This window comes from Triticum aestivum, chromosome 1A, assembly GCF_018294505.1.
Source record: "Triticum aestivum cultivar Chinese Spring chromosome 1A, IWGSC CS RefSeq v2.1, whole genome shotgun sequence".
Classification (NCBI taxonomy): domain Eukaryota; kingdom Viridiplantae; phylum Streptophyta; class Magnoliopsida; order Poales; family Poaceae; genus Triticum; species Triticum aestivum.
This window is the reverse complement of record NC_057794.1, coordinates 28,361,749-28,433,837: the sequence shown is the minus strand read 5'-3', so window position 1 is coordinate 28,433,837 and position 72,089 is coordinate 28,361,749.

Sequence of the window (72,089 nt, the reverse complement as noted above, 5' to 3'; positions counted from 1 at the left end):
CAGTGGCAAATATTAAACAAAACAGAAAAACAGAATTGAAACAGAAAGAAAGGAAAGAAGCAGAAACTTACCTGGCCTCACTATGCAGCCCACCTAGTCGGCCCACCTGTGGCCCAGCACCGTAGAGAGCCCAGCCCACCACCCCACCGCGTCGTCTTCCTCCTGCCAGTAGGAGCAGCTCGCTGTCGCGCGCGCGCTCGCCCCTGGCCACCTCCTGCTTCCTCCCCGGACCTTCTAGCGACGCCATGGAGACGCCCCGTGGCCCCTCGCTCCTCTCCCTCACTCTCTGCTCTCTCCCTCGCCCTCTATTCCTTCCCCGAGCGCGATCGAACGCAGTCGTCGCCGCCGACGAGCTCCACCGCGGCCACCGGCCACCCCATGCCTCATCGACGCGCCCAAAAGCTCCGCCACTTCGTCCTCGACCTCCTCACCGAGCCACGCCCCGCCGGACGCCCTCGAACGCTGGCCACGCCGTCTTCTTCAACCTCGGTCCGCCGAGATCGCCATCGCCGACCCGCTTGCTCCGGCCCCTCCCCGAGCTCGCTGACCAGCCCTACACGATCCGCGTGAGCTTCTACACCGTCTCCCCCTTGTCTCCGTGACGTTTGCTAGCTCTAGTCACCGTTTCGCCGATGACCGTAACCCGCCGCCGACGTGCCTCCGGCCACCTAGCAGCCCGGCCGTCGTGCTTAGCTCCCTCCCCGCGCTGCATAGAGCACGTAGGTGCCTCGCACGAGCCTCCCCGGCCACCGTAGCGTCGACCCCGAGCTCGCCCGAGCTCCCGCAACCGCCAAGGTCGACGCCGGTGATGACTCCGGCCATCTCAGGCCCAGTCGCTGCCATTACTCGACGCGGACAAGCGCCCGCGTCACGTAGACGCCCTCCGCCGGCCATTTGGTCGCCACAGGAGGAAACCCGCAGCTCTCCGCCGCGTCTCGCCTCGCCGGCGTCAAGTCGCCGGCAGGTGTTGACCTAGTTGACCCGGGTTTGACCCTGCTAACCAGGGGGTTTGACCTCCCCTGACTCACTGACTTGTGGGACCCAGGCCGCTAACTAAACTCGGTTAATGTTAGTTTAATGCTAACTAAATTTAGTTAGCTTAACTAACCACTGACAGACGGGACCCACAGGTCAGGGTTAACCTGGACCGTCGCCTTTGACCTGCTGATGTCACCACGACATCATGCTCACGCAGTAACTTATTTTCTGGATTTATTCTTTTACAGGAAATTCTAGAAAATAGCCAAAACTTCTAAAAATCATAGAAAATAAACCGTAGCTCAGAATGAAATAATTTATACATGAAAAATGATCAGAAAAATCCAATCTATCCATCTGTACCACTTTCATGCATGTTAGATCAACTTATACCTGCTGATCATGTCAAATCAATTAAATGGCATTTGAATTTCACATATGGAGTTTGAATTTGAACCTAGGGTTCAAACCAACTCCATTTAACATGTAGCTAGTTGCATTAGCTCAAACCATAGCATATTGCCATGTCATGATCATGAATCATATTGTTGCATCGCATTGATTGTGTTCTTCCTTGTTTGCCGGTAAATGTCCCCTCTCGGTAGACGCTGCTCCGACGCTGTGATCGTTGACACTGATGAAGACTCAATGTTATCTTCAGAAGTGCCAGGCAAGCAAAACCCCCTTGTTCATTCCGATACAATCCCACTTTCTCACTCCTGCTCTCTTTTACTGCATTAGGACAACAACGATTCAACTGTTACATGCTGCGGTAGTTGAACCCCTTTCCTCTGCATGACCTATCATTGCCACAGTAAATAGATGAAACTCACTAGCATGAGTAGGAGTTGTTTGAGCCCTGATGTGCCTACTCATTCATGCTTGTTTGTCATGCCTGCTATTTCATAGAGTTGTGTCGGGTCTGATTCATCGGGAATGAATTGGAATGGTGATGAACATGTCATACTGTGTGTGAGCTAAGTGTGTGAACACGATTTGGTAAAGGTAGCGGTGAGAGGCCATGTAGGAGTACATGGTGGGTTGTCTCATTGAAACCGTTCTTAGGAACTGAGTTCTGTGTCTGTGATCCATGAACAGCTACCACCACTCATTGGGATCCTTAATTGACTCTCTCGGCTTCTTAATCACCCTAGTCCTCTGTCCAGGAGTTGCAACTAGTTTCTGGTGTTTGTAGGATATGTGTTGGCGGCCGTGTGTAGCGCTGACCCCAGGGGTGGGCTATGTTGCGGTAGATACACCATGGCCGGGCATGCCGGGCGCCCGTTTGGTGTCTCGGAACCCTGTACACATCGTTCAGGGCCGTATGTGGAAACCTCGGCCGGACTCCCTGCGGATGGAACCTGGATAGGCGATAAACCTGGACTAGAGACTTGAATGTTTAGGTAGGCCGTGGCCGACACCCTCGTTGGGCTTCCGCTTGAAGGTTGCCGAGTACATGTCGTGTAAACGACGGTAAGTGGTGGGAGCGTGTGTGAAGAAGTACACCCCTGCAGGGTTATCATTATCTATTCGAATAGCCGAATTCCTCGGATATGGAAACTTGGACCCCTTGCATAGTTCATAGACAAGTGAAAGTGGATACTCTAAAACTCACAAGATAAGTGTGAGTGCTATGGATGGCCTTCTCGTAGGGAGACGGGAGCAGTTCCATAGTGGTGTATTGAATGGTGAATATGTGGACTCGTGTGCGCCACCTCAAAAGAGTTGCTTGCAGTCGTAGTTCAGGTTAGCCACTGAGTCAAAGCTGGCTTGCTGCAGTTAAACTCCACCACCCCCCCTTGTTGATACCGATGCATATGTAGCTAGTTCTGATGTAAGTCTTGCTGAGTACCTTTGTACTCACTTTGCTTAATTTATGTTTGGCAGAGAGAGACTTCAGTCTCGCTAGTAGTTCCGCGTGGACTTCGACGTTAGCTTGATACCTCAGCTACGATCTTGTGCCCTCGGCAGGATCTGGTTGATAGTCAGGCTTCTTAGCCTTTTTCCATTTGTAGATGTCTGTACTCAGACATGTTAAGCTTCCGCATGTGCTTGATTTGTATGCTGTGATTGTTGGGTCATGAGACCCATGTTTGTAATATCTCGCTCCTCGGAGCCTAAGGAACAAATACTTGAGTTGTAGAGTTATGTTGTGATGCCATGTTGTATTTACACATATCGAGCATATTGTGTGTATGATTGAAATGCTTGGTATGTGTGGGATCCGACAATCTAGTTGTTTATCCTTGGCAGCCTCTCTTATGGGGAAATGTAGTCTAGTGCTTCCATGAGCCATAGTAGTCTGCTACAGCCCGGTTCACCGGAGTCCTGCTAGCCCAGCACTACTGCTCAGGACACTTGACTGGCCGGCATGTGTTTCACTTCGTTCCCGTGTCTGTCCCTTCGGGGAAATGTCACGCGGTGACATCCAGAGTCCTGACTAGCCTGCTATAGCCCGGGTTCCCGGAGTCTTGTTAGCCCAGTGCTACAGCCCGGATTCACACGCTGCTGACGGACATGCTTGATGTGATTCATGTATGCCTGTCCCCATAGGTTAGTGCCGCTTTGGGTTCACGACTAGCCATGTCGGCCCGGGTTCTCTGCCATATGGATGCTAGCGACACTATCATATACGTGAGCCAAAAGGCGCAAATGGTCTCGGGCCATGGTAAGGCGACACCCGTGGGAATACCGTGCGTGAGGCCACAAAGTGATATGAGGTATTACCGGCTAGATCGATGTGACTTGGAATCGGGGTCCTGACAACTTTATCCCAATAATGTTCTTATTTTCCTGAAAATTATTCACTTACTTACTCCTCACTAGTGGGCCACATTTATCATTGTGAGATAGAGAGAACTAAAATGTGGGACTAGGCTCTTTTTGTCATATTGGATGGCCAACAAGTTTTACATGAAAATAACAATGTGTAATGGCATTATTGAGCAAACATCTAACAAAACGATGGCATTTTTTATACATCTAATGGCATTTTTGAGTAAGAATCTCACGAATCATTGTCATTTTTGAGCGGCTGTAACTTCTAATGGAAAAACTGAGTAGTGCGATACAACTGGTGGCATAAATGATGAAAACACTACAAGAGAACCAATTAAAACAACTCAAGTAAAACATTGATGATATCCAATTTCTTTCTAAGATAGCCATTGCTTAGAGATAATCGATGTTTAAAATCATTGCCGCAGCCACTTATGGAACATTTAAACCAAAGATCGATCAAGTGCAACCAAACATGTACTCAACATTTTAATACCATATTTGCCTTGTACTGACCAGAGAAAACCTAGGATATTACAAAATAAGTAAATAAATAAATAAATAAAGGGGATACATGACTAACCTCTTCTTTGTTCTTGTCGGCAATGACCATAGGTGGGGGCAGAGGAGGCAACACCAACGGCAAATGAACACCCGGCTGAGGTTGAGGAGCGACCACCTGCTCCGGCAGAGAAGCTAGAGGAGCTACCTGTTCCGGATTATTAGCAGAATAATTTATAAGTCAAAAACTGACATATAAATGCCTCAAAACATGTAATCTAGCTACACAGCTGCGGATCAGGGATTTCATACAACTGGTGGCATAAATGATAAAAACCCTACAAAATAACTAATTAAAACAACTCAAGTAAAACATTGATGATATCCAATTTCTTTTTAAGATAGCCATTGCTTAGAGATAATCAATGTTTAAAATCATTGCCGCAGCCACTTATGGAACATTTAAACCAAAGATCTATCAATGTTTAAATTTATATTGCAAACTAAAACCACAACAATATTTTTCAAATGGAGGGAGTAATATCTAAAATTTTCATGTGAACAGATTCTTTGTCCATCGTAATGACACTACTGACATGAATGACAGAAAATGAAGATTATTTACTTCATGACCATACAATATGACATTTTCATAAACAAGGCATGGTGTTGTTATCGTTAAGTTGCAGAAAATATTTTCACAATCACCTACGTAGGCAATTCAATTTCAAGGTCCAGCTATGTATTTGTATTAGCAGTCACGAAACCTAGGTGGATTTATTAGCAGAATAATTTATCTAGATCAAAATATTGCCTATACAGGGCTCAACACATGTAACCTAGCTAGTTAGCTAACACATCTACAGAATATTGATATGGAGTCCATCGATCAAACATAAAAAGAAACCCTGGCCTTCCCCAAAAATAGAGAAAAGGACTGACCAGAGCACACCTAGGATTTTACAAAAAATTAAAGGAGATAGATGACTAATGTCGCTAATGACCACAGGCTCCGGCACAGGAGGCGTCACCGTGGCATAGGAGACACCTGCTCCATCTAAGGAGCTAGAGCAGCTACAAGGGCCCACATAAATGGCTGTGCAAGGACAATTTCATGCCAGTCAAGTACCATATATAAGAAATTTCGACCAATTTTTTTTCGGGTGCACTATTGTACATTTGTACCGGTGCTGCTGCTATCAAAATTTGGCATCAACACATTTTGGATGCACGAGAGCCATGAGATCGGAGTGGTTGGTACATCTTAAATAAAGATAATCTATACAATGAGGAGCTGACCCCCACACCATGTTGAGCCGCCCTGAAACCTAATATATCTAACGAAACTAGGTACGGATTTCATAGATGGAAGAAAATTAGAAACCCTAGCCATGCCCATAAATAGATAACGGACTGAACAAGGAAACCTAGGATATTTCCAAAAATAGGAGTTAGATGACTGACCTCTTCTCCGTCGTCGTCGCCGTCGATGTTGACGACGGGCTGCGGCAGAGGAGGCAGATGGCGTGGCAGAGGAGTCACATGCTCCGGTGGAGGAGCCACCTGCTCTGACGGAGGAACCACCTGCTCCGGCAGAGGAGCCACCTGCTCCGGCGTAGGTGCCATCTGCACCGGATGAAGAGCCTGAACGTGGTCGACGACATCAAGGCCGCCCTGGTGCCGGCTGGACCCCTCGCCAGCGGGGACGGGTTTCTCCTTGTGCAGCTTCGCACAGGGCTTGGATGCTTCGTGTGCCATGGCGTCGGCCCCGGCATCGGCCCTCCCTCCCATGGTGCGCTTGGGCATCTCAACGGCGGAGGTGCAGCGGAGGGAAGGGAGCAGCAGCGGGAAGTGCACGGCGAATGGTGAGGCGTGGGAGGAGAAAACCCTCGATTGTGGCTATTTGTGGATTTGTGGATGGAGAAGAGTATGAGAAGAGGGGGGCCGGCGATGAGATTAATGCTATGGGGAAGCGGAGCATGCTATGGGGACGCGGAGCTGCCGATTTAGTCCTTGGCTAGTCAACCGCATTTGTTGCCACGTTCACACCTCCCCGTGTGTTGTTCACACCACAACTTCTGGCATGTCAAAACAAAACTTCTCACTAAAATGAATAGCCCGATCATGCACGGCCATGATTTAGGAGTAATGCAACTTCCCTTCAAAAAATTTAGTGATGCAACTGCTCCCTCATTACACAGAACAAAGTCATACGGTGGGACAACTGCATTTTTAGGCTTGTTTCGTCTGCACGTGTCATGTTTTATATTTGTCCTAAAATATGTTGTAAAACTTTACAAACAATGGAATGGCAAATGGATGTGACAAAACTTCGACAGCAACCGCGCAGATTCGTCTGCCATATATCCGATGTCCGGTACCGAGGAGGGGAATGTTGATCCAGGCGATGCCATGCGTTTCATCTGGACCCATATCATGCACCCCTAGCCAACCGAGCCAAAACATGCGCCGCTAGCCTTCTCGATCCAAACAATGAGCTAGTGTCCACCATGCGTAGAGATGCTCATGTGGACAGGTTTGCTAGCATTAGTGAATGACGTCGGATCTTAGTGTGCAATATGTGTAGCCACGTGTCTCTTTGGCATGCCTGGTATGCCGACGGGAGGGACTTATCGAAGGTCCAACGAACCGCGGTGGGGTCAATGGTGGATGTATGATGTGGGTCAACCTGGCTAATGGTGCATGGTTTGAGTGTAGGTGGCTGGGAGGCTAGATGGCTAATGAGTGTGCATGCGTCGTCTGTACATTGTCAGGGTTGAACGGTGGTTGTCTACGTGGCCATGCATGCATGCATGGTGTGGATCCAGTTGGCGTGCGGCCCACGGGACGTGCCTTCGTGGCTAGAGCACACAACTTGCGGCACATAGTCCTGAAATAGATAAAGGTGCGGGCCCCGGTCTCCGTCCACAAGTAGGACTTATTCCCTCTCGATGGCTATCACCGGGATGCGTTTTGGTCTCGTTTACACACAACCTACATGAAGGCTTATGCGTGCCGCTCTTGATGTTCGATCACACCCACACCGCGAAAGGTCCCAAGAAATTCCGATCCCTCATGAATTTGCACGGATTATAGCGGCGGCAGACGACATCCAGAATTTTTTCCCTTAACAACGGCTCTGAGCTGGCCCTTCCCATTGGTCGCACATGGCCCATCACTACTAGGGAAAACCTTATACACAGAATTTTAGCAGCAACGCTGTCTAAAAACAGACGCTACTGCTAATTAGCAGCAACGAGCTTTAGAAAAGAGCGATGCTAATGACTGAGTAGCAGTAGCGCTCTAGGTGAAAAGAGCGCTACTACTATAATTGCCACGGTGTTGCCTCCAGGCTAGATATAGTAGTAGCGCCCTTCCTGTGGATGCGCTACTGCTAAAGAACTTAGTAGCAGCGGTTTTGCTCAAAACTCGCTGCTGCTAAGTATGACCGCAACTAATTAAGTTTAGTCCCATACTGCTAAGCGACCAAGGTGTTTACCACCTTAAATATGTTGCTTCTCAACCTATCTCGAGCACTTGGTCTTCTTTGAACTATATGTGTATGATTTGTGGTCGCAATATTAATCCTCGCCTGTACCTATACAGGTACAGTGAGGATTCATGTTGACTATTTAGATTATACACAAAAAGATCAATGATGACCAATGTATATTTTTGATGTTTTTACTAAACAAAATAAATAACTGCTTCCATTAGCAGTAGCGCTTTTCCCCAAAACGCACTGTAGATAAGTTAGCTATAGCGCGTTTTCTGTACGTGCGCTACTGCTAGTTCGAGTTAACCACCCCCCGCATCAAAATTTTGCTAAGTCCTCCTTTCCCCCCACCGGCCTGTTCCCCTACTCTCTGTCGCTGCCGCCCGAGCCCGAGCGCGCCTGCGCCCTCACCGCCGCCGCCGCCCGCCCGCCCTCAACCTCACCGCCGCCGCTCTCGACCACACTATCGCCGCCCTCGACCTCACCACCGCCGCCCTTGACTGAGCCCACCGAGCCCGCCGGCCAGGACTGCCGCCCTCCCGATCTCGAGCCCGCCCTCGCCGCCCCTCCGTCGCCGAGCACCTCCCCGCCACCGTCTTTCCCTCTGTAAGCCCCCCACCCCTCCCCAACCCCCTCTCTCTTTGCTTAGTTAGTACATGATTTTAGTAGTAGTAGATGTTAATTTAGGGTTCATAGATAATGATTTTTAGAAGTAGTGGATATTAATTACTGGTAGTGATGGTAAACTAGTTGTATAATTACTAGTAGTACATGTTAATTAGTAGTAGATGTAGTAGTAAGATGTTAATTAGTAGTAGTAGATGTGCTAGTTTCTTTCTATTTATAGTAAGTTTATATTTAGTAAGAACTAGTTGAATTAATAGAACTAGTTTAGTTTTAGTTGAACTAGTTAAGTTTTAGTTGAACTAGTATAGTAAGTAAATTAATAACTAGTTGAACTACTTCATTTTTAGAAAGAACTAGTTTTTTTCTTTTTATACTAAGTTTATATTTAGTAAGAACTAGTTGAATTAATAGAACTAGTTGAATTAATAGAACTAGTTGAACATGCCATATTTGGTGTTATTTTTTAGCTTAAGCAATTATTTCATGTTTTGGTTACACCTCCTAGTGGCCTATGTTTTGCCGGAGTGTTGATTAATTTCCGTTCCGGCAAATTTCAGGCGCTCGATATGTCCTTTTTTTAGCAAAGGTCATGCCGGATTTTTCCATGAATTCTGGCATGACTTGTGCTAGAATATGTACAAGTTTAATCTTTGAATTATGAACGTAGGAAATGTCGTACTCGGACGACGACAGTCTCCTGGGGGAGTGCAGTTGGTGCCACAATGATCAAGGTATGTGCGACAGGTTCGTTCAGCTGGATGAAGATCGACGCTTCAGCATTAAGCTCGAGGAGACCTTCGATGTTGAAACGGTACGCAACAATGAAAAGTGTTTTTTTTCGTAATTAAGCATGACTTCAACTATTTCAATGTCTAATTTTCATCTTTTACAATTCGACTAGCTTATCCCATGCCATGCAAGACGCTATGTCTTGGAGAGGATGGGTTTTGAAGACCATGAAAATTTTCAAACAAAGAAAATACACCTAAGGACCCATCATGATATCGATTTTGAAGTAAATTTGTACAATTCTCAGAGCGTAACCCATTTTGGTTGCCAAAATTGGGAAGCACTTTGCAAAATGTATGGTTTTTATGAGGGTATGATTGTCAGCATGGATCTTGGTGATCCTGACATCGAGCAAGACAATATGGACATTTGGGTCCTTGTTGATACGCTTCCGATTCTACCGCAATGTGAGTTTCTCAAACATAGTTATTAACTAATTTATATTGTTTATTTCAAAATAGTTGACAGCTTATTTCCATTGACAGCTTATTTTGAATCTTCAAAGAATGTGCAGAAGATGGTAGACAAAACCCACTACATTGATGGCTCTGAATTAACTTATAAGGAGAAAAATCATCTGATTGCTTATTGTACTTTTTTTGAGAATTACAATACCTATTATCGAACTCCTCCAAATTATGGTGAATACGTGCCACTAGTGCACGTGTTGAACCACGATAACTTCTATGGAGATACCCTGGTAAGATATTTTACTATTACGACATCCGTGCATCTTTTGCATACTTCTAAAACTAGTACATCATTGCTAACTACGAAGTTATTACTATGTTTTTCAACAGAAAATCCCGATGGATTGTGTGCCTCATCTGATGTATTACAATGGTCGCCTTGAAGTTCTGAACCTACAGCCAGGTCATCCTACGGATCTCACCTGTGCATATTGAATTTCTGAAACCGGTGAACACATGCTAATCAAAGAGTGGAAAAAATGTTTGGACATTCATAAGGAGGTTCTTGGAAGCAACATTAAGCGAAAGGCAAGAATTGGAGACAGGATAATCTGCATTCTCCATAATGGAGAGCGAGGGGCTATCTTGTTTTTTGCTATTTTACCTTAGAGAATATAGTAGGTCCTAAGAGAATGTAGTAGGTCCTATGAGGTACAATATGTTTATTATGTGATACAATGTGTTAGAGTTGAAGATGTGAGGAGTACTTGTGATTACGACTAGTGACCAATGATATGATGATGATGATGATAAGTTGTTAATGATATGATGATGATGATGATGATATTTATTATATCATTGGGTGAAAGAACCGCAGATTAGTTTCAAGTGGATGTCCGTCCACTTGAAACTAGTCCACACGGTTCTTTCACCCCGTGATGTAATAACTCATTATGATGTAAAAACAATTTGTAAATTCCTATTGTATGAAAATTTGTGTAAAGGTGTACGAATACAACATGAAATAAAAAAGAAATAAAATACCAAATAATAGTAGCAACGCGGGCAGAGAGAAGTGCTACTACTAATTACCAGCAGCGCTCCTCCTGGAACTCGCTGCTACTAAGTCGATTTAGCCGTAGCGTGGGTGGAGGCACGCTACTGCTATTCGTTAGCTGTAGAGCCTTATCAGTAGCGCACCACCCCGCGCTACTGATAGGTCTAAAACCCACGCTGCTGCTAGCCTTTTCCCTAGTAGTACATATATGGACCAGAGCTTAGCATGGAACAGTCACCCCCAATCCCTGCTATGATTTCATATGGCCGCGGTATAGATCCTGAATTTCCGAGGATACTACCCTAGAAATGCGGCAAATGTCCCAAATATGGTATGCATGATCTTCGAGAAAGGCTGAGACCTTGCATGCGCTTTTGGATTGTTCTCCGTCCTTCCGAGAGAAAGGATCGACGAAAATGGAGGAACGGGCCCGCTTTCACTGTGCAAATCGGACGTGTTACCTCAAGGTAGCTAGATCCAAACCATGCACCCCCGCCGTCTAGACCCACATGGCGCACAACTTAGGCACTAGACCCACACCACTTACGCCGGCCCCCAAGCCAACCATTCCCCGTGTAGATTCATTTGCCGCACCCCGCAAAATAGCTTAGCACAAGACTTTCACCCCGATTTCCACAACATGCACCACTACACGTAAGTGTCCACAAAAATGGACTATCGCATTATCAACATTTTTTTGCCAAAACAAGTAATTTGTTTTTAAATGGCTTGAAAATAACAAGGTTTCTGTTAAATTATAATTTCATTAATTACATATTATAAGGTGCATTTTTTGTCCCTCAAAAAGGGGTGCATTCCTTTTTGTAAACCCACAAAATTCCTTCCTTTCCCTCGAAAAAACGAATCCTTCTTCACCCGCTCACGATCACATTCACGGTGGCCTCGTGGTATAATCTAGGTCGATCCAATCTCTCCATGGGGGACAACTTCCATGCACTATCTATCTTGGTTGGTTGCAACCATCTCTCCAAAATGGTTTATTATGGGAAAATCACATTCTTTTGTTTTTCCTTCCAAAGATATGTGGCGAAAAAACATGGAACAAAATTGTAGAAGGCATGGTGGGATACGTGCACATGTTGTCTTTTGTACTAGAAGTGCACTTGTTGGCAAATTGTGTGTGCATGTGCACGTGTCATGTTTCATTTTTTCTTGAAAATTATGTTGTACACCTTTACATAGACGCTTGAATTATTATTTTCATATGTTAATAATTCCAAAATATTGAAATTCAGCATGCACATAACACATGGCATCCAAGCTTTGTCGGCGACCGCTTGGATTTGTCTGGTATATGCCCATTGTCTGGTATCGGGTAGGGGAATGCGGATCCATGTGATGCCATGCGTTTCATCTGGACCCATGTCATGCACCCCCAGCCAATTGGGCCAACAACCACTACTAGGAAAAACCTTATACACAGAAGTTTATCAGTAGCGTGGTCTAAAAAGATGCGCTACTGCTAATTAGTAGTAGCGAGGGGCATAAAAATCGTGCTACTACTAAGTTGATAGTAGTAGCGAGGGGTATAAATCCGCGCTGCTACTAAGTGATTTCCATCATGCCCCCGGGACAGACAATAGTAGTAGCGAGGGGTATAAAACCTGCGCTACTACTAAGTAAGTAGCTATAGAGCAGGTAAGACTCCCACGCTACTACTAAGCGCGTCCACTACTGCACCATCCACCCCGGCCCGATCCACTCCCACCCCACCACTCTCTCTCTATCTCTCTCATCCTAAAAAAAACTCTCTCCCCACGATCCACTCCATCCGCGTCTGTTCCTCGGTCCACTCCACCCTGGCTCCTCTCCCCACGATCTCCTCGCCGCCGCACCCACCCACGCCGGCCGGTTCCGGCGAGCACCGGCCGCGCGCAACGCTCCCCCAACCCCACCATCGGCGCCCCCACCTCACCAGCAGCCGCTGCCTCTCTCGGCGCCCGAAGCCCTAGCTCAGGCCGCCGCGACACACCCGCTACGTCACGCGTTCACGCACGAGATCTGCGTCCTGCGTTCATGGCCAAGCGGGCATCCACGCACGGATCCTCCTCCTCGCCGTGCTCTTGTGCCAGCCCCGAACCCTAGCTTCAACTCACGCGCGGACATCGTGTATGGTATGTACAAGTGCCCAAGTACTCATCGGCCTCGTGCCCAAGTGCTCTGCAAGTCCGCTGGTCTCCTGCTCGTGCCCAAGTCTGAATTTTTGAACTTTTTGGTCTAACTAGTGTATTACTGTATTTGTCTCTGAAATTTTGATGCATTGAGTACTGTAAGTTAGGGGAACCCCTTAATCTGATTTAATTTGAACTGACAAGTCTGATTAGATTGAATCACACTAGAAGCGGTAGTAATGCTTTAATGGATGTGAACTGCAGTTGTGGCATGAAAGTGCGTTATATCGACTAGAGGGGGGTGAATAGGTGATTTTTTTGAATTCTTCACTAAGGAATTTGCCTCACAACTACTAGCAGCGGAATAAGTACTCAAAAGTAAACATAACAGAATACAAGCATGGTCATCATGATGAAATGAAGACAGGCACAGAGTACAGGTAGCGTAAGCACAGGATAACACAGGATGAAGACAAACAGACTGAAGAAATTGAACTAAGGAAATTGAGAAAGTCTTCAGTCAAAGTCTTCAAACACAGATATGAGCAAGCACACAACACAGTTATGAGGAAATGAAAGAGTTGAGGAAATAGAACCAGTAATCTTGGTGAAGACAATGATTTGGTAGACCAGTTCCAACTACTGTCTCAGTTGTACGTCTGGTTGGAGCGGTTGCGTATTTAAACTCGAGGACACACGGTCCCGGACACCCAGTCCTGAACACACAGCTCAGGACACCAAGTCCTCACCGTATTCTCCTTGAACTAAGGTCACACTGACCTCGTCCAATCACTCGTGGTAAGTCTTCAGGTGACTTCCGAACCTTCACAAACTTGGTCACTCGGCGATCCACAATTCCTCTTGGATGCTCTAGACCATGACGCCTAACCGTCTGGAAGAAGCACAGTCTTCAAAGGTAACAAGCGTCGGATCCATGCAGGATCAATCTCTTCAGTGATGCTCAATCACTTGGGGTTTGTAGGTGTTTGGGTTTGGGTTTTTGGTTTTTCCTCACTTGATGATTTTCGCTCAAAGTCCTCGGACGATGGGTTGCTCTCAAATGACAAGTGTCAGTTTCTCTCGGAGCAGCCAACCAGCTAGGGGTTGTAGGGGGCGGCTATTTATAGCCTAGGGAGCAGCCCGACATGATAAGACATAAATGCCCTTCAATGATATGACCATTAGGTGGATAGATATTTTGGGACAGCTGGCGCATAGCACATCAACGGTCGGAATTTTGAGTAGCAAAATCCTCAGGGCTATCATGTTCCTCACTGTGTAGGCAATCCGCACTGGCGAATTCCTAAGTCCTCAGTCAGAACAAATTCCTCAGAGACCAGAAGAACTTCGTCTCTATCACTGAAGAATATGACTGAAATGTATGAGATTTCCAATGGCTTCACTCGAAGGGATTGGTAGGTGTAGGATTTTGAGTTGAGCATCACATGGAAATTTTTTCCTTATTATTTCCTCGATCCCCTTTAATAGTACGGTGTTTCCTATGACTCAAGAAAGAGAAAATGAAAGTACGAAAACAAAAGTCTTCACGCTTCATGTTCCTCGAATGAATACCAAGTCTTCACGGTCACACCAATTTCTTCACTTTCAAAGTCTTCAGAAAGTCTTTAGAGATTCAAAGTCTTCAGTCAAAGAACTTCATTTTTAGGGGTCGACTTTCTCTGTAAATATCAAACTCCTCATAGACTTATATACCTGTGTACACTCACAAACGCATTAGTCCCTTAACCTATAAGTCTTCAATACACCAAAATCACTAAGGGGCACTAGATGCACTTACAATCTCCCCCTTTTTGGTGATTGATGACAATATAGGTTATGTTTTCAGCAGGGATAAACATATGAAGTGTAAATACTGATATTGAGGAATTTGATTGCAAGATATAGAAGAACTCCCCCTGAAGATGTGCATAGTGAGGAATTTGCTTTTGAAGCAATGCACACTTGAAGAGTTGAATCATGGAGATCTCCCCCTATATCTTGTATTTCATACACGCATTTGACATATAACAGTGAAGAACTTGAAATGCATGATGAAATATGGTGACTGATATAATTCAGCATGCGTGCAATAGTATATATGAGGAATAAGCATGCAGAAACACATATCAAAAGTATCAGAGCACCATCAGGTTTAAGTTTACAGCTCGATCCAATAAAGTCTCAAAACAACAAGAGTTGTAACTTAAAAAATGCCCATATAGAAAGACCCGCTTGAAGACTAACTCAAAATTCTCCCTCTTTGTCATCAGATGACCAAAAGGATCGAATGTGAGGACTAACGCCCCTGAAGAATATCAAGTCGATGAAGGAGCGCCAGCGTTGTTGGGGTCGTTTGTTGTACTAGGGCCTGTCGCAGTGTCGTCCAAGTCTTCATTTTCATCGGTGTCGCGCGAGGAAGAAAATGAGCTGGCCACCAGAGAAGGAACCTTGACCTTCTTGAATTTCTTCAGTGGAGGTGCAGACTAGTCAAAATCTTCCTTGAGACCCATTTTCTTCAGATCGTCTTCACCATACAGATGTGACAGGATAGCCCAGGTGCGACCGAAGACTTCATGGAGGTAGTAATGGTTTTTCTTCACTGCATTGTGTGTAACAGTCATGTTGTGAAGAAATGAACCAAACTGATGCTTAACCCATTTATGATTTCGATCCACCTTCTGGTGAAGACTAAGCAGAAGCTCACGATCAGTCATCACATGAGGAGCAGTGGCTTGAGGAGTAGACTTGGGTGCATTGGCAGAGTCATGTGTGGCAGAGTCATCATTGGTGGAATAAGATGCAGCTTTGCGAAACTGACCATCCAATGGACGAATGCCTTCATCTATGACAGCTGGTGCCTTGCCCTTTCCATCAACTGAGGAATAGGTCTGCTTGAGGACATCAATCAGGGGCAAGTAGCTGAGGTGATTCTGGAAATCAGCTTTGTAGTTGAGTGAAGACCTTGTCCTGAGGAATCTCATAATCCAAGGTGCATAAGGCTTCAGCTCAAACGGAGACAGTGCAACATTTGCCAGAGTCCTCATGAAGAAATCGTGATAATTGACAGGAATGCCATGAACGATGTTGAATACCAGATTCTTCATGATGCCAACAATTTCCTCATCAGATGAGTCGTGGCCTTTGATAGGACCCATTGTCCTTGTAAGAATACGATAGATAGTTCTGGGCACATAAAGCAATTCCTTGACGAGGAATTTGGTTCTTGGTGCTTGACCTGGCTTCAAAGGTTTCATCAGCACCTGCATGTAGTGATTTGAAAGCTCAGGTTCACTGTAGATGCAACGAGCTTCTTCAAGGGGAGGACTGAGGGGTAAGGCACAAAGCAATTCAGAAGCTGGTGCAGTGTAGTGAGTGTTTTAAGACATCCAGTCCAACACCCATGAATTCACATTTTCAGAATCTCCTGTGATGTGCAGCGTTGCATAAAATTGAAGAATCAGTTCTTCATTCCAATCGCATATGTCAGAGCAAAAGTTTAACAGTCCAGCGTTGTGAAGAACACTGAGGACTAGTGCGAAGCACGGCAGAGATTCCATATCCACGTGAGGAATGTGCTCATGGTAGAAGATTTTCTCTTTGTTGAACAACACGGAGGAATAGAAATTTTCTTGACTAGCAGTCTAGAAATGCCTCTTCCTAATGCGAGCAGAGTTATAGGGGTTGTAGTCTTCGAAGAATACATGCTCGCCGAATAAATCATCAGCCTTGAACTTTTGCTTGCATGAGAATTGATCCTTTGGCTTGGGCAAAGGAGTGTCAATGAGTTGCATCACGACCTCAGGAATCTCAATCTCAGGTTCTTCAGGTTGAGGAATTTCTGGTTCCTCTTCAGTGGCAGTCTGCGTCTTCAGATGTTCAGCAACAATAGTTTCTTCAGCGCTAGTGGCTGGAATTTCCTCATGTAAAGATGCAGTGGGGTGAGTTTCTTCAGAGCCCATTTGAACAGTTTGTGCGGGGGACTGAGGAATTTGCTGTAGAGGGGTGAAGTGTGGAGAATTGGGGTGTTGACTTTCCAAAAAGTCATCATTCATCACTATTGTAGTACACCCAATATCCACATCTTCATCTTCCATTTCTTCAATGCCAGCCTCTTCAGCTGTGAACTGAGGCATGGGCGACGAGGTGACAGGTGTTGAAGGGATCTCATCCACTTCAATTTCTTCATCCAACTGCTCAGACGAAGCAGCAGAAGGAGTTTCTTCATCAGATCCGCTGGGGATCACATATTCTTCATCAAAAGGAACAAGGTCCTTTGATGACATGGTTGAGATCGGAACAACATCAATGGGATTAGCAAATGAACTTGTCAAAGGCTTCATTTTCTTCGGGGCTGAAGAATCTAAAGCAGCTGATGCTTTCCTTTTCTTCACTGCTGCATGCTCTGCAACCTTGGTCTTCTTCACATCTGATGCAGATGGAAGGATTGGAGTTGATGTAGGCGCAAGAGCAGCTGAGGAATCTGGTTGATTTTCTTCAGGCACAACTGATGCAGTTGCCCTGATTTTTTCATCTTCTTCAGGCGCACCACTAGTGGATGCCCTGGCAATTTCTTCAGCGGCTGGAATGCAGTCATCAGCCCTGGAACTCACATTTTCTTCAGCAGCCTAATTGTCATCAGCGGTGCTGGCATTTTCTTCAGTAGGCTGAGCAGATGCTGCAGCCTGAAGAATTTCTTGTTGCGATGGGGCTACAACATCTGAAGTGAACTTTTTAGTCAGTTTTACAAACCTGACTTTGGCTCCTTTCTAATCAGCATAATACGAATCAAATTTATCACTAAGGCTTTTGATTTCATCCTGGACCTTCACTAGTTCTTCAGTTGTCATGGTGACAATGTTTTTCTTCAGAAGTTTCTCTTTTTGGTACTGTGTTTTCTTGATTTGTCTGGCCTTCTCATACTTCCATTTTTCTTCTTCAATGAAAGCAGTCAAGACATGACTTTGACCAGGAGTAAGGTTCATCTCCGGCAAAGGCTTGTTGGGGTCCTTGTGCCATAGATCAATGAAGTCGAGGATCAACTTTGGATCCAAAAGTAGGGGCACATTGCTTCATTTGGCACTAGCGGCCCTGACTTGCCTGTCTCTGATGATTTTGGCATGTTCTTCATCATCAGCTTCGTCTTCTTCAGACGACACTTGGAAAGCGACCTGCTTCTTCTGAGGACTTGGTTGAGGACCGCGTCCAGCAGTTGACTTTGTCTTCAGCAGTGAGGGGCCAGCTGAGGAACTAGCTGAGACACCTGAGGCAATGGAGATGCCTGCGGTCCTTCGGCATGAGGCAAGATGCACAAGTGCTGAGGATTTAGTCGGAGCGGCCGAAGACTTTGGCGGAGGAGCTGAGGACTTTTGAGGAACAGGAGCAACATGAGGAATTGGCCGGGAGGGCTTTGAAGATTCTGGCCGTGAGGGCATTGCTGAGGAACTTGGCCTTGAGGGCACTGTTGGTGAAGCACTTGGCTTGCGCGCAGGCTTCTTTGACACAACCTTCTTTGGCTTGACAGCAGAGGCCTCAGCAGAGGCAGCAGCAATAGAGTCTTCATTGAATTTCCTCACTGCTTCTCTGGCTTGCTTAGCCAACTTGGCTTGGCGCTTGGCCCATTCATCAGGATAGTCCTCACCACGCTTGAGGCTGGTGGGATCTGCTATTTGGCTAGGTGCCAATGGAGCTCTTGGGCATGGAGGATTGAGTGCGAATTTCTTCATGTACTTTGGAGTTACATACCTGTACTCCCCCCATTCTCTTGCCCATCTCCTTTCTATCCTCTGTATGCGCACCTTGCGCTGATTTTTGTCCTATTTTCCAAACCTGGCCTCATTAGGAGTGCAGTAATCTTTGTATATGTCCTTAGGGATTTCAAAGGCAGTCATGACCTCAGGCTTCTTTCCTCCTTTCTGTGGCCTTTTACCATCAGCCATTTTCTTCAGTTGAGGAATTTGAACAATCGAATTCTCTGAACAAGTATGCAACTTTTCTTCGAGGAACGCTGCAAATGACTTAAGTTGATGAGAACCTAGTGATTCAGCAGCTGACATGAGTACCTGTGAACAGAGTATAGGTGCGAGGAATTTGGAGAGGTCATGTACGTTCTCAGAAGGTTTTGTAAAAAGAACAAGTTTGAGGAATTTGACCAGATGAGTCTTGAAGAATTTCACTAAGCGTTCTTTATCTTAGGTTCTAGAGTTGTATAGATCGAAGATCCACACAATTGAGGAATCTTGAAGAAAAATGATGCTTAGAGAAACGAAACAAGAACAGATGACTTGTGATGAATTTCAGTGTGTGAGGATATGAAGAAAAGCACCTTTGAAGATTTTGTAGATAATCATTCGAATCAATGAGGGCAGTAAACATAACTTTTAGTTACCCTGAACGAAGAACACGACGAACAGTGAATTGGAGAGGAGAAGTTCGTCTATGTAGATCTTCCACGCCCTAACTCGGCGGAGGAAGACGGCTACGGCAGCGGCGGAGTGAAGATTTCCACAGTCGGCGCGAGTACGTCAGCGACGAGGTCGAGGCAGTGAAGCTCTTCCTCACCGGCGACGATGAAGTAGCAGCGGCGGTAGGGTTTGAGAAGCTCGAGCTGGAGAGAGGTCGAGCGGAGTAAAAGAAGTGAGGAAGGGGAAGAGGGGTATTTATAGCCACGGTGAAAAACTGTTCGCCCGAAGAAATTGGACGAACGTGCCCCTGACCCTTCTCATTCGCATGACATGTGTCACCCACGTAGTGAGAAGTGGAGATCGTGCTAGATCATGGGTGAGTGGATAAGTATATCGTGGGATGCAGAACGGTTTGAGTGCCAAAGCCGAAAATTTAGATAAGATAGGTTTTAAAGTTCCATACGTAATTTCTTCAGCTCACAAGGACACTGTGAAGATTTTGAACGAGTTTCAAATAGAACACACATGAAGAATTTTTGAATAGTTTGGGTTGAGTATAGCATAGAGGGGAAGGGTCCGATCACATTCACTTAGCAGAAAAAACCAACTTGAAGAATTTGCAATAAGTGAATGCTGTAGATGACATAAACTCGTATATATATAGCCAATGAAGAAAAACGACGAAAACAGTGAAGACAATGCAAAGTTGAATAATATGAACAATTGAGGAATTTCAACTTTTGGTGGTGGCGTGACCCACCATATAAGAATGATGATTTCATACACCGCGTGCAATTATCATAGGGTTCTGAGAATCAAATTCTTCGTTAATTTCTTCACACTAAGAGTGTTATTCTTCATTGATTGAAGAAAAACATTTCTTCATGTGTTGCACATCTAAGTCATCAATTTTGCATGTTAGGACGAGTGTCCTTTTCAAAGAACATTCGAAGATTCTAGGATATTTAGCTCACACCGCAATTTGCTAAATCTCTTCTCATCCAAGGGCTTTGTGAAGATATCCGCTAGCTGTTCTTAAGTCTTCACATGCTCAATAGAAATGTCGCCCTTCAACACATGATCACAAAGAAAATGATGACGAATATGAATGTGCTTTGTCTTCGAGTGCTGAACTGGGTTGTGAGCAATCTTGATGGCACTCTCATTGTCATAGTAGAGAGGCACATTCTTCATGTTGACGTTGTAGTCCTTGAGAGTTTGCTTCATCCATAGCAATTGAGCACAGCAAGAACCAGCGGCAATATACTCAGCTTCAGCAGTAGATAGTGATACACAGTTCTGTTTCTTCGAGGACCAACAGACCAAAGATCGTCTGAGGAAATGACATGCACCAAATGTTGACTTGCGGTCCACACGATCACCAGCATAGTCACAGTCAGAATATCCAATGAGGTCAAAAGCCGAGCCCTTGGGATACCATAATCCTAGTGTTGGTGTGTGAGATAAATATTGAAGAATATGCTTCACAGCCTTATGGTGTGATTCCTTCGGTGTAGTTTGAAATCGGGCACACATGCAAACACTAAGCATTATATCTGGCCTAGATGCACATAAGTACAATAAAGAGCCAATCATGGAGCGGTATACCTTATGATCAAAGTCGATACCATTTTCATCAGTGCATAGATGGCCATTTGTGGGCATAGGAATTTTGAGGCCTTTGCAATCTTGCATGCCAAATTTCCTCAGTACATCCTTGAGGTATTTCTCCTGAGATATGACATTGCGTTGTTGACGAATTTGAAGACCTAAGAAGAATTTCAACTCTCCTATCATAGACATTTGATATTCTTCACTCATCATATAGGCAAATTCATTACTAACGTTGGTTAGTGCAACCAAAGATAATATCATCAACATATATTTGGCACACAAACAATTCACCATCATAAGATTTAGTGAAAAGAGTAGGGTCGAGTGAACTGGGTGTGAAGCCTTTCTTCATGAAGAATTCCTTCAAGGTATCATACCACGCCCGTGGGGCCTGCTTGAGGCCATAGAGGTCCTTGTTGAGTCTGAAGACTTTGTCAGGATTCTTTGGATCTTCAAAACCTGGGGGTTGAGCAACATATACTTCTTCCTCAAGCTTAACATTGAGGAATGCACTTTTCACATCCATTTGATATAAAGTGATATCATGATGGTTAGCATAAGCAAGTAATATGTGAATAGCCTCAAGTCTAGCAACAGGTGCAAAAGTTTCATCGAAATCAATTCCGTCAACCTGTGTGTAGCCTTGAGCTACGAGCCGTGCCTTATTCCTCACCACAAGGCCATTTTCATCTTGCTTGTTGCGGTAGATCCATTTTGTGCCAATGATATTGTGCTTGCGAGGATCTGGACGTTTGACCAGTTCCCAGACATTGTTGAGCTCGAACTAATGTAGTTCTTCTTGCATGGCCTGAATCCACTCAGGCTCCAGAAATGCTTCATCTACCTTAGTGGGCTCTGTGATAGGGACAAAAGCATAGTGCCCACAAAAGTTAGATAAATGTGATGCTTTTGAGCGTGTGAGAGGACCTAGCACTTTGATGTCATTGATGATCTTTTCAACTTGCACTTCTTTTGCAATGCGAGGATGAGCTGGTTGTCGTTGAAGAATTTGATCAGCATTCTCTTCAGCACCATTTTCTTCAGTATTTTCTTCAGGTGCATTAGCTTGACGTTCTTCATGTTCTGGAATGAATTCTTTAGCACATTCTTCAGTAGGAATGACATCCTCAGTAGCCTTGAACTTGATTGTTTCCTCAGGTGTTGGTTCATCTATCATAGTCGGTAGGTGCTCTCTTTACGAGCCATTAGTTTCATCGAACCGCACATCTACAGTTTTAACAACCTTGTGAAGAACGTTGTTGAAGACTCTGTAGGTGTGCGAGTCCTTTCCGTAACCAAGCATAAAACCTTCATGTGCTTTCGGTGCAAATTTTGAGTTGTGATGAGGATCTCTAATCCAGCATTTAGCACCGAAGAATTTGAAATAACTTACATTGGGTTTCTTATCAGTGAGGAGTTCATAGGCAATCTTCTTGAAGAATTTGTGAAGATATACTCTGTTGATGATATGGCAGGTGGTATCAATTGCCTCAATCCAGAACCGACGAGGCGTTTTGTATTCATCAAGCATAGTGCGAGCCATCTCAGCAAGAGTCCTGTTCTTGCGCTCCACGACGCCATTCTGCTAAGGAGTGTAAGGAGCAGATAGCTCATGAGTAATACCAAGTTCATCAAGATAGTCATCGAGACCAGAATTCTTGAACTTAGTGCCATTGTCACTTCTGATGTGCTTGATCTTCACACCAAAGTTGGTTGAAGCCCTCGAGGAAAATCGTTTGAAGACTTCCTGCACTTCATGTTTGTAACTAACAAGGTGTACCCATGCGTAACGAGAGTAACCATCAACAATAACAAAGCCATATTGAGATGCTTCATTTGAAACAGCAGAATAATGATTAGGACCGAAGAGATCCATGTGAAGCAATTCAAATGGACGACTAGTGGTCATGATAGTCTTCGCTGGATGCTTGGCCTTGGTCATCTTTCCAGCTTCACATGCTCCGCATAAGTGATCCTTGAGGAATTTGACATTATCAATGCCAATGACATGATTCTTCTTCGCAAGCGTGTGCAAATTCCTCATGCCTGCATGCCCAAGTTGTCGATGCCAGAGCCAGCCTTCTGAAGCTTTTGCAAGTAAGCACACGGTTGGTTGTGGTCCTGTAGAGAAGTCAACAATATACAGGTCTCCTCTCCTAAAGCCTTCGAAGACTTTGGAATTGTCAGTTTCCATAACCACAACACAATGGTACTTGCCGAAGACAACAACCATATCAACAGCACAAAGCATTGAGACAGACATAAGGTTGTATCCTAAGGACTCAACAAGCATGACCTTGTCCATGTGTCGATCCTTTGTGATCGCAACCTTACCTAGACCCAATACCTGACTTTTGCCTTTATCAGCAAAGATGATATGCTTCAGATGCGATGGAGATAATGGAGCATCCATCAATGACATGCTTCTTTTTCGCAAGCGTGTGCAAATTCCTCTTGTCACCAGTCATGTGATTTGTACATCCACTATCGAGGACCCACTCAGTGGCTTTGGGTTGATCATCCTGCAGATGAATTAGTGCAGCTTACAAACTCATATACTTCATCAGTGAAGAATATGACATCAGTTCATTAGATCAATTTCATCAAGCAAAAGAACAGATAAAATAGTATAAGGACGTGAGAAATGAAAGTTCATTTCTTCATGATTAGCCTACGTCCTATCAGGTATACTCAGGTCTACAGCAAATTCTTCAAACGATTACGTACGTCTGGAGACCTGACCCTGCAGAAGAGATTAGTTCCTTTTCTTCACCACCCACATCTGAAGGGGTGGCAAAGAGTTCATCATTCTGCGAGCTCCACACGAGAAGGATGGCATAGAAGCCAGTCCATTTCGTTTCACATAAGAGGGGTTAGAGTAAGCATAAGAGTAAGCAGAGAAATTCTTCGAGGACTTATGGACATATGATTTGAAGAATAATGCATGTATCCATAATCCTTAGATCTTCCCTGCGAAATAGACGGGTTAGCACGATGATGCTCATATGAGGACTTTGATCCTTTTGAGGAATATGATCCATGTGAGGAGTTTGGTCCGTATGAGGACTTGGATCCATATGAAGAATTTGGTCTATATGAAGAATTTGATCTAGGGTTCCTACTCTTCACAGGTGGCGTCATAATGACATTCACCTGAAGATTTTCAAGGCATCTTTTGGGAACCCAGATTTTCTTCATAGGGGAACCGTTCCTGCAGTTAGTGCCAACATATCTAGCAAATACTTCACCATTCAGATTTTTGAACAGTTTATAGTTAGAGTCAATTGACTCATCATCAGAATGAGGAGATTCAAATGCAAATCCAGATAAGTTAGATGGATCAACTGGAGGTCCCTTTGCAGCAACCCATGTAGTTTTGGGGTACTGCTCAGGCTTCCAATATGTACCATCAGCATTGAGTTTCCTCTCAAAGGCAATACCCTCTTTCCTAAGGTTCCTGTTGAGGATCTACTTTTTAAGCACATCACAAAGAGTCTGATGCCTTTTGAGGCTTTTGTACATGCCTGTCATGTAAAATTCCTTCAGCCCTGCATCATCAGTGATACTAGCAATGTCCTCGGATAAGGAATTAGTGATAGCAGAGGCATGTGAAGAATTTCAAACATTAGCAGCATTTGAACATTCAGGTGAAGAATTAGCAGATTCACGTTCAATGCACTTCAAGCATGGAGGAACAAATTCTTCCTGAGAAGCGCTGATTTGTTGAGCAAGTAATGAATCGCGCTCCTTCTGAAGATCTTCATAACTCACTCTTAGCTTTTCAAGGTCTTGCTTTCTTTGAAGAAATTCATAAGAAAGCTTCTCATGATCAGATAAGAGAGTGTTATGATGACCTTGAAGATTGTCAAGCCTAGTCTGAAGTCTCTGAAGATTTTCAGTCAAGGCTTTAGTGTGATCCATTTCTTCACCCAACATATCATCACTTTTGTCTAGCATGTTTGGAACCTTTTCAAGAGCCCTTTGTTGTTTTACAGCAATCTTAGCAAGTTTAGAATAGATGGGCTTAAGGTTTTCATCAGATTCATGCTCACTTGATTCAGAGGAGATATATTTGAGTACCTGGGCACCCTTTGCCATGAAGCAATAGGTGGGAGCATAGTCATCATCGTCTTCATTAGCCTTGTTGGTGAGGTCATTTTATTCAGTGTTGAAGATAGACTTGCTGACAAATGCAGTAGCGAGAGCTAGGCTCGTCAATCCGGATTTCTTCTTTTTCTTCGCATCATCAGAACTGTAATCCTTGTATTTCTTCTTCTTTGATTCCTTTTCCCACTGACGACAATCTTGAATGTAATGTCCAGGTTTCTTGCACTTGTGATAGAGCCTCCTCTTGTAGTCACTGGATGAGGAATCATTGCTCCTTGAGGGTCTTCTAAGGTGATCATGTCTTGAGAACTTTTGGAACTTCTTCACGAGCAGAGCCAGATCATGGCTTTGTTCTTCAGGATCACCAAGGCTGCTACCAGAGTCTTCATCTTCGGACTCAGATACTGCCTTGTCCTTCAGTGCGCGTGATCTGCCATAGCTCGAACCATAGAGATCTCTTTTTTCAGCAAGTTGGAACTCATGAGTATTTAGCTTCTCGAGAATATCAGCGGGATCAAGTGACTTGTAATCAGCACGTTCTTGTATCATCAATGCCAGAGTGTCAAATGAGGAATCAAGCGATCTTAGCAATTTCTTCACCACCTCATGGTCGATGATGTCAGTGGCACCAAGTGCTTGAAGCTCATTTGAGATGTTAGTGAGGCGATCGAAGGTTTGTTGAACATTTTCATTGTCGAGTCTTTTGAAGCGGTTGAAGAGATTGCGAAGAACATCAACTCGAGAGTCACGCTGTGTTGAGACTCCTTCATTCACTTTGGACAACTTGTCCCAGATAAGCTTCGCTGTCTCCAAAGCACTCACTCTGCCATACTGTCCTTTGCTCAGATGCCCACATATGATATTCTTCGCTTGAGAGTCGAGTTGCTTGAATCTCTTCACATTAGCAACATTCAAAGAAGGTGTGACTGAGGGAACACCATTTTCCACAACATACTAGAGATCGTTATCAATTGCCTCAAGATGCATTCGCATCTTATTCTTCCAGTAGGGGTAGTCCGTCACATCGAAGGTAGGACACCCAACAGAGACCTTGATCATACCTACGGTCGACATAACTAAAAATCCAGGCGGTTAAACCAAAATCACACAGAACAAGGGAGTACCTTGCTCTGATACCAATTGAAAGTGCGTTATATTGAATAGAGGGGGGTGAATAGGTGATTTTTATGAATTCTTCACTGAGGAAGTTGCCGGTGAGGAAATTCCTTAGCGAAGAACTACTAGCAGCGGAATAAGTACTCAAAAATAAACATAACAGAATACAAGCATGGTCATCATGATGAAATGAAGATAGGCACAGAGTATAGGTAGCTAAGCACAGGATAACACAGGATGAAGACAAACATACTGAAGAAATTGAACTGAGGAAATTGAGAAAGTCTTCAGTCAAAGTCTTCAAACACAGACATGAACAAGCACACAACACAGTTATGAGGAAATGAAAGAGTTGAGGAAATAGAACCAGTAAGCTTGGTGAAGACAATGATTTGGTAGACCAGTTCCAACTGTTGTCTCAGTTATACGTCTGGTTGGAGCGGCTGAGTATTTAAACTCGAGGACACACAGTCCCGGACACCCAGTCCAGAACATGCAGCTCAGGACACCAAATCCTCACCGTATTCTCCTTGAAATAAGGTCACACTGACCTCGTCCAATCACTCGTGGTAAGTCTTCAGGTGACTTCTGAACCTTCACAAACTTGGTCACTCGGCGATCCACAATTCCTCTTGGATGCTCTAGACCATGACGCCTAATCGTCTGGAAGAAGCACAGTCTTCAAAGGTAACAAGAGTCGGATCCACACAGGATCAATCTCTTCAGTGATGCTCAATCACTTGGGTTTTGTAGGTGTTTGGGTTTGGGTTTTTGGTTTTTCCTCACTTGATGATTTTCACTCGAAGTCCTCGGAGGATGGGTTGCTCTCAAATGACAAGTGTCAGTTTCTCTCGGAGCAGCCAACCAGCTAGTGGTTGTAGGGGGCAGCTATTTATAGCCTAGGGAGCAGCCCGACATGATAAGACATAAATGCCCTTCAATGATATGACCGTTAGGTGGATAGATATTTTGGGACAGCTGGCGCATAGCACAGCAATGGTCGGAATTTTGAGTAGCAAAATCCTCAGGGCTATCATGTTCCTCACCGTGTAGGCAATCCGCACCGGCGAATTCCTAACTCCTCAGTCAGAACAAATTCCTCAGAGACGAGAAGAAATTTCGTCTCTGTCACTGAAGAATATGACTGAACTGTATGAGATTTCCAATGGCTTCACTCGAAGGGATTGGTAGTTCTAGGATTTTGAGTTGAGCATCACATGGAAATTTTTCCTTAGTATTTCCTCGACCCCCTTTAACAATACGGTGTTTCCTATGACTCAAGAAAGAGAAAATGAAACTACGAAAACAAAAGTCTTCACGCTTCATGTTCCTCGAATGAATACAAAGTCTTCATGGTCACACCAATTTCTTCACTTTAAAAGTCTTCAAAAAGTCTTTAGAGATTCAAAGTCTTCAGTCGAAGAACTTCATTTTTAGGGGTCGACTTTCTCTGTAAATATCAAACTCCTCGTAGACTTATAGACATGTGTACACTCACAAACGCATTAGTCCCTTAACCTATAAGTCTTCAATACACCAAAATCACTAAGGGGCACTAGATGCACTTACATGGCATTATGCGGTGGTGCTAAAAACTGCACTGTCAAATCTGGACAGCAAGCTTATATCTGAAAAATGAGTTAGCTAGGCTCAGAATTTTGAGTTGGCCCCTTTACATAAGTTTTAGATAAAGTTTCATGGTTTCTTTAGAGTATTTATTTGTGTCATTTGGATGTACGGTTTGAGAGCAGCCATCTGTTTAGTTTGTTGTCCCAAAATATATGTTCCTGGGTACAGTATTTTGATATGGGAGATTAGGCCCTGTTAGAGGTGGTATTAGAATAAAGTTACAACATGAAAATTTTAGAGTCTGTTCTGTAGATACTTAAACACATATCACTTGTCAGGTTTCGTTCGTTATATTAAATCCTATGAAATTATCAAAGTGGGATGTACTATGTTGGACAAAATTTTATGTTTGGACTTGGGTGAATGTAACCAGACTTATACTCTCAGATTTTGTCATAGTTGATGGTGTGAGGACTTATAATGTGATAAAGTATATAGGTTGTTGCAACACCAAAATCAGTGAAATATATTTCCTTTTTTTGCTGCCGATGACATCTCCTGGAATCTTGACTCCATAAAGTAAGGATTTAGATAACATCATATGTTCAGAGCTCAGTTCTTTTCTTATCTGAAACTAACATATTTTACAATGGGCATGATGGATGTTGCAGGTTCATTGATGACAGCGAAGGGTTCATGCTCGGAAACGACTACATCTTGCTCCATGTTGTCGGCTCAGCTAAAGTCCTTAATCGTGAGGAGATGGGACACGTTGATTGTTAGAGTACACTTGACAGGTGCATTTTGTGAAATTCTAGCCAAAAGATTGATAGCATGCTTGCCTGCTTGTTCTTTTCAGTTCAAATAAATGCTCCTTTTCTTATTGAATCCAAAGTAGCTAGCGGAGATCAAGTGAAAGGCTGTTGATTGTCCCAAAGTTCTTTCCTCTACAAAAGAGTGTAATCTTAACCAATGATTGTTTCCAACATGCAAGGACGTGACCACACAAATTTATATATCTTAATCTCATATGCTATCAAGCTTCTCAAGTGTAGTTACCAAACACCGCTTTTATTTAAGGAAGAAGTTGCTGATTTTTTATTTAAATAGTTGTTTCCTAACTACGTGAACGAGAAAATTTATTTTCCCTATTCGTGCATGTTTGCTAGTACCATTTGGTTGAACTGATGCAATTTGCGTACTAACAAGTTTTCACTTTCCCGACGTGGGCGCAGAGGTGATCGACGCTGACTAGCACGGCCCGGTGGCACTGTGCTCTTCAACCACTCAGAGACGGACTTCGCCATGAAGCCTGGTTGCCACGTCGCATAGATGATCGTCCAGGTAATTTCGACAACGGAGGTCGCCGAGGTGGAGAACCTTGACGCCACTGTCCGGGGAGGGAGGATTCGAGTCCACCGACATCTGAACTCCAAGCCTAGGTAGATACATCTAGAGAAGTGGTGTGTTTAGGTTGGTGGTAGACCACTAGGGAAGGTACCCACCTTACGATGATGGTTGTGTGTGTCTGATGTTAAATGGAATTTGGAGATGGTTTTGTGACATGTTAAATGGAATATTGAGATGGTTCAGTGACATTCATTTGTTTTGCATTGGATGTATTACTATTCATGAATACTACATCTAATTTTTTTTAATTCCTAAATTGTTAGTAGTAGCGTGGGGAGGAAACTAAGCGCTACTAGTATATAGGGTAGTAGTAGCGTTGGTTGCTTACCTACGCTACTACTATTTCATTAGTAGTAGCGCGTGTGCGTAATAGCAGTAGCATCGGTGGCACACGCTACCACTAACAAAGTTAGTAGTAGCGCGGGTTTAACCCACGCTACTACTAACTATTAGTTGTAGCGCGATACTAGCAGCGCGGGTACCCGCGCTGCTAGTAGCCTTTTTCCTAGTAGTGAACATGTGCCGCTAGGCTTCTCGATCCTAACCATGCGCTAGTGTCCACCATGGGTATAGATGCTCAGGTGCATAGGTTTGCTGGCACTAGTGAATGACGTCGTATGTAGGTGTGCAATATGTGTAGTCGCGTGTTTCTTTGACATACCTGGCATGCCGAGGGAAGGGACTCGTGTCGGAGGTCCAATGAACCGAGGTGTGGTCAATAGTGGATGGATGGTGTGGGTGAACCTGGAAAACGATGCACGGTTTGAGTGTAACTGGCTAGGTGTGTATTTCTAGGGGCTAGATGGCTAATGAGTGCGCATGCGTCTTGTGTACATTGTCAAGGTTGACCGGTGGGTGTTTACTTGGCCACGCGTGCATGCATGGTGTGCGTACAGTTGGCCTACGGCGCACGGGACGGGCCTTGGTTGCTAGGGTCCACATCTTGCGGCACGGAGTTCTGAAGCGGATGAAGGGGCAGGCCCCGCACACCGTTCGTAGGCTATACCTTCTCTTTGGTGGCGCATGGCCCATATATATGGACCAAAGAGCTTAGCATTTGATTGTTACCCCACTCTCTGCTATGATTTCATGTGGCCGCGATATAGATTGTGAATTCCTGATGATACTACCCTAGCAATGCGGCAAATGTCCCGAATATGGCACACGAGACCCAAGAAAGGGCGGGACCTAGCATGCGCGTTTGCATTGTTCTCCGTTGACCCGAGAGAAAGCACTGATGAAAACAGAGGAATGGGCCCGCACTCAGTGCGCAAATCGGCCGTGTTACCTCAAGGTAGCTAGATCCAAACCATGCACCCCCGCCATATAGACTCACGTGGCACATCACTTATGCACTAGACCCACACCACTTACGTCGGCCTCCAAGCCAAGCATTCCCCCCGGTAGACTCATACTCCCTTCGTCCGGAAATACGTGTCATCAAAATGGATAAAAGAGGATGTATGTAGATGTATTTTAGTTCTAGATACATCTCTTTTTATCCATTTTGATGGTAAGTATTTTCGTACGGAGGGAGTATGTCGCACACCACAAAATAGAATTAGCACAAGACTTTCACCCCGATTCATGAGGTTACTACCTTGTGCACCCCTAGCCAGCATGATACAATGCATGCACCTAGAGCTACCTGGGCCCACAGCATGCACCACTACACGTACGTGTCCACAAAACGAACTAACCCATAATCAAATTTTTTGCCAAAAAAAATTAGTTATTTTTATAATGGCATGGAAATAGCAAGGTTTCTGTTAAATAATAATTTCCTTAATTACAATAAGGTCCATTTTTGTCCCTCTCAAAGGAGTGCATTCCATTTTGTAACCACACAAAATTCCTACCTTCCCTCGAAAAAAGAATTCTTCTCTCACGATCACGATGGCCTCACCCTATAATCTAGGAGTCGACCCAATCTCCCCACGGGTTCCAAGTTGCACGCAGTAGATATTTTTGGCTGGTTGCAAATTTCTCTCCAAAACGGTTTATTATGAGAAAATCACCTTATATATTTTTACTTGCAAAGACATGTGGCGACAAAAGCATGTAACAAAATCGTAGGAGGCACGGTTGGATATGTGCACATGCTGTCTTTTTCTACTACAACTGAACTTGTTGGCAAATTGCATGTGCACGTGTCATGTTTCAATTTATCTTGAAAATTATGTTGTACACGTTTACATGGGCAATTGAATTATTTTTTTCATATCTTAATAATACCTAAATATGGACCATGTGATACATGTGGTAAGCAATCCAAACAATTCAAAAAAAATCCCTAAATATTGAATGGGCATTTATAGCGACCGTTATGCCAGTACACAATCTTTGCAGCCATGAGCCACTTGAAGATTTTCTTTCTGAAAGCTTCCCTCAGCTGTAGGTAGTTCTCCCATTTTTCCAAATATGCAATCTGGTATTAGAAGAAAAAAAATCTCATGGCAGTGAATTGTACATTATATCAAAGGCAGGCATAAATGTGTTGTTTTTTCTTTGTATTGGTTTTCTAAAACTTTGCTTATATGAAAGACAGGCATAAAATGGAATACAAGTGATCCATTCATCTAAATTTTCAAACCCTAGGACTGATAACCGTACGATTAATAAAAAAAGCGAACAGTATGATTGTCTATATGAATAACGAGGAATAACAAGAGAGCAATTTCTAGGGTTAACTTTGAGAAGGCAAATTCTAGGGTTAATCTTTGCAGACACTAACCGATTCGTCATTGTTGGTGCTGTGTTGGACCAGCTGTGCTGCGAATCGACGGCGACGACGTCCTTGTCGACCAGTTCCTTCATGGGGTCCACATCCGCCGCACGGAGCGCACCAGCCATGCCCCCTCCTCCGGCAGGTAGGATCATCCTCGCCAACAAGAAAGTGGGCTTTTTGGCGGCGGCGAGTAGTGGGCGGCGACGAAGACATGGGTGGATAGGCAGAGGCGATCGAACGCTGGAGGCGGGAGCGAGATTTGGGGAGTCAAAATTCAATTTCTTTGGGAGAGAGAGGTCAAGGCCGCACACAATTCACCACTTTTGAAATTTAGGTAGATACATGCATGTACACGGCATCGTGCACACCCAGAGATTTGCCTGAACCAACCAAGCAAAAGAAAAAGTGCACAATGTCGGTCGACAAACATGGCAACCTAAACCGAACACCAAAATAGGGTGTTAAAAGAAGAACACCAAAATAGGAGGGACATTGTTTTTGTTTTGCGCAGTACTACTAAATACTAGAAGGGAGAACAACTGAAAAAATACTAGAAGGGACAGTTGGCACATTTAGTTTCACATGGCATCTAGCTTTTTTGTTCATCGCTAGCTATGTTGTACCGATTAGGTAAAATGAATGGATAATTATTAAACCCTAGCTTTTGTCAAGGTTTATCAATGTTTGTCTACGTGGCCCAATGTGCTTGCACGGTGTGGGTCCAGGTGAGTGTGATGCACGGGACGGGCCTTTGTGGTTAGGGCCCACATCAAGCGGCACTGAATTTTGAGTAAAGTGAAGGAACGAGCCCTGCACACCGTCCGCATGCCGGACTTGTTCCCTCCCATTGGCTAGATCCAACATGCGATATGGCCTCGTTTACACTTAGCCCGCACGAGGGTTTATGCATGCCCCTCTCGGTGTTTGACCATACCCTTCATGGCTCATATGATGAGACCACGCCAGGCCCCGTGATGCACTGCCTAGGCACAAACCGGATGCCTTACCTCTCAGTAGCTAGATCCAAACCATGCACCCCCGCTGTTTAGACCCAAGTGGAGTAGCACCTAGAAACATGACCCGCGACACTTGTGCCAGCCCCTGAACCATGCATCCCCGCCGTGTAGACTCACACGTGGCCATGTGTGCATGAATGTTGTGGTTCAAGCTGAGTGCGATGCATGGGATGGTCCTTGGTTACTAGGTCTAACATCACGCGGCAACAAGATTTGAGGCAAATGAAGGAACGGGCCCCGCACTCGCTTCACAGGATGGACACATTCCCACTCTGTGGCTTGATACAGCATGGGATATGGCCCTGGTTGCCCACATCCTATGTGAGGGCCTACGCATGCCACTCTCGATGTTTTACCACACCTTCTAGGGGTCTTATGATTACACTTGCGCCAGGTCCCATGAATTTTCGGCCCCTCGCGAATTTGCATGAATTATAACGGCAGCCGACGAGCATCATAGCCTAGGGAACGTCGTCGAGGCCACCCCTCCCTTTGGTACCATATGGTGCATATATGGACCAAAGAGCTTAACATGGGGCTTTCATCCCAATCCTTGCTATGATTTCATGTGGCCGCCGTAGATCTTGAACTTTCGAGGTTACAACCCTAGAAATGCGGTAAATGTCTCGAATATGGGAGGGAGGGGCGGGGGGGGGGGAGAAAGGCCACGCATTTCTCTAGCAAGACAAACAAGTTTTTTTAAATAAGGATTTTTAGCATGTTTTAATAAGGATTTTAAAATTTCAAATTATAAGGTGCTTATATTTTCCTAAAACAAAGGTGTTTTAAACGCACAAAGCTCCTCATTGAGCCTCTCAGCATCATGTTCACATTGAACTCACCCTAAAATCAAGGAGAGGTAGATCGAATCTCCCCACGGGGGGCAACCTCCACCTAGTAGATAAATATGGTTAGTTCAAAATTTCACCCCAAGTCGTTTTTTGAGATAAAATCACATTCTTCTTTTTTCCTCCAATATTGTGGCGAAATACATGGAAGAAAAATCGTGGGAGGCATGGTGGAACGAGTGCACCTGTTATTCCCCTCCAAAAGTGCACTAGTTGCCATATTGCATGTGAACGTGTCACCTGTGCAAACAATTGAAATGTCGTTTTTTATTTTGTTAACAATTCCTAAATATTGAATTTCAGCATGCACCTACCCCATGGCGGTTAGGTCAAATTTGTCTTAGCCAAGCTCCGCCAGCGATCGTGCAGATTCTTGTACCATGCACATGCTGCTTCGGGCCTCCGGCGTCCGGTACCGGACTGGAGAATCAGGATGTGATGCAATACAATTCATGTTGACCCATATCATGCACCCTTAGCCAACCAGGCCGACAACATGCACCGCTAGACACCTCGATATAGACCATGCGGTAGTGTCCACGATGGGCAAAGATTCTCAGCTGGACATGTTTGCTCGCACTAGTGCATGATGCCCAATCTCGATGTGCAAGACGGATAGCCATGTGTCGCTTTGACATGCTTGGCATATGGAGGGAGGGACTTGTTGGAGAACTAACGAACCGAGGTGGGGTCAAGGGTGGATGGATGGTGTGGGTCAACTTGGCTAAAGGTGAACGGTTTGAGGCCATTTGAACAATGTATGCCATGGCTATGGTCATGAGCTAGCTCACTTTCCTTACCACGAAATTTTACATAAGGGGACAATGTAAACTTAAAAATTTTGAGTTTTATTTTTGGATATCCTGTTTGTTACATTTATGGCACCGTGTCCAATAAATTTGGGGTTATTTTGGGGATGGTCAAAAAATCATTGGAGATGGTCCAATCATAAACATGTGACCATATACAAAAGAAAAAACCCACCTCTAACAGGAGATTTCAGACCCCACGGCCTACATATGACTAGAAACCCAACCATATGGCCCAGGATGCCGGCCCGTGGGATATTGATTTCTCCTGATAGTAGGCCCAATAGGGCATACACAAAACTGGATACGGAACATGCTGTTTCAGTGAGAGAGGCTCATGCAAATGGTTTCTCAGCCGCATATATAAGTAGGTGCGTGCGCGTCTCGCTTGGCGAGGTGGGACTAAACTCCCACCACCTGTCAGTTGCGCCCGGCGCGTCACAGCATTGGGCTGTCCCAGGCGAACCTCACCCGCGTGCTGGACCACGCGTCCCTGTAGAAGGTTGGGCTGGCCCATATTGTATGCATATCCTTTATCTTTTTTTATTTTCAAATATTCTCTTTCATTTATTATCATATAGTTCTAAAACAAAGGTGCTCCTGGGTACCAACAAGTCTGGCATGAGGATTTCCGTCTGGATGTAAATTGTGCCATGACCGCCGATTTGGTCAGTCTCCCGTAATTGGAATGCAAGGTGTTCCACGTCAAAAAAAACAAAGGTTGTTGTAAATGCACAAAACTCCTTCTTCAGCCTCTTGCTACATCTTGAGCACTGCGTTGGTTTTCCCCAAAGAGGAAGGGATGATGCAGCAAAGTAGCGTAAGTATTTCCCTCAGTTTTCGAGAACCAAGGTATCAATCCAGTAAGAGGCTACGCGCGAGTCCCTCGCACCTGCACAAAACAAATAAATCCTCGCAACCAACGCAAATAGGGGTTGTCAGTCCCTATAAGGCCACTTAGAAGAGTGAGATCTGATAGATATGATAAGATAATATTTTTTGGTATTTTTATGATAAAGATGCAAAGTAAATAGCAAAGGAAATAACTAAGTAGTAAGAGATTAATATGATGAAGATAGACCCGGGGGCCATAGGTTTCACTAGTGGCTTCTCTCGAGAGCATAAGTATTCTATGGAGGGTGAACAAATTACTGTTGAGCAATTGACAGAATTGAGCATAGTTATGAGAATATGTAGGTATAATCATGTATATAGGCATCACGTCCGAGGCAAGTAGACCGACTCCTGCCTGCATCTACTACTATTACTCCACTCATCGACCGCTATCCAACATGCATCTAGAGTATTAAGTTAATGAAAACAGAGTAACGCCTTAAGCAAGATGACATGATGTAGAGGGATAGACTCATGCAATATGAAGAAAACCCATCTTGTTATCCTCGATGGCAACAATACAATACATGCCTTGCTGCCCCTACTTTCACTGGGAATGGACACCGCAAGATTGAACCCAAAGCTAAGCACTTCTCCCATTGCAAGAAAGATCAATCTAGTAGGCCAAACCAAACTGATAATTCGAAGAGACTTGCAAAGATAACCAATCATACATAAAAGAATTCAGAGAAAATTCAAATATTGTTCATAGATAGACTTGATCATAAACCCACAATTCATCGGTCTCAACAAACACACCGCAAAAAGAAGATCACATCGAATAGATCTCCACAAGAGAGGGGGAAAACATTGTATTGAGATCCAAAAAGAGAGAAGAAGCCATAAAGCTACTAACTATGGACCCGTAGGTCTGAAATAAACTACTCACACTTCATGGAAGGGCTATGGTGTTGATGTAGAAGCCCTCCGTGATCGATGTCCCCTCCGGCGGAGCTCCGGAACAGGCCCCAAGATGGGATCTCATGGATACAGAAAGTTGCGGCGGTGGAATTAGGTTTTTTGCTCCATATCTAATCATTTGGGGGTACGTAGGTATATATAGGAGGAAGGAGTATGTCGGTGGAGCAACAAGGGGCCCACGAGGGTGGATGGCGCGCCCGGTGGAGGTGCGCGCGCCCCCCTACCTCGTGGCCTCCTATTTTGTGTCTTGATGTACGGTCCAAGTCTCCTAGGTCTTGTTCGTTGAGAAAATCACATTCCCGAAGGTTTCATTCCGTTTGGACTCTGTTTGATATTCCTTTTCTTCGAAACCCTAAAATAGGCAAAAAAACAGCAATTCTGGGTTGGGCCTCCGATTAATAGGTCAGTCCCAAAAATAATGTAGAAGGGGATAATAAAGCCCAATAATGTACAAAACAGTAGATAATATAGCATGGAGCAATCAAAAATTATAGATACATTGGAGACGTATCAAGCATCCCCAAGCTTAATTCCTTCTCGTCCTCGAGTAGGTAAATGATAAAAACAGAATTTTTGATTGGGAGTGCTACTTGGCATAATTTTAATGTAATTCTTCTTAATTGTGGTATGAATATTCAGATCTGAAAGATTCAAGACAAAAGTTCATATTGACATAAAAATAATAATACTTCAAGCATACTAACAAAGAAATTATGTCTTCTCAAAATAACATGGTCAAAGAAAGTTCATCCCTACAAAATCATATAGTTTAGTCATGCTTCATTTTTGTCACACAAGAATGCTCTCATCATGCACAACCCCGATGACAAGCCAAGCAATTGTTTCATGCTTTAGTAATCTCAAACCTATAAACTTTCACGCAATATATGAGCGCGAGCCATGGACATAGCACTATGGGTGGAATAGAATATAATGAGGGGGGGTTATGTGGAGAAGACAAAAAATGGAGAAAGTCTCACATCAACGAGGCTAATCAATGGGCTATGGAGATGCCCACCGATTGATGTTAATGCAAGGAGTAGGGATTGCCATGCAACAGATGCACTAGACCTATAAATATATGAAAGCTCAACAAAAGAAACTAAGTGGGTGTGCATCCAACTTGCTTGCTCACGAAGACCTAGGGCACTTGAGGAGGCCCATTGTTGGAATATACAAGCCAAGTTCTATAATGAAAATTCCCACTAGTATATGAAAGTGACAAAACAAGAGACTCTCTATCATAAAGATTACGGTGCTACTTTGAAGCACAAGTGTGGCAAAGGATAGTAACATTGTCCCTTCTCTCTTTTTCTCTCATTTTTTTCTTTTCCTTTTTTGGGCCTTCTCTTTTTTATGGCCTTTTTTTGTCCGGAGTCTCATACCGACTTGTGGGGGAATCATAGTCTCCATCATCCTTTCCTCACATGGGACAATGCTCTAATAATGATGATCATCACACTTTTATTTACTTACAACTCAAGAATTACAACTCGATACTTAAAACAAAATATGACTCTATATGAATGCCTCCGGCGGTGTAACGGGATATGCAATGGACCAAGAGTGACATGTAGAATTATGAACGGTGGCTTTGCCACAAATACTATGTCAACTACATGATCATGCTAAGCAATATGACAATAATTAATGTGTCATGATGAACGGAATGGTGGAAAGTTGCATGGCAATATATCTCGGAATGGCTATGGAAATGCCATAATAGGAAGGTATGGTGGCTATTTTGAGGAAGATATAAGGATGTTTACGTGTGAAAGAGCGTATCATATCACGGGGCTTGGATGCACCGGCAAAGTTTGCGCCAACTCTTATGTGAGAAAGGGCAATGCACGGTACCGAAGAGGCTAGCAAGGATGGAAGGGTAAGAGTGCGTATAATCCATGGACTCAACATTAGTAATAAAGAACTCACATACTTATTGCAAAAATCTACAAGTCATCAAAAACCTCGGCACTATGCGCATGCTCCTAGGGGGATAGATTGGTAGGAAAAGACCATCGCTCGTCCCCGACCGCCACTCATACGGAGGACAATCAAATAACACCTCATGTTTCAAATTTTTTACATAACGTTTACCATACGTGCATGCTACGGGACTTGCAAACCTCAACACAAGAATTTCTCAATTTCAAAACTACTCAACTAGCACGACTTTGATATTATTACCTCCATATCTCAAAACAATCATCAAGCATCAAACTTATCTTAGTATTCAAATCACTCATAAGAAAATTTTATTAATCTTGAATACCTAGCATATTACGATTTTAAGCAAATTACCATGATATTTAAGACTCTCAAAATAATCTAAGTGAAGCATGAGAGATCAATAGTTTCTATAAAACAAATCCACCACCGTGCTCTAAAATATATAAGTGAAGTACTAGAGCAAAACTATATAACTCAAAACATATAAGTGAAGGACATAGAGTATTCTAACAAATTCCAAATCAAGTATGGCTCGCTCAAAAGGTGTGTACAGCAAGGATGATTGTGGTAAACTAAAAACCAAATACTCAAATCATACAAGACGCTCCAAGTAAAACACATATCATGTGGCGAATAAAAATATAGCTCCAAGTAAAGTTACCGATAGAAGTAGACGAAAGAGGGGATGCCTTCCGGGGAATCCCCAAGCTTTGGATTTTAGTTTTCCTTAGATTATCTTGGGGGTGCCGTGGACATCCCCAAGCTTAGGCTTTTGCCACTCCTTGTTCCATAATCCATCAAATCTTTACCCAAAACTTGAAAACTTCACAGCACAAAACTCAAAGTAGAAAATCTCGTGAGCTCCGTTAGCGAAAGAAAACAAAAGACCACTTCAAGGTACTGTAATGAACTCATTATTTATTTATATTGGTGTTATACCTACTGTATTCCAACTTCTCTATGGTTTATATGCTATTTTACTAGCCATAGATTCATCAAAATAAGCAAACAACACATGAAAAACAGAATCTGTCAAAAACAGAATAGTCTGTAGTAATCTGTAGCTAGCGCAAGATCTCGAACCCCAAAAATTATAAAATAAATTGTTGGATGTGAGGAATTTATATATAAATCATCTAAAAAATGATTAACTAAATATCACTTCACAAATAAAAATGGCAGCAGTTCTCGTGAGCGCTAAAGTTTCTGTTTTTTACAGCAAGTTCAACAAGACTTTTCCCAAGTCTTCCCAACGGTTCTACTTGGCACAAACACTAATTATAAACAAAAAACACAACCTAAAAATAGGCTAGATAAATTATTTATTACTAAACAGGAGAAAAATAAAGGAATAAAAATAAAGTTGGGTTGCCTCCCAACAAGCGCTATCATTTAACGCCCCTAGCTAGGCATAACAAGCAAGAGTAGATCTAGGTATTGCCATAATAATAAGATAGATTATTAAAACTCATTTCATATTCTCTACATTCGGCAGAAAGTTTTCTTTGAGGAAAGCAAAAGTAATCAAAAGGGCTAATTTTAATGGGACAAAAGTCCCCAAGATCAACCTTGGGAGGTATAGGTTCCTCCTTTGGTCCTTCATATTGCACAACCAATTCATCATTATAAGCATTCTTTTGACAGGACTTTGTGAGCCTATATTAAAGAGAATATCCTAGTTCATTATTTCGAATAGACAAATCATCATTAAGTTCAGAAATTCTATCAACTAAAACATTGGTAGGAACCCTTTTTCTAAGATTTTCATTGAAAGCAACATAATCTAGAGATTGAAAACACATTATTTCTTCTTGATCAAGGAGGATTGCCTCTATGGGAGGACGGCAACCGTCCACCCTATAATGTGCAAAGATTTCTTTGGCCTCTTTTATTATGAATCTAAACTCATGAGCCAAAAAGTTAGTAGCGGCACGCTTAACAGAAGAATGCTCAATATTAGAAAATTCCAGAAAAATCCTTTGTATGGAAGGATGCATGTGCATGAATTGTCTTTGAAGTTCAACTACAAGCATGGCAATAGCGTCCGCAAGACAACTAGTTACATGAAGGATAGAACTACCCATAGAGGGTAAGGAACCGGAACTAGTAAAGAAATCTTGAATAACTCCTTTTCCAATAATATTACCACTACCATAACGGAATCTTTTTATATGTGAGATAGTGGGTTCTTTAGTAGGAGCATCAGAATTATTATCGACAATAGTTTCCCCAATTTCAGATATAGAGGCAGAAGGTAAAGGACTAGCCATAACGACAAGCAAACAAACTAACACAAAAGCAAACAGAAAGCAAGCGGGCAAAAAGAGGCAAATAGAGAGGGAGAGGGAGGATAGAGAGAGACGGCGAATAAAATGGCAAGGGTGAAGTGGGGGAGAGGAAAACGAGAGGGTACTTGGTATGTTGACTTTTGCGTAGACCTCCCCGGCAACGGCGCCAAAAATCCTTCTTGCTACCTCTTTAGCACTGCGTTGGTTTTCCCCGAAGAGGAAGGGATGATGCAGCAAAGTAGCGTAAGTATTTCCCTCAGTTTTTGAGAACCAAGGTATCAATCCAGTAGGAGGCTACGCGCGAGTCCCTCGTACCTGCACAAAACAAATAAATCCATGCAACCAATGCACATAGGGGTTGTCAGTCCCTATAAGGCAGCTTACGAGAGTGAGATATGATAGATATGATAAGATAATATTTTTTGGTATTTTTATGATAAAGATGCAAAGTAAATAGAAAAGGAAATAACTAAGTAGTAGGAGATTAATATGATGAAGATAGACCCGGGGGCCATAGGTTTCACTAGTGGCTTCTCTCGAGAGCATCAGTATTCTACGGCGGGTGAACAAATTACTGTTGAGCAATTGACAGAATTGAGCATAGTTATGAGAATATGTAGGTATAATCATGTATATAGGCATCACGTCCGAGACAAGTAGACCGACTCCTGCCTGCATCTACTACTATTACTCCACTCATCTACGGCTATCCAGCATGCATCTAGAGTAATAAGTTAATGAAAACAGAGTAACGCCTTAAGCAAGATGACATGATGTAGAGGGATAGACTCATGCAATATGAAGAAAACCCCATCTTGTTATCCTCGATGGCAACAATACAATACGTGCCTTGCTGCCCCTACTGTCACTGGGAAAGGACACCGCAAGATTGAACCCAAAGCTAAGCACTTCTCCCATTGCAAGAAAGATCAATCTAGTAGGCCAAACCAAACTGATAATTCGAAGAGACTTGCAAAGATAACCAATCATACATAAAAGAATTCAGAGAAGATTCAAATATTGTTCATAGATAGACTTGATCATAAACCCACAATTCATCGATCTCAACAAACACACCGCAAAAAGAACATTACATCGAATAGATCTCCACAAGAGAGGGGGAGAACATTGTATTGAGATCCAAAAAGAGAGAAGAAGCTTTCAAGCTACTAACTATGGACCCGTAGGTCTGAAGTAAACTACTCTCACTTCATCGAAGGGCTATGGTGTTGATGTAGAAGCCCTCCATGATCGATGCCCCCTCCGGCGGAGCTCCGGAACAGGCCCCAAGATGGGATCTTGTGGATACAGAAAGTTGCGGCGGTGGAATTAGGGTTTTTGCTCCGTATCTAATCATTTGGGGGTACGTAGGTATATATAGGAGGAAGGAGTACGTCGGTGGAGCAACAGGGGGCCCACGAGGGTGGAGGGCGCGCCTGGTGCAGGTGGGCGCACCCCCTACCTCGTGGCCTCCTCTTTTGTGTCTTGACGTAGGGTCCAAGTCTCCTGGGTCTTGTTCGTTGAGAAAATCACGTCCCGAAGGTTTCATTCCGTTTGGACTCCGTTTGATATTCCTTTTCTTCGAAACCCTAAAACATGCAAAAAAACAATAATTCTGGGCTGGGCCTCCGGTTAATAGGTTAGTCCCAAAAATAATATAAAAGTGGATAATAAAGCCCAATAATGTCCAAAATAGTAGATAATATAGCATGGAGCAACCAAAAATTATAGATACGTTGGAGACGTATCACCTCTCACCATCATGTTCACGTTGAACTCACCCTAGAATCAAGGACAGTTCGATCTAATCTCCCCATGGGGGGCAACCTCCACGGAGTAGCTAAATATGGATACTTGAGATTTTTTTCCCAAGTCGTTTTTTGAGGGGAAAATACATTTTTATTTTTTCCTCCAATATTTGTGGCGAAATACATGGAACAAAAATCGTGGGAGGCACGGGGGCTACCTGTTTTTTTCCACCAAAAGTGAACTTGTTGCCAAAATACATGTGAACGTGTCATATTCCACATTTTCCTAAAAACATGTTGTACACCTACACAAACAATTGAATTGTCGTTTTCATTTTGTTATCAATTCCTAAATCTTGAATTTCAGCATGCACCTATCCCATGGTGTCTCATCCAAGCTCCCACATCAACCATGCAGATTCTTCTACCATGCACGTGTGTTGCTTGAGCATCCGGTACAAGAGAGGGGAATCTTGATCCAATGTGATGCGATTCATGTCTACACATAGCATGCACCACTAGGCAACCGGGCCGGCAACATGCACCGCTAGCTGCCTCGATCCAGACAATGGGCAATGATGCTCAGCTGGACATGTTTGTTGGCACAAGTGCATGATGCGCCAATCTTGGTGTGCAAGACGTGTAGCCGTGTGTCGTTTTAACATGCTTGGCGTACCGAGGGAAGGGACTCGTCGGAGATCCAACGAACCGAGGTGGGGTCTAGGGTCTAGGGTGGATGGATGGTGTGGGTCAACTTGGCTAAAGGTTTACGGTGGGTGTCTACGTGGCCAAGTGTGCATGCATGGTGTGAATCCAGCTGCGTGTGATGCGCTGACGTGCCTTTTTGGATAGGGACCACATGAAGCGGCAATGAATTTTGAGGAAAATGAAGGAATGGGCCCCACACTCCGTCTGCATGCCGAACTCGTTCCCTCCATTGGCTAGATCCAGCATGCGATATGGCATCATTTCCACATAGCCCGCGTTAGGGCTTATGCGTGCCGGTCTCGGTGTTTGACCACACTCTTCATGGGTCATACGACGAGACCACGCCAGGCCCCATGAAGCACCGTCTAGGCACAAACCGGACGCGTTACCTACTGGTACCTATATCCAAACCACATGAAGACCCACCATCTAGACCCACGTGTGGAGCATCACATACACGTTTAGACTCATACGTGGACATGCATCCTCTTGGTAGACATTTAGACTCATGTGTTACCTCTTGGTAGCTAGATCCAAACTGGACTCACACCACTTACGCCAGTCCCCGAACCATGCATCCCCACCGTTTAGACTCATATGTGGACATGTGTGCATGCATGTTGTGGGTCCAGTTGAGTGCGCTGTATGAGACATGCCTTGGTTACTAGGTCTAACATCACGTGGCATCGAGATTTGAGGCAAATGAAGGAACGGGCCACGCACTCCTTTCACAGGCCGGACGTATTCTCTCTCGATGGCTTGTTCCGACATTCGATATGGCCCCGTTTGCACACAGCCTATGTGAGGGCCAATGCATGTCACTCTCAATGTTTTACCACACCCTCTAGGGGTTGTACGATGACACCACCCTAGCTCCGGTGAATTTTTAGCACCTCATGAATTTGCATTGATTATAACGACAGCAGACGGGCATCATAGTCGTAGAGAACGGCGTCAAGGCCACGCCTCCCGTTGGTAGCATATGGCACATATATGGACCAAAGAGCTTAACATGGGGCATGTCGGTGTCAAAACCGGTGGATCTTGGGTAGGGGGTCCCGAACTGTGTGTCTAAGGCGGATGGTAACTGCAGGAGGCAGGGGACACGATGTTTACCCAGGTTCGGGCCCTCTCGATGGAGGTAATACCCTACTTCCTGCTTGATTGATCTTGATGACATGAGTATTACAAGAGTTGATCTACCACGAGATCGTAGAGGCTAAACCCTAGAAGCTAGCCTATGGTATGATTGTTGTTGTCCTACGGACTAAACCCTCCGGTTTATATAGACACCGGAGGGGGCTAGGGTTACACAGAGTCAGTTACAAGGGAGGAGATCTATATATCCGTATTGCCAAGCTTGCCTTCCACGCCAAGGAGAATCCCATCCAGACACGGGACGGAGTCTTCAATCTTGTATCTTCATAGTCCAACAGTCCGGCTAAAGTATATAGCCCGGCCGTCCGAGGACCCCCTAATCCAGGACTCCCTCAGTATCCCCAGAACCAGGCTTCAATGACGATGAGTCCAGCGCGCAGATTGTGTTCGGCATTGCAAGGCGGGTTCTTCCTCCGAATACTCCATAGAAGATTTTGAACACAAGGATAGTGTCCGGCTCTGCAAAACAGATTCCACATACCACCATAGAGAGAATAATATTTCCACAAATCTAATCTGCTGACAACTTTTCATAGCGTGACATCACACCATGACCCAGTCATTATTTGAACCGTTTTTCCCAGCCCGCCACCGCACGTCTCGCGAGGCAGTTTTATTGGCATGTCTTGTCGAAGCAGAGATCGTGTTCCCCTTATCACGGGATTCTCATCAATATGGGTGTGGGTAAAATCATGCCTGTCGGTATGACTCCTCGTTTTAGGCAAGTTCCAAACGGCCACACGGAGGATGCTTGATATTCACCCTTTTTATAAAGGGACCAAGGCCTGTCCTTTTCTTCTCACGCTCAATCGAATCCTTCCCCACCTTGAGTTCCAACACCCAAGGCTCAGACTAGGCGCTTCGGACCTTCAATCATGTATGGATCCGACCTTCAAGGTCGGTGGATGCCCTCCTCTGTCACAGAGGAGGACATCAAGAAGCTAAGGGAGGCCAGGTATCTGACCGCCGAAATCTTGCACAGGCTGCCTGCCCGAGGACAGGTCATCCCCACTCCAGAACCCAACAAGAGTGTCATATTTGTTTCCCACTTCCTCCGAGGTCTAGGCTTTAGTCTTGATCCCTTCGTCAGAGGGCTCATGTTCTATTATGGGCTCGACTTCCATGATTTAGCTCCGGATTCCATCCTTCACATCTCGTCGTTTATTATCGTATGTCAGGCCTTCCTCCGCATCACCCCACACTTCGGCTTATGGCTCAAGACCTTCAATGTGAAGCCGATGGTGATCAATGGGCGATACGCAGAATGCGGAGGTGCCACAATAAGCAAAGGCGTCGATGCCCCATGGCCAAAGGGTTCCTTCCCGGAGATATCCAACTTATGGCAGCGGGAGTGGTTTTACATCATAGCTCCCCGAAGTACTAAGTGGGTGGCTGCCCTCGCCTTCCGTTCGCCCCCCCCCCCCACAACTGGCGTCATGGGTCAACAAGGGGCTAGACTGGGGGCCGGTTAATGACATACCGACATTGCAAAGTCGCATCCGAGATCTCCTCAAGAGGGACATCGGCCTTGTCACGGTAATGCAAGTCATGCTAGTTCGTCGAGCCCTACCTTGCAAACGTCGACCTCTCTGTATGTGGGAGTTCAGCCCGGAAGGGCCGCGAACTATTCAACACTTCTTCGGCGCGAAACTCGAAGATATGTACAAATTGTTCTTTGGATCACAAATAAAGTGTCCGGACACCACCGAGGATGTGGGCCTAAACTGCAATCGTCCAGACACCCAAGTAAGTAATTCTTCAGCCAAACATGTTGTATCTTTATTTATCACAACATCATTCTGAAAATTCGCTCTTTGACCAGGACTAGGTAAAAAAAGAAAAGAGGATCAGGTGTTCGGCCCCCCTTCCCGAAGGCTCAACAGATCCAGTACTGGTCAGAATGCTTGAGCTCGCGCCTTATCAAGTGCCATCAGGGGAAGATAAAGGGGGGAATAAAGAAGCCGAAAGCGGGGCTCATTCAGTATTCATCCAAACTGGGGGAATTAGTGCCTCCGTGAAAGAGGATAACCAGGGAGAAGAATCTAAAATTCCAAAAATCTAAAATTCCTTCTCCCCAAGGAAGGAAGAGTGATGCCTCTGAAGACTTGGAAAAAATGGTTTCCAAACGAGGGAAGAAACCTTTGTCAGGGGGCCCTACCCCGGAGGGAATCCTTACCACAGAGTACCCGCAAGGGGATCAACCCTCCACCGAGCTGTAAGTAAATAAAAGTACTCTATAGTAAATATATGCTTCTTTATTTCCGAGGATGATAACTCAGACATATGTCTCGTAGTCCGGATCGTAGCCCTTCTCGATAGAGTTCGTCTTCGGGGGATCTTCTTCCGGAGATGATGGAGAGCGAAATGCCTCCCCGTGCCTCCCCGCCTCATGAAGCGGACGACCCTGAGGTGTAATCATGGAGGATTTCTCCTGATTCGCCAAGGCCAGAGGGTAACCCTTCGGCCACCCGAAGTCCGGAGTATTCGGCTCCTAAGGAGAGCAACAGAAAGAGTCCAGGACTGTCCGGTGCGCGACAAGACGCACTGAAGAATCTTCTGGAGCAAGATGCTATCTTAGAAGCGCATCGTACGCTAATGGGTATGGTGGTTGAGAGGATTTCGTCCGCCGAAAGCGGGTTGCATGAAGCTTTTATAAGCCTGCTGAGAGGCTTTGAGGTACGCAAAGTAATATATATTTTTTGGCGGTACCGCACATGCTAGGTGTGCACTATGCAGATAGTAGCCCCTGAGACTCTGGTTGCTGTCGAAAAAGGCGGCAAATAGAGGATCACGGTCCCACTAATAACCGTAATGCTTTCATGTGCAGGCGGCTGAGGGTCCGGTGTCAAGCCGGACTGGTGAGTTTGCCGAACTGAAGTGGCAACTTGATGCAGCAGATTCTGACATTGTGCTTGTAAACAAGCAGCTTGACGAGGCAGAGGGTATGTATTTTCTCCGGTGATCATCACGTATTTGAGAGGAGCATGATGCAAGTATCTTGAATATGTTGTGACTGCAGATGGAGCTGCCGCCGTGGAGACCCTTCGAGCGGAACTCGCCCAAGCCAAGGAACAAGCCAGGAAGAGTGATGCGGCTGCCCTAAAGGCGGTCGAAGAGCTGAAAGCCGAACAGGCTACGCATTGCCGGAGCCAAGAGAAAATAGCCAAGATGGCTGTTGAGTTGAAGGATGCCGCTGACCATTATGAGCTTCTTGAAAAGGAGAGCCAAACGAAGACGGCGGACCTGGAGAAAGCCATGGTAGCGTCCAAGGAAGCCCGCTCTAAGATCAGAGCGGCGAAGGAGGAGCTACGTCAAGCCGGAGATATCACGGCTAGGAAGCCCTTTTTGTTGCGGACGAAGTTCGGAGATCCTAAGTATGCCCCTCTTGATCAATTATGGAGTTCTGCAGATGCGTACGTGGATTTGGCAACGAGTGCTGCTGATGCGACCGAGTTTTTCAAAGATCAAAAAGATCACGAAGTGGAAAAGCTGTTCTGGTCGCAGTTCAATATTCCGGTGCGTCCACTGCTGTTAAATGAGCGAATGGCCGAGTGGGCCGAGCTCCATATGTTGTCCGGGCTTGCCATGAGGTCTGTTGTGGATCATCTTTGGCCGGTAGGACCAAGGACAAATAGTTATTTTGGCTTAGTGCAACGATTCCTTGGTGTTGTGCCGCATATCGACGCTATTAAGAGGTCGGCGTGCATAGAGGTTGTGCGGATGGCTCTTGCCCGCGTCAAGACATACTGGGCAGAGATGGAGGACACCGCTATTGCAACCCAGAGTTCGGCCGTAGATCGAGTATCGGCCGAGCACTATTTTAAAGAAGTCCTCGAAGGCGCTCATTTAATAGAGGCTCAGTGCTCGAAGAATATCATGTTCTAGTGACATGTATCCAAATTGTAAGAACAATGTTATTTGAATTATAAAGGTTGTGTTTATACTTTTGCCTGAAAGTATTATTATGCCTCCTGTGCGGTCGTTTATATATATAAGTAAGGTTGCAGTCGTCGAACAATGTTAGAGCGATCTTCCCGCATGTAAATAGGAATACAGTTTGGCTTATTGAGAATAAACCATTTAATCTTTGAAAATAACATTGTTCGACATTCTTCGTCATTGAAGCCTGGGTCTGGGGCTACTGAGGGAGTCCTGGATTAGGGGGTCCTCGGACGGCCGGGCATTGTTCGGCATTGTTCGGCATATATATATGTAAGGTTGAGCCGAACTGTAGTCATTTTTACATGCGGGAAGCCCCTGGTACCGCTTATAGGGGTATATCCGTCAAACCAATCTCAGGTTTATCTAAGCTGTTATAGCTAGTGATGTGCCGGACTCGTCTAACCGTGTCCGCAGTCTTGACGACCGATCATTTATTCTGGTTGGAGAGGTTGTTTAGTGTTCAGCTGCTGAAGCCGCCACACTTTCTTCCGCGCGTAAGGAATGCTCAACATTTCCGCTAACTGTGATGATGCCACACGGACCGGGCATCTTAAGCTTAAGGGAAGCGTAATGTGGTACTGCATTAAAACAAGAAAAAGCTGCTCTTCCGAGTAGTGCTTGATAGCCACTTCGGAATGGAGCGATGTCGAAGGTTAACTTTTCACTTCGGAAGTTGTTGGGAGAACCGAATACAACGTCTAGTACTAGAGAGCCTGTACAGCGGGCCTCTAGGCCTGGTATTACTCCTTTAAAGGTAGTATTGCTTTGGCTGATTCTTGTCGGGTCTATCCCCATTTTGTGGACTGTGTCCTGATATATTAGATTAAGACTACTACCGCCGTCCTTGAGGACTTGGGTGAGATGGTATCCGTCGATAATTGGGTCTAGCACCAAGGCAGCCAGTCCTCCATGTCGGATACTCGTCAGGTGATCCCTGCGATCAAGAGAGATCGGGCAAGCCGATCAAGGGTTGAACTTAGGGGTGACGGGCTCTACGGTTCATATGTCTTGGAGTGCATGTTTGCTCCTTCTTTTTGTTACGTGCATCATGATCACAGTTTTGACCTCTGGTTGGAATTTTTTCTGTCCCCCAGTGCTTTGCTGGCGAGGCTCATCCTTGTCGTCACTTGGTGTCTCCCTCCCCTTGTGTTCGGCGTTTAACTTGCTGGCCTGCTTAAGGACCCAGCATTCTGTGTGGGTGAGATTTGCACGTTTGTCTGAGGTGCCATGAATCTGACATAATTTGTCTAGAATCTTGTTTAGGCTGGACGGTCCATCTCTGTTGCCTTTGAAAGGCTTTTTCCGCTGACCGGGTTGAGAGCCCCTGAATCCGGCGTTTACCGCCGTGTTGTCTAGTCCGTCTTCGTTATTTTGACGCTTGTTTTTAATGCGTCATGGTTTTCCATTGCCATCCCTGACTTCAGATGTGCCTGGGTCGCTGGTGCTACTACGGGCCAGCCAACTATCTTCGCCCACGCAAAAGCGGGTCATGAGGCTTGTTAGGGATGCCATTGTCCTTGGCTTTTCTTGGCCGAGGTGTCTGGCGAGCCATTCGTCTCGGATGCTGTGTTTGAAAGCTGCTAAGGCTTCGGTGTCCGGGCAATCGACGATTTGATTCTTCTTAGTGAGAAATCAGTTCCAAAGCTTTCGAGCTGACTCTCCGGGCTGTTGAATTATATGACTTAAATCGTCTGCATCCGGAGGTCGGACATAGGTCCCTTGAAAGTTAGCCTTAAAAGCATCCTCAAGCTCCTCCCAACTTCCAATTGTATTTTTGGAGAGGCTCTTTAGCCAGTGCCGAGCTGGTCCTTTCAACATGAGGGGCAGGTATTTGATGGTGTGGAGATCGTCCCCGCGAGCCATATGGATATGGAGGATGAAGTCCTCAATCCAGACCCCAGGGTCTGTCGTTCCGTCGTACGCCTCTATGTTCACGGGTTTGAATCCCTCTAGAAATTCATGATCCAGTACCTCATTGGTGAAGCATAGGGAGTGTGCAGCACACCTGTATTTGGATGTATCGTGGCGTTCTGACGGTTGTAATGTTCGGTTTTGATTCTGCGCTGTAGCGCACTTCCTAGATCCGTAGATGGATCTGGCCATGCCATCTTTTTGATGCAAGTCCTCACATAAATCGTGTGCTGACTTATGCATGGCCTCGTTAGCCGCTCTATCGAGGCCGCGAGGTGGTCGATCCGACCAATCGGCCGTTTTATGTTTTGGCTATGTAGGCTCAAAGCCTCGGCATCAAATTCGGGCAGCAGCTTGCGCTTTGGGTAACTCTTTGTGTGGCGACTGCCATCGTACTTTTCCATAGTGTCCAGCACTTTGTTCCATCTACTGATGAGTGTATTTTGCACGGCCTTAAGCCTTTGTTTCTTCTTCTTAAGGCTCCTCGTGGTGGCAATAAGCCTTCTGTGGAGGTTCTCTTGTTCCAAGTTCCTTTCCGGGATGGTATGTATATCGTCATCCGGACAATTCTCCTCTCCGGAGACAGTTTGATGATTTCTACCCTCGGTGTTGCCATGATCGGACAGTGGCTCCATACTATGTTCGCCGTCCGCTGGCTCGTCCTGCTCTATTGCATTGGAGTCGACCGGGGTCTCATTATTTCTTGAGTTGTTGTCGCTGTTTTTGCTGAGGCGGGATTTGGAGCGGCGTCTGCGTCATCGCTTTGGTTGCTTCTCGAGGGGGATATCCTTCGTTTCACCCTCCCGTTCCTCATCATTGTCTTCTTTCGGTGAATCCACCATATATATCATGAGATGAAGTGGTTGTCCAGTGCCCTATGGGCGATGGTTCCTGTTCGTCTCCTGCATCGTCATCCATTCCGTTGATGTCTTCGGAGACGAAATCAAGCATGTCGGTTAAATCGTCTACAGTGGCTACTAAGTGGGTGGTGGGTGGGGAGCGAATTTCTTCCTCGTATGCATCCCATTCTAGCCGGACATAGTTCAGCTAAGGGTCTCCTGACAGAGAGAGAGACCTCAACGAGTTTAGCACACCGCCGAAGGGCGAGTGCTAAAGATATCCGTGGAGGTAAACTCCATGATCGGTGCCCAATCAGATTCGATAGGCACGGACGCAGGCGGCCCGGAGCCCATGGCCGGGGACAAATCCAACAGTTCGGCAACACGGGTCTCGTAGGAGGTGAAGTCAGTATTCGGCTTTATCGCCGCTAAGAGTGGGGCCTCTGTGGCGGGGTCCATCCACCCGTCCTCAGATGGCGCAATTTGTTCCGGGTTGAGTGCCGGAGTAGTTGCAGGTGCGATCTCCCGAACACTGTCCGACAGCAGGGCTAAGTCATGTTCGTCGTGATTGTGCAGTGCACTTGACATGGGCTCGAATCCGTCGAGGGTCAAGTCTCCGCGGATGTCGGCAATATAGTTCAAGTTTTCAAACCTGACCTGATGGCCAGGGGTGTAGCTCTCGATCTGCTCCAGATGGCCAAATGAGTTGGCGTGGAGTGCGAAGCCGCCTAATACGAAGATCTGTCCGGGGAGAAAAACCTCACCCTGGATCGCATCGTTGCCGATGATCGAAGGATCCATCAAGCCTTGTGGTGACGGCACAGTGGAACTCTCAATGAAAGCACCAATGTCGGTGTCAAAACCGGCGGATCTCGGGTAGGGGGTCCCGAACTGTGCGTCTAAGGCGGATGGTAAGAGGATACAGGGGACATGATGTTTGCCCAGGTTCGGGCCCTCTCGATGGAGGTAATACCCTACTTCTTGCTTGATTGATCTTGATGATATGAGTATTACAAGAGTTGATCTACCACGAGATCGTAGAGGCTAAACCCTAGAAGCTAGCCTATGGTATGATTGTTGTTGTCCTACGGACTAAACCCTCCGGTTTATCTAGACATCGGAGGGGGCTAGGGTTACACAGAGTCGGTTACAAGGGAGGAGATCTACATATCCGTATTGCCAAGCTTGCCTTCCAGGCCAAGGAGAATCCCATCCAGACACAGGACGAAATCTTCAATCCTGTATCTTCTTAGTCCAATAGTCTGGCTAAAGTATATAGTCCGGCCGTCCGAGGACCCCCTAATCCAGGACTCCCTCAGGGCGCTCATCCCATTCCCTGCTATGATTTAATGGTGTCCGCGTAAGATCTTGAACTTTCGAGGTTACAACCATAGAAATGCGGTAAATGGCCCGAGTATGCGAGGGGGGCGAGAAAGGGGACGCAATTACCTACCCCCATTATTGAAGTTTGTTTTTTCTTGAAAGAAACAACCTTTTATAAATAAGGAATTTTCAGCACTTATTAATAACGATTTTATAATTTCACATTGTAAGGTGCATTTTTTCCTCTACAACAGTGGTGTTGTAAACGCACGAAACTCCTCCTTGGGCCTCTCACCATCACGTTCACGTTGAACTCACCCAAACATGATTTCTCTCTTTTTTACGATTTTCCTTTGTTTTTTTAGACAAAAGGATATTGCTTTGTGTTTTTTATTAGTAACATATGGTTTTACTTTGTGACTGGTAAGCAGCCTGTGGGCCTGTTTGGTTGTTTCTTTACGAATTGGACCCATGGGCCATTATTTTCTGTGCTTCGCACGGATAGGGACCGTGTCTACACCCCCATCGCCCACACACCCCTGCCCTCCTCACCCCCACCCTCCCCACAAACCACCCCGTCGTGACCCCACCGCCTACTCGCCTGGCCGCTCTTGACGGTTGGAGCAGAAGAGCGTGGTGTGAGATTGGGAGGCCGCCAGCAAGCACCTAGCGACTACCGGCGACTAGGTGAAGTGCGAAACCCTAACTTATAATTTTCAACTTCTTTGTTCCTTGTTGTGTTGCCGTTTTGGGAGTTGGATATGGTTTTCAAAGTCAGAGGTTAGATAGTTAGGATTTTTAAATCGGAGGTTAGATGGAAGGCGATGTAGAGATTGAAGGAAGTTTTCTACATCGGTGGCTTGCTGGGTATTTTTTTTCTAGGGTTTCGGTATTCCAGGGTTTTCATAACAATGAACAAGTGCAGATGTGTAACACAATAGCAAAAAAATTCAGCAAATAGTCCTTTAAAAACTTAAAATAATATTGGCCTTGTGCAGTGGCGAATACAGGAAGAAACCAGCGGGTGAGCTCAAAACTTATAAGCTGGTCTAGTTGATTAAATTCCTTTTTAGGCCGAAATTAGGTTGGGTTTAGTAATGCAGCCATAGAGCAATAATATATGACATGCAACTTACACAAAGCATACCTTCAATTTTGTATGTCAAAGGAGCTTCCAATAATATAATTTTCATAGTATACATCTCATGTGCTATTAATCTTGTCAATTGTCAAAGGCTGTCTTGAAAAACACGTTAGGCCTATATAGAAGGAGGGAGTAGGTCCCATGCAAAAAATGAGAATACAATTCAAACATCTGGGCATCGTGGCTTGGTCGAGAACATTGAGAAACTTGGTTTTAAAATCATGAAACTTGGCATGGTGTCATGTCATGGTAGTACCATGCCGTGGTAAAAAAATTGGCCGAATAGGAACAAATTTTGGTATAAGCTTCTTGCAAATCGGAGCTTCTCTCAAGAAGGCTCGTGGTTTTGGGAGGGAACGTGTCACCTTTGTGTGCATAATTCAAATTTTAAATACAAGCACATGTTCGAGTGCACCAAAGTTGGTTGAAAAATCACATGTGTGTCCTCGGGTAAATTTCTAGGTTCCATGCAAGAAATGGGAATGAAATTCAAAATTCTGGGCGTCGTGGATGGGTTGGAAACATTGAGAAACTTAGTTTTTTAATTCCTGTAAATCCAAAACACGCATGAAAATAATGAAACTTGGCTTGGTGCCATGACATGGCACCAACATGCTATGGTAAATTTGCAGTCCAATTTGCGAAGGCGCACACATTAACAATCAACAAAGTCATTTTGGAACAAGTGCTGTCACGTTACAATCGGAAACACAAGTATTATTGAAACCGTGGGCATTCTACTTACTAGTACCATTTATGTGCCGCCACACGTCCGCATTTTTTATTAGCTAGGAGGCGCCGTGCAGGGTAGCTATTTGAGTATGAGAGGCGTGCGATCAGACCCATGCGCGTGCTTACCGGGAGGAGAGCCCTTTAACCTCCATCTGCCGTCCACCTCTCTCCCAAGGTCTCCATTAATGGCGCCCGGGCCTCTGTTTAATGGCGCGGCTATATCTCACTCGACTGAAATTTAAGAGAGAAAAAAGAAAATCTGAAAGCATGGATCTTGATGTAAGATCCGACGGACCTATATAGCATCTACTGCAACTTATAGCAAGACTGATGAATATATAAGGACGATTAATTTTTTTTATCAAAGAAGGGCTTGCCCCTTTCGATTTTCATTACTGAAAACCACCACAATTCACAAGAAGTTCAGCACAACTCCAGCCTAACACGAAGGACTAAAAGCTACCAGATTGAAATCGCAACATCCCAAGAGGCCAACAAAGGCCAAACATCCGCGCTAGAACCCAAAATTTCACAACCGACGACACAATCCACATCCTAAACCGATTATTACATCAAAAGAAACCAGGAAACTAGACTCCGCGGCGAGCGGCGATGAGCTCTTTCATGTCCTCAAGACGCTGCTTGAGAACATCCACGGATTCCTCCACCAGCCTTTGGCACTTGTTGCGGAGCATGTCATTCTCGTCCATAAGTTTCTTCAACAAGGCACTGGTCTCCTCCTGCAAGTCTGCACTTCGGACGATCTTCTCCCTAAGCGGGTTGCGCTCGGCCCGGGGCCTCTCATTGCCCTCCCTTAGTTGCCGGATGACGCCGGTAGCCTGTTCAAACGAGGATATCATGTCGTCCTGCAACCTCGCCGAGCCGGAGATCTGATCCATCTGGCTATGGACGACCGCATGCATGCGCCTGTAACAGTCGTTGCCTACCTGCGAGAAATTTTCCCAGGCCGCCGCGGCGCGGCGGGACATCTCTGCTGCATTCGTGGCATGGCAGGACATCTCTGCTGCTTCCGCAGCGCGGCGGTACCTCCGTGCTGCTTCAGCGGCGTGGCGGGACATATGTGCTGCTACTTCCGCGCGGCGGGACATGTCGGCTGCTCTCGCAGTGAGGCGGGACATCTCTCGTGCTTTCGCTTCCATGCTCGTCTCTCCCTGGTGGCAATCTCTCGACCCAGAACTCACGGTGGCCATGGCAGACGCAAGGGAAGGATGCTGAATGACTTGTTTGTTTTTGTGGATGAGGAGTTGAGGAGGAACGTGCAGTCATCTTAGCATACTAGTATTTATAACCGAGTACTAATATGCTCCTAAGTGGGAAACCGTTTAGGTTGTGATCAGTGTGAACAGGTTTGCAATTCAATATAGCATGGAGTAATTTGGAATGTGACGAGACGCAAGCTCAAAATTTATTGACGGTTCTAGTTTCGAAGTGCGGCACTATTCCCAGATGGAGTACTTCTTTTTCTACTCCCTCCTTTCCGGTTTTATAGGGTTTATCTCAAAATTTTAGTTTTTCCATTTTATAAGGCTCAATTTGGTTGTCCCCAACACATGTTCAGATCCCAAGGTGCATTAAATCATTGCATGCAAGTATTAAGAGAAAATTGACCAATGTATGTACTTTATGCATGCATGCATTGCAATTAATGCATTAAACCTATCTCTCGGGACATCTCGCACGCATCATCGTGCCACCCACAAAAACTTGTACTCTGAGTTTAGTAGTACGTTATACAGGAAGAGAAGAGGTGCACGCACGCACTCGTCCTCCCACACACGTGTCTGTCTTTTTCTCAAAAAGGAGGATGATGACCCCCAGCCTCTGCATCTTGGAGTCACACACGCAAATTATTGAAATATATCGAGTGCAGTGCTTTGATGTGTCGCGTCAACTCGTACATCAACGAGAAGTGTGATTATCCTCTCCCTCGCGGACTTAACTACACCTGCCTTCGGCTGTATGACAGGTTGGCCACGCACCTGTAGGGCCCACCTGTCATAAACGCAAAGGCAGGAGCGTCCCTCCCTCGCCCATGAGCGTGGTGGCTGGCAAGAGTAGGAGAACCTTTCGCTACACGCTCTCCCCCCCCCCCCCGCACGTGGTGGACATGCAGCAGTTCAATCGGTGTCAGATGGCCAGAAGCATACTGTAGTACTCCTCCAGTGCAGTAGTATTCCATCATTGTTCGACTTCCCGAAGAGGCGAAGAGCCAAGCGCAACCCGGGCGCTCGTGTGGCAGTTTCATGTGTATAGTAGTTTAGGATAGCGTGTACAGTGCATGTAAGCCTAAAATCGTTGGGGTTGGCTCCATGCTATGTGGCCGTCTCGAAGTTTTTAAAAAAAATTAAAATAGTCTTCTAGCCCTACCCGAAAACCGCCGCGCATACTGCCCGGGAAAAGCCCCGCCCTCAACTTTTAACTACGTGAAAATAGTTTTTGCTTGTTCGTTCTATATAAATACAATACTTACTGTATGTTTATTCACCCGTGGGGTTGTTCAATGAATGGAGGGGCGGGGAGCACATGTGAACAATACTGTAGTACACCTAGTAGTAACTAGGAGTCGTACAGTAGTCACCTTAAATAGAGAGTTTCTTTTCTTTAATGCCACGTACACAAATTGAAATGCTTGTTGTGGAGAGAAAAAAGATAATAACTCCACTATATATGGACGCAGGGGCCTGAGCGCTTGCTTTACAAGGGTTGCTCTCTTCATTCTCCCATCCTCTCCAGATATAAACAAGACAGCGGTAGCGACATTTTCTCTCTGCTCACCGCTGGTCACAAATCCGGTTGGATCCCTTCGGCCGGTGGGTGTAGAGGACTAAAAGGTGCATCATTCACGCGGTCATCACCGCCAAGGGAGGAAACCCACAGCTGCCGGAGGGGCCCGATCCTCTGCCCGTGTCATTCTCTCCGACACATGGCCGGCTCGGGAGGTCCTCCGACCCTTCTTCCTCCCTGCCGTATTGTCCGCAGATCCGACCTGCCGCCGCCGACATCCCGGCGACCCTCAGGTATAAGTTCTTCGAAAGCGGTTGAGGGAGTCCTGGACTAGGGGGTCTCCGGACAGCCGGACTATATCCTTCGGCCGGACTGCTAGACTATGAAGATACAAGATTGAAGACTTCGTCTCGTGTCCAGATAGGACTCTACTTGGCGTGGAAGGCAAGCTAGGCAATACGGATATGGATATCTCCTCCTTTGTAACCGACCTTGTGTAACCCTAACCCTCTCCGGTGTCTATATAAACCGGAGGGTTTTAGTCCGTAGGACAACATACAATCATACCATAGGCTAGCTTCTAGTGTTTAGCCTCTCTGATCTTGTGGTAGATCTACTCTTGTACTACCCATATCATCAATATTAATCAAGCAGGACATAGGGTTTTACCTCCATCAAGAGGGCCTGAACCTGGGTAAAACATTGTGTCCCCTGCCTCCTGTTACCATCCGGCCTAGATGCACAGTTCAGGACCCCCTACCCGAGATCCGCCGGTTTTGACACCGACATTGGTGCTTTCATTGAGAGTTTCGTTGTGCCGTCGCCATCAGGAAGGATGCCTCATCCCGTCTTAAAGACGAAACTGTTGCCAGGGGAGCTTTGGCTGTCGGCCAAACTCTCTGGCTAGGTGGTTTTCTTATGACCACCTGTTCGGCAGCTGCGCCGACGATGACTTCTCAGGTCATCGAAAGCAATCTTCACGTCAACTCGGAACTCGCCGAGCAGTTAGATCCAATGGAGCTCTCTTACCTAAACAAGCTCTTGGATCGCATCGCCGCCCTGGGAGTCGCTACAAACTACGATCAGATTGGGCCTAAACCCGATCTGAGAGAGATCAACTCTCCCCAGGTCACCCATCACGTTGCAATGGTGGAGGAACAATGCGGCAACCCTTCATCTATCTTAAGGACTAGCTATGTCCGGATTCCCGATCCCTCCAAGCCGGATACCCGCGGAGGGGAGGGCGTCACTCAAGACCTGAACCTAGAGTCAGGCAGCGGGCTAGATTCATTGGAAAACATCCAAGAATCCAAACTGCCGAGTTCGGAAACTCCTTGGCCCCTGAGTTGCAGATTGGGTGAGGATTCGGATTCAATTCCACCCACCCACCCAAACATAAGCGATCTATCCCAAATTAGGCAAGAGCCCGAAGAAACAGTACACCATTACTGGGCCAGATTCCTCCTGGTCGTGAATAGGATAAGGGACTGCTACGAGGAAGACGCAATATCATTCTTCTGCAATAATTGCACGGACAAGGGAATCCTCAACGCCATAAGTCGCTGCGAAATTACACGCTTTGCCGACTTGGTGTCCATAGTACGAAAGTACTGTGCGATGGAAAACGCCTGGAAAACCGAAATAAAATTTTGGGATAATCCGGCCCTGAATACAAACCCAATCCAAAATAAAAGGGTGTATTATCGCCAGACACCCAGGTTAAACACCAAAAAGCAAAAACCCTCCACAGGGCATGGAACTGTACTGGAGGGATGGCTCAATGGACCCTGTAGAATTCACAGTGCATAGGGCGCCACACCAACTCATAGCCTTAGAGCATGTTGGATACTCCGGCAGGTGGCCAAAAGTGGCAAAGATATTCTAACTCCAGAAGCCACAGAGCACCAGCCCAGGGATACTAGTACGGTATTAACAGTCTTCGAGACTTTCGCATCAAATAATATGCGAAAACAAACACTCCACGGCCTTGCCGAGGTCTACCATGCGGCAACAATAAACCCATGGAGTGACACGGCTATTACTTTTAATGCCAGGGACGAACCTAAATTCCGAACAGCCCGAGCACCAGCCGCATTGGTCCTCAGTCCAATAGTGGACGGCTTTCGACTCACCAAGGTACTCATGGATGGTGGCAGCGGACTGAACCTCATTTATGAGGAAACCCTTCGAAAAATGGAAATAGACTGGAACCGCATCGAGCGAAGCAGCACAACCTTTAGAGGAATAATCCCCAGTCAGGAAGCGCGTTGTACAGGAAAAATTACACTAGATGTGGTGTTCGGCACGCCGGATAATTACAGGTCCGAAGAGGTCACGTTCCAAGTGGCCCCATTCAGTAGCGGATACCACGCTCTATTAGGGCGGGAGGCATTTACAATCTTCCAAGCCATACCCCATTACGGGTACATGAAGCTCAAAATGCCCGGGCCCAACGGAATCATCACTCTTGCTAGTGACCCGGACATAGCACTCCGCGCCGAAAATAAGACAGCCACACTGGCCCTCGAGGCACTATCTGAAGCCCTAGCGGCCGAGGAACTGACTGCGCTGTGCTCCACGGTGAACAGGGATGGCGTGATACTCGATAAAAGATCCAAGTCCACCTCCTTTAAACCAGCGGACGAAATAGTCAAATTCCAAGTCCATCCAACGGACCCTACAGAAACAGCTTCCATCGGGGCACAATTAAACCCTGATGTCGATGCCGCACTACGAGAGTTCCTACGCGAGAACTGGGACATTTTTGCCTGGCACCCTTCAGACATGCCAGGAATCCCACGTAGGCTGGCCGAGCACAGCCTAAATATCCTAAAAGGATTAAAGCTAGTCAAGCAGGCTCTTCGGCGTTTCTCCGAACCTAAGAGACAAGCCATGGGAGAGGAACTAGACAAGCTATTGGAGGCCGGATTCATCAGAGACATAAAACATCCACACTGGCTAGCAAACCTGGTGATGGTACCAAAGAAGGACAAATCCTGGCGCTTGTGCGTCGATTTTAAGGACCTTAACAAGGCCTGCCCAAAGGATCCCTTTCCCCTCCCCCACATCGATCAAATCATCGACGCTACCGCGGGACACGGTTCATTGTGTTTCCTCGACGCATACTCCGGCTACCATCAAATTAAAATGGCAGAGCCAGACCAAGCCGTAACGGCATTCATCACACCATATGGCCCATTCTGCTTCAACACAATGCCCTTCGGGCTAAAAAACATCGGCGCAACATATCAGCGCATGATTCAGACATGTCTGGCAAACCAGATCGGCAAAACAGTGGAGGCATATGTAGATGACGTGGTTGTCAAAACCAAGCATGTCGAATCTCTAGTATACGACTTGAGGCTCACATTCGATAACCTCCGAACATACGACATCAAGCTCAACCCGGAAAAATGCGTTTTCGGCGTACCAGTCGGAAAGCTCTTGGGCTTCATTATATCCGGTAGAGGAATTGAAGCAAATCCAGCCAAGATCCGAGCTCTGTCACAATTGTACATCCCAAAGGACCTCAAACAAATAGAAAAATCGAAAGGATGTGTGGCGGCTCTAAGACGCTTCATCTCCCGCTTGGGAGAAAAGGCATTACCCCTTTACCGCCTCCTCCGGCGCACCGAACACTTCGAGTGGACGGATGCCGCCACGGCCGGACTCGACGAAATAAAAGCCATATTGGCAACAAACCCAGTCCTGGCCGCGCCAAACATCGGCGAACCAATGCTATTATACATTGCGGCAACTCATCAAGTAGTAAGCGCAGTGCTCGTCGTCGAACGAGAAACGGACGGACACAAATTCCCCCTTCAAAAGCCGGTTTACTATGTGTCCACTATCCTTACTCCATGCAAGTCACGGTACCCGCATTATCAAAAGATAGCGTACGCGGTATTTATGGCATCCCGGAAGCTGTGACACTACTTTCAAGAGTGTTCGATAACAGTAGCCTTAGAAGTACCACTTAACGATATTATAAACAACCGCGACGCGATGGGCCGGATTGCCAAATGGGCCATTGAGCTCCTCTCGTTCGACATAATTACAAGCCACGGTGAGCTATTAAGTCACAAGTTTTGGCCGACTTCGCTGCCGAGTGGACGGAAGCCGAACTCCCTAAAGAGTACGGCACATATTCAAACTGGATCATGCACTTCGACGGCTCCAAAATGTTGGCTGGTCCGGGGGCTGGCGTCGTTTTGACATCCCCAACAGGATATACACTTCAATACGTACTCCAGATAATGTATACGGACTCCAACAACGCAGCCGAATATGAGGCCCTTCTACATGGTCTCCGGATGGCAGTATCCATGGGCATTCAACGCCTAGAGGTGCGCGGGGATTCGAACCTCGCGATATCCCAAATAAATGGAGACTTTGATGCCAAGGATCCGAAAATGGCAGCTTATCGCAATGTCGTCCTAAAATGTTAGGTCGGTTCGAGGGGCTCGAATTTCACCATATAGCCCGGGAAAACAACCAGGCAGCAGACGTCCTGGCACGCATCGGCGCAAAACACGATGCCGTCCCCCCAAACATCTTCTTGGAGAGGCTGTTCAAGCCATCCATAGTATGGGAAGGGGAACCCGGAAATAACAGCCCGGACCCAACCGCACTGCCCGACACCGAATATTCTGACATAATTGGAGGCTCTGCCAACGAAATAACATGTTCAGCCCACGTAATAATGGCAGTCATTGCCCCGTGGACAGAACCATTCCTAGCCTACCTAACTAAGCAGGAACTTCCCGCGGACCAAAACGAGGCACGCTGCATAGTGCAGCGATCTAAAGCCTATAAAGTGCATGAGGGTGAGCTTTATAAGAAAAGCACCATCGGAGTCCTTCAAAGGTGCATCTCCGAAGAGGAAGGGCGGAATCTTCTGGCTGAAATTCATGCCGGACTCGGCGGTCACCACGTGGCGGCCCGGGCCCTTCTAAGCAAGGCCTTCCGTACAGGCTTCTATTGGCCGACGGCCCGGGCAGACGCTCAGGACTTAGTCCAATGATGCGTTGGTTGCCAGCTTTTTGCTAACCAAAGCCATATGCCACCCACCGCCGTCCAAACCATCCCCATCACCTGGCCCTTCGTGGTCTGGGGGCTTGACATGGTTGGACCCCTTAAAGGAGGAACCCACAAGCAAAAATACTTACTGGTCATGGTGGATAAGTTCACCAAATGGATAGAAGCCAAGCCTGTTAAGACGGTCGAATCCGGACCGGTGATAGACTTCATATCCTGGGTCGTACACCGTTACGGCGTCCCCCACAGCATCATCACTGATAATGGCACGAACTTTATGGCCGACGAGGTAAAACTCTGGTGCAAAAACATGGGCATCAAGCTTGATTATGCTTCAGTCTATCACCCACAAACTAACGGTCGGGTCGAGCGAGCAAATGGTCTTATCATGAGCGGCATCAAACCCAGATTAGTGCAGTCCCTCAAGGAATCTAACACGCATTGGGTAGAGGAGCTCGACTCCGTACTCTGGGGGCTGCGGACCACGCTGAATCGCACTACCAGATACACACCATTCTTTATGGTATACGGCGCAGAGGCGGTTCTGCCCTGCGACATTATTCATGACTCACCTCGAGTGCGCATGTATGAAGAAAGAGAAGCCGAGCTCGATCGGCAGGATAGTTTGGACACCTTGGAGGAGGAGCGTGACGTGGCAAAAGCCCATTCCGCATTCTATCAACAGCAGGCTTGAAGATACCAAAGCAGAGAAGTACGGGCCAAAACTTACAATATTGGCGAGTTAGTTCTATGCATGCCGGATAAGAAAAAGGACAAACTCAAGCCCAAATGGGAAGGTCCCTTCATCATTGACCAAGTCCTGACTGGTGGAGCGTACCGTCTGCGGATGCATCGGATAATCGACTCGAGCTGAACCCATGGAACGCACTGACTGGTGGAGCGTACCGTCTGCGGGATGCATCGGATAATCGACTCGAGCCGAACCCATGGAACGCAGCCCGACTTCGAAGATTCTACACCTAACGCCAGACTCTGTGTTCGTCTCCTTCCTCTGTCCATTTTTTATACACTATTTGTCTTATATTTTTCTCCTTCTCCTTTTCTTTTCTCTCACAGCCTTTAGGGGCCCATTCGTGCCTTGTTTGCACGCAACTACCGCGCTATCCGCGCTCATCATACCTGGGGGCTTCTTTAACAGAAGCTTATTCATACGGGCTTTATGCCCAACACATGTGTTATCCTTCCGCATGTACCCTTTATTCACCATTATATGCATCTTTATGACTTAAGTTTTGGCCAAGCTGGGTTGCCTGGCTCTTGTATTTATGCCCTACGTTCCCGTTAATTCGGCTAGGGCATAAGGGGAGCACCTCTGCGATTGTTACTGCCGGGTCAGCCGGATGTGTACCTCAGACTGGGTGAAGCCGGAAGCTAGCGTTCTTAAGGGAATATTCGATCGGTGAACTAAAGATGATTTTTCACTTATTTATTTATGCGTCCCCAGATGTTTTTCTACGTCTCTTCTCACAGTTCGGACATGCACTTTAGGGCATGCCTCCCAGGGAAAGGAACCCCTAACGGCACTATTCTTCTTGGAAGATGTTTCTTACTAACCATGTAATATAAAACAACTAGTTGGGCACTTGTCCGTTAAAGCACTAATGACCCCTACGCCTGGTCTCCATGCATGCCCCGGTTCTTACATAACCGAGAGCGTATTCAGATACACTCCGGACCGTCGGGTCCCGAGGTTGAAGCGAAAAGGTCTGCCACGACAAATGATCTACAATCCGGCTAGAAGGCATTATACATGTCACTTTAAATTACATAGTCAATTTGACTGGTTGAATTCCTCTTCAATACCATCCAATAGGCTGTCTAGTCTACAGTCCTGTTGGGAATACTTTGCGGCCAATTCTACTTGGCCGTACACTGATACGTCTCCAACGTATCTATAATTTTTGATTGCTCCATGCTATATTATCTACTATTTTAGGCAATATTGGGCTTTATTATCCACTTTTATATTACTTTTGGGACTAACCTATTAACCGGAGGCCCAGCCCAGATTTGCTGTTTTATGCCTATTTCAGTGTTTTGAAGAAAAGGAATATCAGATGGAGTCGAAACGGAACGAAATCAATTGGAGAAGTTATTTTTGGAAGGAAACACACCTGATGGACTTGGACCCCACGTCAAGGAAGGAACGAGGTGCTCACGAGGGTGGGGGGCGCGCCCACCCCCCTAGGGCGCGCCCCCCTGCCTCGTGGGGCCCCCGTGGCTCCCCTGACGTGCTTCTTCCACCTATATAACCCCACGAGACCTAAAACTTCCAGAACGCAACATAGATCGGGAGTTCCGCCGCCAGAAGCCTCCGTAGCCACCAAAAGTCAATCGGGACCCTGTTCCGGCACCCTGCCGGAGGGGGGAACCCTCACCGATGGCCATCTTCATCATCCCAGCACTCTCCATGATGAGGAGGGAGTAGTTCTCCCTCGGGGCTGAGGGTATGTACCAGTAGCTATGTGTTTGATCTGTCTCTCTCGTGTTCTTGAGATGATTCGATCTTGATGTATCGCGAGCTTTGCTATTATATTTGGATCCTATGATGTTTCTTCCCACGTCTACACTCTTGTAATGAATCGAGTTTCCCCTTTGAAGTAATCTTATCGGATTGAGTCTTTAAATATTTGAGAACACTTGATGTATGTCTTGCCGTGGATATCTGTGGGGACAATGGGATACCACGTGCCAGTTGATGTATGTTAAGGTGACCAACTTGCAGGTTCATGAACCTATGCATAGGGGTTGGCACACGTTTTCGTCGTGATTCTCCAGTAGATCTTTGGGGCACTCTTTGAGGTTCTATGTGTTGGTTGATAGATGAATCTGAGATTGTGTGACGCATATCGTATAATCATACCCACAGATACTTGAGGTGACATTGGAGTATCTAGGTGACATTAGGGTTTTGGTTGATTTGTGTCTTAAGGTATTATTCTAGTACGAACTCTAGGGTTGTTTGTGACACTTATAGGAATAGCCCAACGTATTGATTGGAAAGAATAACTTTGAGGTGGTTTCGTACCCTACCATAATCTCTTCGTTCGTTCTCCGCTAGTAGTGACTTTGGAGTGACTCTTTGTTGCATGTTGAGGGATAGTTTTATGATCCAATTATGTTAGTATTGTTGAGGGAACTTACACTAGTGAAAGTATGAACCCTAGGCCTTGTTTACCATCATTGCAATACCGTTTACACTCACTTTTATCACTTGTTACCTTGCTGTTTTTATAATTTCAGATTACAAGTACTTTTATCTACTATCCATATTGCACTTGTATCACCATCTCTTTGCTGAACTAGTGCACCTATACCATTTACCATTTTATTGGGTGTGCTGGGGACACAAGAGACTCTTTGTTATTTGGTTGCAGGGTTGCTTGAGAGAGAACATCTTCATCCTACGCCTCCTACGGATTGATAAACCTTAGGTCATCCACTTGAGGGAAATTTGCTACTGTCCTACAAACCCGTGGACTTGCAGGCCCAACAACGTCTACAAGAAGAAGGTTGTGTAGTAGACATCAAGCTCTTTTCTGGCGCCGTTGCCGGGGAGGTGAGTGCTTGAAGGTATATCTTTAGATCTTGCAATCGAGTCTTTGAGTTTCTTGTTTTATCACTAGTTTAGTTCATAAAAGAAAATTACAAAAAAATGGAATTAAGTTTGTCTCACACGCTTCACCTTTTTAATATCTTTCGTGAGTATGATGGAAAGGAAAATTGTGCTCAAGTGCTAGAAGAAGAAATCTATAAAATGTTTGGCACTAAATATTTGGATGATAAGCATGATTGCAATGTTGTTAGTATGAATTCCTTGAATATCCATGATGCTAATGATATGCAAAGCCACAAGATTGGGGAAGCTATGTTTGATGAAGATGATATTTTTTGTCCCCCAAGCTTTGATGATCAAATTTATTATGATGAAAGCATGCCTCCTATCTATGATGATTATTGTGATGACACATATTCTTTAAAGAACAATGATAACCATGAAACTTGTCATCTTGATCTTAATTTTCAATCACATGATAGTTATTTTGTTGAGTTTGCTCCCACTATTATTCATGAGAAGAATTTTGCTTATGTGGAGAGTAGTGAATTTTCTATGCTTGTAGATCATGAAAAGAATGCTTTAGGTGCTGGTTATTTTGTTGAATTCGTTCATGATGCTACTGAAAATTATTATGAGGGAGGAACATATGCTTGTAGGAATTGCAATAATATCAAGTTTCCTCCCTATGTGCTTAAAGTTTTGAAGTTATGCTTGTTTTGCCTTCCTATGCTAGTTGATTATTGCGCCCATAAGTTGTTTGCTCACAAAATCCCTATGCATAGGAAGTATGTTAGACTTAAATGTGCTAGTCATATTCTTCATTATGCTCTCTTTATGTTCCAATTCTTATCCTTTATGTGAGCATCATTGAAATCATCGTGCCTAGCTAGGGGCATTAAACGATAGCGCTTGTTGGGAGGCAACCCAATTTTATTTTTATTCCTTGTTTTTTTTCTCCTTTTTAGTAATAAATAATTCATCTAGACTCTGTTTATATGTGGTCTTATGCTTTTAATTAGTGTTTGTGCCAAGTAGAACCTTTGGGAAGAATTGGGGAAAGTCTTGTTGGTCATGCTGTAAAAAACAGAAACTTTAGTGCTCACGAGAACTGCTGCCATTTTTATTTGGAGAGTGATATTTAGTTAATTCTTTTTGAATATGATTAATAGATAAATTCCTCAGGTCCAGAAATTTATTTGAGAATTTTATGATTTCCAGAAGTATACGTTTGATCCAGATTACTACAGACTATTCTGTTTTTGACAGATTCTGTTTTTCATGTGTTGTTTACTTATTTTGATGAATCTATGGCTAGTAAAATAGTTTATAAACCATAGAGAAGTTGGAATACAGTAGGTTTAACACCAATATAAATAAAGAATGAGTTCATTACAGTACCTTGAAGTGGTGATTTATTTTATACTAACGGAGCTTACGAGTTTTCTACTTTAAGTTTTGTGTTGTGAAGTTTTCAAGTTTTGGGTAAGGATTCGATGGACTATGGAATAAGGAGTGGTAAGAGCCTAATCTTGGGGATGAAAAAGGCACCCTAACGTAATATTCAAGGATAGCCAAGAGCCTAAGCTTGGGGATGCCCCGGAAGGCATCCCCTCTTTCGTCTTCGTTCATCGGTAACTTTACTTGGAGCTATATTTTCATTCGCCACATGATATGTGTTTTGCTTGGAGCGTCAATTTATTTTGTTAGGATTTGATTGCTGTTATTTAGAACAATGTTTTGCATCTTTATTTCAATAAAAGTGGCATTGATAGCCTTTACTATGCCTATGTTACAAGTATACATGTTGCTGTTTGAAAACAGAAAGTTTACCGCTGTTGCAATAATTCCCTAGAAAACTCAGAATGTGATAAAATGTTGAAACCTTCTGCATATTAATCTCTGATAAATTTACTACAGTGGGAATTTTCTTTCATAATTTTTGGAGCTAGGAAAGTATGGGTGTTGCTGCATTCTTTACAGACTGTCCTGTTTAGGCAGATTGCTGTTATGTTTGCATTGTTTGCATATGTTTGCTTCTTTAAGGATTCTATTTGAGCATAGGACTATTAAATATGCATAGGCATTTAGTATGCAATGTTGAATAATAATTTTAGTGATTTGCTACATTAGAGTATGATAAGGTTTTTGCAATGGTTTATACTAACTTATCTCACGAGTCGTTGTTGAGTTTTGTGTGGATGAAGCTTTTGAGATTTAGGGAGACCGTGATATGAGAGGAATTAAGGAGACACAAAAGCTCAAGCTTGGGGATGCCCAAGGCATCCCAAGATAATATTTCAAGAAGTCTCAAGCATCTAAGCTTGGGGATGCCCCGGTTGGCATCCCACCTTTCTTCTTCAACACCTATCAGTTAGTTTCGGTTGATCCTAAGTTTTTGCTTCTTCACATGATGTTTGCTATTCTTAGAATGTCATTTTCTTTTGTTTTGCTTGCTGCTTGAATAAAATACCAAGATCTGAAATTCTTAAATGTTAGAGAGTCTTCACATAGTTGCATAATTATTCGACTACTCATTGATCTTCACTTATATCTTTCGGAGTAGTTTGTCATTTGCTCTAGTGCTTCACGTATACCTTTTAGAGCATGGTGGTAGTTTTATTTTGAAGAAATAGATGAACTCTCATGCTTCACTTATATTATTTTGAGAGTCTTAAATAGCATGGTAATTTGCTTAAATAATCCTAATATGCTAGGTATCCAAGAATAGTAAAAACTTTCATATAGAGTATTGAATACTAAGAGAAGTTTGATGCTTGATGATTGTTTTGAGATATGGAGGTAATAATATCAAAGTCATGCTAGTTGAGTAGTTGTGAATTTGAGAAATTCTTGTGTTGAAGTTTGCAAGTCCCGTAGCATGCACGTATGGTAAACGTTATGTAACAAATTTGAAGCATGAGGTGGTATTTGATTGTCCTCCTTATGAGTGGCGGTCGGGGACGAGCGATGGTCTTTTCCTACCAATCTATCCTCCTAGGAGCATGCGCGTAGTGCCGAGGTTTTTGATGACTTGTAGATTTTTGCAATAAGTATGTGAGTTCTTTATGACTAATGTTGAGTCCATGGATTATATGCACTCTCACCCTTCCATCCTTGCTAGCCTCTTCGGTACCGTGCATTGCCCTTTCTCAAATTGAGAGTTGGTGCAAACTTCGCCGGTGCATCCAAACCCCGTGATATGATACGCTCTGTCACACATAAACCTCCGTATATCTTCCTCAAAAACGCCACCATACCTACCTATTATGGCATTTCCATAGCCATTCCGAGATATATTGTCATGCAACTTTCCACCATCCAGTTTATCATGACACATTCATCATTGTCATATTGCTTAGCATGATCATGTAGTTGACATAGTATTTGTGGCAAAGCCACCGTTCATAATTTTTACTTGTCACTCTTGATTCATTGCATATCCCGGTACACCGCCGGAGGCATTCACATAGAGTCATACTTTGTTCTAGTATCGAGTTGTAATCATTGAGTTGTAAATAAATAGAAGTGTGATGATCATCATTCAATAGAGCATTGTCCCAAAAAAAAGAGAAAGGCCAAAGAAAAAAAGGCCCAAAAAAAACAAAAAGGGGCAATGTTACTATCCTTTTTTTCCACAATTGTGCTTCAAAGTAGCACCATGATATAGCGAGTCTCATATATTGTGCTTCAAAGTAGCACCATGTTCTTCATATAGAGAGTCTCTTGAGTTATCACTTTCATATACTAGTGGGAATTTTTCATTATAGAACTTGGCTTGTATATTCCAACAATGGGCCTCCTCAAGTGCCCTAGGTATTCATGAGCAAGCAAGTTGGATGCACACCCACTTAGTTTCTTTTGTTGAGCTTTCATACATTTATAGCTCAAGTGCATCCGTTGCATGGCAATCCCTACTCCTCGCATTAACATCAATCGATGGGCATCTCCATAGCCCATTGATTAGCCTCGTTGATGTGAGACTTTCTCCTTTTTGTCTTCTCCACATAACCCCCTCATTATTCTATTCCACCCATAGTGCTATATCCATGGCTCACGCTCATGTATTGCGTGAAAGTTTATGAGTTTGTGATTACTAAAGTATGAAACAATTGCTTGGCTTGTCATTGGGGTTGTGCATGATGAGAGCATTCTTGTGTGACGAAAATGAAACATGACTAACCTATATGATTTTGTAGGGATGAACTTTCTTTGGCCATGTTATTTTGAGAAGACATAATTGCTTAGTTAGTATGCTTGAAGTATTATCATTTTTATGTCAATATGAACTTTTGTCTTGAATCTTCTGGATCTGAATATTCATATCACAAGTAGGAAGAATTACATTGAAATTATGCCAAGTAGCACTCCGCATCAAAAATTCTTTTTTATCATTTACCTACTCGAGGATGAGCAGGAATTAAGCTTGGGGATGCTTGATACGTCTCCAACGTATCTATAATTTTTGATTGCTCCATGCTATATTATCTACTGTTCTAGGCAATATTGGGCTTTATTATCCACTTTTATATTACTTTTGGGACTAACCTATTAACCGGAGGCCCAACCCAGATTTGCTGTTTTATGCCTATTTCAGTGTTTTGAAGAAAAGGAATATCAGACGGAGTCGAAACAGAATGAAATCAATTGGAGAAGTTATTTTTGGAAGGAAACACACCTGATGGACTTGGACCCCGCGTCAAGGAAGGAACGAGGTGCTCACGAGGGTGGGGGCGCGCCCACCCCCCTAGGGCGCGCCCCCTGCCTCGTGGGGCCCCCATGGCTCCCCTGACGTGCTTCTTCCGCCTATATAACCCCACATGAACTAAAACTTCCAGAACGCAACATAGATCGGGAGTTCCGCCGCCAGAAGCCTCTGTAGCCACCAAAAGTCAATCGGGACCCTGTTCCGGCACCCTGCCAGAGGGGGGAACCCTCACCGGTGGCCATCTTCATCATCCCGGCGCTCTCCATGACGAGGAGGGAGTAGTTCTCCCTTGGGGCTGAGGGTATGTACCAGTAGCTATGTGTTTGATCTCTCTCTCTCATGTTCTTGAGATGATTCGATCTTGATGTATCGCGAGCTTTGCTATTATATTTGGATCCTATGATGTTTCTTCCCCCCTCTACTCTCTTGTAATGAATCAAGTTTCCCCTTTGAAGTAATCTTATCGGATTGAGTCTTTAAATATTTGAGAACACTTGATGTATGTCTTGCTGTGGATATCTGTGGGGACAATGGGATACCGCGTGCCACTTGATGTATGTTAAGGTGACCAACTTGCGGGTTCATGAACCGATGCATAGGGGTTGGCACATGTTTTCGTCGTGATTCTCCGGTAGATCTTTTGGGGCACTCTTTGAGGTTCTATGTGTTGGTTGAATAGATGAATCTGATATTGTGTGACGCATATCGTATAATCATACCCACGGATACTTGAGGTGACATTGGAGTATCTAGGTAACATTAGGGTTTTGGTTGATTTGTGCCTTAAGGTGTTATTCTAGTACGAACTCTAGGGCTGTTTGTGACACTTATAGGAATAGTCCAACGGATTGATTGGAAAGAATAACTTTGTGGTGGTTTCGTACCCTACCATAATCTCTTCGTTCGTTCTCCGCTATTAGTGAGTTTGGAGTGACTCTTTGTTGCATGTTGAGGGATATTTTTATGATCCAATTATGTTAGTATTGTTGAGGGAACTTACACTAGTGAAAGTATGAACCCTAGGCCTTGTTTACCATCATTGCATTACCGTTTACGCTCACTTTTATCACTTGTTACCTTGCTGTTTTTATAATTTCAGATTACAAGTACTTTTATCTACTATCCATATTGCACTTGTATCACCATCTCTTCGCCGAACTAGTGCACCTATACAATTTACCATTGTATTGGGTGTGTTGGGGACACAAGAGACTCTTTGTTATTTGGTTGCAGGGTTGCTTGAGAGAGACCATCTTCATCCTACGCCTCCTACGGATTGATAAACCTTAGGTCATCCACTTGAGGGAAATTTGCTACTGTCCTACAAACCTGTGCACTTGCAGGCCCAACAACGTCTACAAGAAGAAGGTTGTGTAGTAGACATCATACACTAAGCTCACAGGGATCTCCTTCCCATTGGGCCCCACAGGTCCGACCTCGGCCATGTGGTTCGGGCCAGTCTTCGTGTACCGCGTCTTCACCATTGCCCAGGCTTCCCTGGCGCCCTAACGGCAGGCCGATATCTTCCATAATCGGAAGCGCCGTCACGCTCCCTTCAGCTTCTCTGCAAGCTCTCCAAGGCCTTTGGGCATGGAGACGGATGGCCACAAGGCCTGGGCGACGCCTTGCATCACCTGCCGAACTCGTTCATGCAGTTGTGAGAGCTCGGGAAGAAGATCGCCCATAGAACCAGGCATTTCCTCTACAGGACGACCTGTTAGCATACCTACAGACATAACTCTGTCAGCCAACTTCCTCGACGAACTCTTTTTCAAAGTTCGCTCAAGCACTCACTAAATATGTTGCGTCAAAGCCGCCGATTCTCCTTAACAGAGTCCGACAGTTGGGCACGAACATCTTTTAGTTCCATGCCCAGCTTGGTGTTGGCATCTAAGAGATCATTCTTATCCTGCCTCACCCTCGTAAGCACGCTCTCACCGGCCTTCAGCTGGCGTAGGAGCTGTTGCTTATCCGGATTTACTCCAGCGTCATCTGCAATTTTATCGTCAGATATGCATATACGCCGCACTCTATATGATACTTATCATTCGAAGGATATATTACCAGAGGGGGTCTCT